The following is a 72,089-nucleotide window of genomic DNA, read 5'->3' on the forward strand; positions in this document are numbered from 1 at the left end:
CTGTACTTTAAGTAAACCTCAGGGGTGTATTTGTAATTTAACCTTAAATAATTGAAAATTTTACCCATAAATCTCATATGGGAGAATGTTAATCCATTGGCGTGTTTGATTGAGGGATAAGGGGGGGACTATCCACTATTTGGATTGTAATCCAAATAGTGCTCCTTATCCGCCGTTTGATTTTTTTTTTAGTCCGCCGGACTCCATGTCCCCCATATGGGGGACTATTCTGTCCTGGGGGGTGGGATTGTTTTGGGGAGACTAATCACTGTTTGGATTAGATGATAAAATGACCATTTTGACCTTCTACTATTTAATTATGTATTATATTTAATAAAATTCAATAAAATTTAAATGTCTCAATTTAAAAATAAAATAATTTTATTTAACTTTTTATTGATATTTTATTTATTTAATTTTTTGAAATAATTTTTTATGGATATTTTATTGATGTTTTATTTTAAAATTTTGTTTATGTTTTATTTAATTTCATTATTTAAATTTAATAGATGTTTTATTTAATTTCATTTTTTGATTATTATTTTTAAAAACAAATTTATTTAAAATTTTAATTAAAAATAATAATATATATTTTTATTGATATTTTATTTATTTATTTATTTTTTAAAATAATAAATTTATTTAATTGTGTAAAAAATAAAATAAAATAAATTTTTATTTAATCTAGCTAAAAATAATTAAAATATTAAAGATATGTTTAATATTGCTATTACTTAGTAAATAATTGAAAAATGGTAAAATAGTCATTTGTTCATTTATCCTATCCAGTCTGTCTAACCAAACGTTGAATTCACTAAAAATAGTCTTTTCCAGACATCTAATCCCACGAAAAAACAAACACAGGATACATATCCAATCCGACCAAATAGTCCGGGGGATTCACAGTCCCAAGACTCAAGTCCGATGGATTCTAATCCCCCCTTTTCCAGTCTGTCCAATCAAACACACCCTAGTACTAAAAGTTTTCTTATAAACCAATTAATCCTTTCTGTTTTGGAAAGTTATATGTTTTTTGATTTAGTACCATTTGAGTTTAAGTAAATGCTCTTTTGTGATTTATTTTCAAATTTTTTGATTCGTTTTTTGGATGAGAATAGAAAGATTCGGTGTAAAAGATTCTTTTTGGATGGATTAGTGGCTGAAGTGTTGACTGTTGAGTGTTGAAATTTACATTTCTATTAGTGTGATTTTTTGGTATTACATTGGAGTGTTATATTATAATGCTATATTTGAAAAATGTACATTAAAGAGTTTTTGTGTGTTACATTGATTGAAATGTTATGTTTGGAAAAAATACATTAAGGAGCTTTTTTAAATGTTGCGTTATTATGTTTGAGAAAAGTATACTAAGGAATTTTTTAATGTGTTACATTGGAGTGTTACGTTTAGAATAAAAGTATACTAACAAGTTTTTTTTTTAAGTGTTACGTTTAGTAATTTTAATATTATGAGAAAATTTATATTTGTCTCTCAACACATAATACACGCATATTTATATTTGGCTCTTTATGTAATTTATATTAGAAGAAGACTTTTGGGTCCATAAAATAAAATAAAATAAAATAAGATCAAACAGCTCATAAGATTACAATTTGAGATTTATTGGTACTTCACCTTAAATAATTTTAAAATTATTAAAAAAAATATATGATTAATTTGATATAATATATCTTTAATGATAATACAAATTAGAGGAGATATTTGAAGAAATAATTTATAGTCAAATTTTTTTATATAAATATATATATATATATATATATATATAATCAATAATAAGAAAAAAAAAATTGATAAGATTTTTAGATCAGCAAAGTTTGACTATAAAAAATGGACTGGTGATCCAAACAACATCCACCAACGTAAAGGGTGGACCGGAGATGATTTATTGCTGTAGCTTTTCATAAAGTGCTTTTTACCTGTCATTTCTTATTGAGGGGATGCTTGATAATTTGATTCAATACTTAGGGTTGGTTTGGAATGTTTTAAGAAAGTGTACTTTTTGATTTATTAGTTTATGATTGGGTTTGGATTGAGTTTGATGTGATGTGTTAGAGAGGTGATGTAATTTAAATAAAATGATGTGACTTAAATAGAATAGTGACTTTTTGACTTTTAGTATATACCAAACTTGGCCTTAAAAATTAAATGTATTATAAATAATAATCAATTAAATCCGTTTAATAATTACAATTAATATCACTTGAAAACTTTAAATCATATAAAATTACTTAATTCTGATTGAATTTAAAAATATTAAATATAAGTATTAACATACATTATTATAAATTTACTATCACCATCACTATCACCACCACTACCACTACCATTGCTAGTACTACCACACCACCACAACCACCGCCACCACTACTACTCCTACTATCACTGCCATCACCACCACTTCAATTACCGCCATCGCTACCACTACAATGGTGGTCATGGTAGTCATGGCGACAGTGGCGGAGGAGTAAGATGAGAAGATGATGATGTTGTTGGGAAAACGGTTTAATATAGGTATATTTTTTAGTTCAAATTTGAGTGGGTCCCAAACGTCTTTTGAAGTGGGTCCGAAGAAGTGAAGTGTTCCTTGCCGCGTGGCAAGTCACACGGTGAATACGGAACGTCAAAACCATTTTATGAGTGAATGGGAAGTTGACGTCGTTTTCGGGTCTAACATTAATTTTTTAGATAAAATTCATTTGAATTTTGTCAATAAAAATTATTGTGGGAATTTAATTTAATTCTAAATTCAAATTTTGGGTTCCTGAGTGGTTTCCTAAAATTTGTAATTATGGAAATTTAATTTAATTCTAAATTCAAATTTTAGGTTCCTAAGTGGTTTCCTAAAGTTTCTACCTCTTCCTTTATTTATTAAACTATTCTAATAGTTTAATATATATATATATTCAAATAGTTTAATATATATATATATTTCAAATGGTTTAAATAATAAAGGTCCAACAGTTACTATAACTGTTCTCCAACGGATCACTTTTCAAATTGGTTGAAAATTTGTTCTTACCAACGGTACCTTTTTCAAACTTTTTGAAAAAGAGTTCAAGCAACGGTTCAAATTTATTGTGCACCTTTTCACTACTTTTTGGAACCTGTTCGGGGCAGAGTTTTTTGCCTATATATATAGCCTTAAATCCAGCAATCCGGGGACTCTGAAATTCAGTTTGATTATTGACTTTTTGCTGTCCTAAATTCTACATTTTTTGCATTATTCTTCTTATTAGTTTTAGTATAAATTTCAGAAAGTTATAACACAGGTTTGGTTCGCCGAACAAATTGTCTGGAGTACTACTACAATTTGTGTAGATCATTGTATCCTAGGAGATAAACGCCACTCAACCGTAAGTACCGTAGCAGGGCGAATCTGTCTTAAGAACAAAGTGTCACACACTCGACTTGGTCTTTAAATTTTCTTCTAACTCGGTTCAATAAATAAATTCGGTACGTTATTTATTTATTTGCTTGATTAATTTCGGTTTATTTTATTTACACAGAAGATTGTTCCAACAATCTTAAGACAGATTCGAATTATTTTGTTTACAGAATTTTTTGTTTGTTTCATTTTCTCTTTCTTCTTTTAAAAAAAATATTTTTTGTGGATTTACAAAATAATATTCTGGTTGGAAAAACATATAGTAATTATATGCTATTTAACAGATAGCAGTAATATGCTGTCTATTTTCTTTGACAACTAGTAATACGATACTAGTGTCATTAACAATTAAGAATATATTTTTGTGGAATTTTTTCAGAAATTAATTTTGGGTTTTTAGAAATTATTTTCTAAGTTTTCATTAATTAAAATTCTGTTTTAATATTTTAATTATTGATGTGTTACAGAAATTAATTTTCTGTGTGGAATTAATTTGGTTAAATAAAATTTTATTTTATTTCCAAATTAATTGAAAAATAAATTTTTTTTCTTATTTCTTTTATTTTACAGAATTTAATTTTCTGTGTGGAATTAATTTGGTTAAATAAAATTTTATTTTATTTCCAAATTAATTGGAAAATAAAAGTTACATTTTTGTTTCTTTTAGTTTTACAGAATTTAATTCTGTGAATTTGAATTAGTTTTCTGTGTGAAATTAATTTGGTTAAATAAAATTTTATTTTATTTTATTTCCAAATTAATTGAAAATAAAAGTTACATTTTGTTTTGTTTATTTTATTTTAACAGAATTTATTTATGTAGTTTTGGTTTAATTTGGTTAAATAAAATTTTATTTTATTTTCAAATTAATTGAAAATAAAAGTTACAATTCTTGTTTCTTTTATTTTTACGGAGTTTAAAATTCTGTGGTTTTTGGTTTTAATTTTCTATGTAGTGTAAATTCAAATTTTAATTTTGTTTTATAAATTAGAATTGATGGCTACAAAAACAAATGCCCAAACAAGTACTACTGTGGTGGCTGCAATTGCACCAACCCCCTCTGCTGTGGTGACAGTACTAATAAATCATGGAGAGAAGCCAGAGAAGTTTTCAGGAACTGACTTTAAAAGATGGCAACAGAAAATGCTGTTCTATCTTATAACTCTGAACCTGGCTCGTTTCCTCCATGAAGATGCTCCTATCTTGAAAGAGAATGAAACCAACTGACAAGTGGTTCTGCAGTTGTTGCCTGGAAACATGCTAATTTCCTTTGCCGAAACTACATCTTGAACGGACTTGACAACACATTATACAACGTCTACAGTCCTATCAAGACAGCAAAGAAACTTTGGGAGTCTTTGGAGAAAAAATACAAAACGGAAGATACCGGATCAAAGAAATTTGTGGTTGACAGATTCTTGGATTTTGTAATGGTTGATTCAAAAACTGTGATCAGCCAAGTTCAAGATTTCCAACTCATTCTGCATGACATTCACGCAGAAGACATGTCTCTCAGTGAATCCTTCCAAGTTGCAGCCTTAATTGAAAAATTACCAAAAGGCTGAAAGGAATTCAAGAACTACCTCAAATACAAGTGCAAAGAAATTTCTATGGAAGAATTAATTGTGCGTTTGAGGATTGAGGAGGACAACCGCAATTCTGAAAAGCGGGCTAGTAAGCACTCTATGGAGTCTAAGGCAAATGTGGTGGAACATGCTTCAAAAACCAAGAAACAAAAGTCTTCTGGAGAAAGTTCATCACAAGGCTCTAAAGAGGGGGGGGAAAAAAAGTGCAAGTTTAATGGCAAATGTTACATCTGTGACAAAGAGGGACATCGGGCGAAAGATTGCCGTAGCAAAGGCAAAAGCAAAAGAAGAACAAGCAAGAAACCTGCTCAAGCCCATATGGCTGAAGTAGACAATATTTTCAATGGTTTAGATGATATCAATCTTTCTGCAGTTATATCCGAGGCAAATCTTGTCGGAAATCCTAAAGAATGGTGGGTGGACACTGGTGCTACTCGCCATATTTGTGCTGACAAAAAGATGTTCACATCTTATTCTACAGTGGACAATGGTGAACAACTTTTTATGGGCAACTCCTCAACTTCCAAAGTTAAAGGACAAGGAAAGATTGTACTCAAAATGACATCTGGAAAGGAATTCACTCTCAACAATGTGCTGCATGTACCGGACATTCGTAAGAATCTTGTTTCCGGATCTTTGTTGAGTAAGAATGGGTTTAGGCTAGTATTTGAGAGTGATAAATTTGTACTTACTAAGAATGTGATGTATGTAGGAAAAGATTACATGTCTGATGGCATTTTCAAGTTAAATGTAATGACCGTTGTACCCTCAGTTATTAATAATACTACATCTTCTTCTTACTTGCTTGAGTCTTCAAATTTATGGCATGGTAGATTAGGACATGTTAATTATGGATCTTTATGTAGATTAATTAATATGGAATGTTTACCTAAATTTGATATTGATTCAAATCATAAATGTGAAATTTGTGTTGAGGCAAAATTATCTAAAACTCTTTTTCATTCAATTGAAAGAAGTACGGAACCACTTGAATTAATTCATAGTGACATTTGTAATTTTAAATCAATTCAAACTAGAGGTGGGAAAAAATATTTTATCACTTTTATAGATGACTATACTAGATATAGTTATGTTTATTTAATTCGAACCAAGGATGAAGCTTTGGAAACTTTCATTCAATATAAGAATGAAGTTGAAAATCAACTTGGTAAGAAAATCAAGAAACTTAGAAGTGATAGAGGTGGTGAATATGAATCACATTTTGGTGAGTTTTGTAAAGAACATGGAATAATCCGTCAAACACCGCTCCTTACTCACCTCAGCAAAATAGAATTGCTGAAAGGAAAAATAGGATTTTAAAAGAAATGATGAATGCCATGTTAATAAGTTCTGGATTACCTCAGAACTTATGGGGGGAAGCAATACTTTCTGCTAATTATATACTAAATAAAGTATCCCGAAGGAAAATGAATCAAACACCTTATGAAACGTGGCATGGTAGAGTACCATCCTACAAATACTTAAAAGTGTGGGGGTGTTTGGCAAAAGTGGCTATTCCTAGTCCTAAAAAGACTAAGATAGGTCCTAAGACCATTGATTGCATTTTCATTGATTATGCTAAGAATAGTAGTGCATATCGGTTTTTGATTTATAAATCAGAACATACTGAAATTCATGTAAATACTATTATTGAGTCTCGGAATGTATCATTCTTTGAACTTGTATTTCCAAATAAGACTAGACAAGAGACTAGTAACAATAAGAGATCTCATGATGCTATTACTAGTCAAGATCAAGAACATGATCAAGAACAAGAGTTAGATCAAAATGGGGAAGAGGAACCTAGGCGTAGTAAACGTGCTAGAACCTCAAAATCTTTTGGTCTAGATTTTCTAATATTTTTGTTAGAAAATGAGCCTTTAACTTTTAAAGAGGCTATGTCCAGTCCTGAAGCTCCTTTATGAAAAGAAGCTATCAATAGTGAAGTTGAATCCATCGTGCAACACACTTGGGAATTGGTGGACTTGCCACCAGGTTGTAAACCTCTTGGGTACAAGTGGATTTTCAAAAGAAAATTGAAAGCGGATGGATCAATTGACAAATATAAGGTAAGACTTGTGGTCAAAGGATTTAGACAAAAAGAAGGTCTTGATTACTTTGACACATACTCACCAGTTACTAGAATAACATCCATTATAATGCTAATTGTCATTGCATCTCTATACAATCTAGAAATTCATCAAATGGATGTGAAAACCGCTTTCTTAAATGGTGAGTTAAATGAAGAAATTTATATGGAACAACCAGAATGTTTTTCTGTTCTAGGAAAAGAGAAGAAAGTGTATAAATTGGTTAAATCACTATATGGTTTAAAACAAGCACCAAGGCAATGGCATGAGAAATTTGACAAGGCAATGATGTCAAATGGATTTAAAATTAATGAGTGTGATAAATGTGTTTATATTAAAAATACAAACAAAGGTTATGTCATTGTATGTCTTTATGTAGATGATATGCTCATCATAGGTAGTAATAATGACATGATTAAAACTACCAAGAAAATGTTAAATAAACATTTTGACATGAAGGACATGGGCATTGCTGATGTAATTCTTGATATAAAAATTACCAAAACATCAGAAGGTTATGCTTTGTCACAATCTCATTACATTGAGAAAATACTTGATAAATTCAGCAAAGATGATGATCATCTTGTTAGAACACCTGTAGATGTTAATTTGTATCTTTCTAAGAATGTACAGGAAAGTATTTCTCAATTACAGTATGCCCAAATTATTGGAAGCTTAATGTACTTGATGAACTGCACTCGCCCAGATATAGCTTATGCAGTAAGTGAATTAAGTAGATATACAAGTAATCCAGGAATAATACACTGGAAAGCAATGATAAGGGTTCTGAGATATCTCCGATTTACTCGTAACATTAGGCTTAATTATACTAGATATCCAGCAGTACCTGAAGGATACTGTAATTCAAATTGGATATCGGATACTAGAGACTCGAAGTCCACCAATGGGTATGTCTTTACTCTTGGTGGGGTGGCTGTATCTTGGAAATCTTCCAAACAAACTAGTATTGCTAGGCCTACTATGGAATCAGAATTCATAGCTTTAGACAAAGTAGGGGAAAAGGCAGAATGGCTTCGCCACTTCCTTGAAGATATTCCAATATCGCCAAAACCGGTGCCTGCTATATGCATACATTATGATAGTCAATCAGCTATAGGTAGAGCACAGAGTCATATGTATAACGGTAAGTCACGACACATTCGTCGTCGACATAACACCGTAAGACAACTACTCTCTAATGGAATTATTTCCATAGAATATGTTAAGTCTAAAGACAACATAGCGGATCCACTAACCAAAGGATTAGCAAGATAGTTAGTTGAGAATTCATCAAGGGGAATGGGACTTAAGCCTATTACATAAGAGTTACCACAACGGCAACCCAACCTAGTTGACTGGAGATCCTAAGATCTAGGTTCAAAGGGACAACCGAGTTGTGAATGACTCAGAAGGATAACTGGGGAGTCTAACTCCTACCCATTTCTTTGATGAAATAGTGATGTCTGTAGCGTTTGAGGTTAAGTAAAATTTTAATGATTCTTATATCTAGGTAAACCTAGTGGAGTATGGCAGGATACTCTTTATAAAAATCACCTATGTAAGTGTGAACTGGGCTGGTTCTATGAGATTTGTGAAGGGCTACAATTCTCTAGAGCACTCATGAAAGACCAAGTTGTTCAAGGCCAAAATGAACACAATAGTGAGAACTAAACTGTGTTTGGGAATATACTGTGTGAGTTCTATTGTCTTGGTTTACACAAACGGTTGAACAGTTCAAGACATCATGTTCACTGGTTAGCTAGTAAATCCGATAGTGTCTCACAAGGGAAGGTTCAAAGCTAAAAGCTACCTATCCTTTGTAGAATATTTCCTATTTATGTACTCTCTGTAATTAGATCATGTTGTTGCATTTTCTCTCCGTCAAATTCCATTCATGTGGGGGATTGTTGGAAAAATGGTTTAATATAGGCATATTTTTTAGCCCAAATTTGAGTGGGCCCCAAACGTCTTTTGGGGTGGGTCCGAAGAGGTGAGGTGTTCCTTGCCGCATGGCAAGTCACACGGTGAAGACGGAACGTCAAAACCATTTATGAGTGAATGGGAAGTTGACGTCATTTTCGGGTCTAACATTAATTTTTTAGATAAAATTCATTTGAATTTTGTCAATAAAAATTATTGTGAGAATTTAATTTAATTCTAAATTCAAATTTTAGGTTCCTAAGTGGTTTCCTAAAGTTTCTACCTCTTCCTTTATTTATTAAACTATTCTAATAGTTTAATATATATATCAAATGGTTTAATATATATATATATATATATTTCAAATGGTTTAAATAATAAAGGTCCAACAGTTACTTTAACTGTTCTCCAACGGATCACTTTTCAAATTGGTTGAAAATTTGTTCTTACCAACGGTACCTTTTTCAAACTTTTTGAAAAAGAGTTCAAGCAACGATTTAAATTTATTGTACACCTTTTCACTACTTTTTGGAACCTGTTCGGGGCAGAGTTTTTTGCCTATATATATAGCCTTAAATCCAGCAATCCGGGGACTCCGAAATTCAGTCTGATTATTGTCTTTTTGCTGTCCTAAATTCTGAAATTCTGCATTTTTTGCATTATTCTTCATATTAGTTTTAGTATAAATTTCAGAGAGTTAGAACACAGGTTTGGTTCGCCGAACAAATTGTTTGGAGTACTACTACAATTTGTGAAGATCATTGTATCCTGGGAGATAGACGCCACCCGACCGTAAGTACCGTAGCGGGGTGAATCTTTCTTAAGGACAGAGTGTCACACACTCGACTTGGTCTTTGAATTTTCTTCTAACTTGGTTCAATAAATAAATTCGGTACGTTATTTCACTACAACAAAAAACATTTTTGGTGACACTTTTTAGCAACCAAACAAAAAATTAGTTGCCAAAGATACATGATTGGCGACAGAATATTTGTGGTCACTAAAAAATAGACTTTTGGCGACGAATTTAGAATTTTGGTCGCTATTGATTTTGGCGAAAAATTTTTTAGCGACCAAATTAATTTATAGCGACGGAACATTTAGTCGCCAATTGTATTTGTTTGGCGACAGACATTCCTTGGTCGCTAAAAATCTGAATAATATTTTTGGCAACCAAATTAATTTGGTTGCCAATGAATTATTTGTCTTTACAAATTTTTTATTGCCCAAAATTGTTGACAAGTGAATAAACAATTTGGTACAGACAAATAATTTATAGAAATAATTTGTACTCTTTAAAGACAAATAATACAATTATTAAAGACAAATAATTTCTATAAAGACAATTATTCCTATAAACAAAGTTTGCCAAAAATATAGAAATAGTTTGTTACAAATATTTGTTGATAAAAATAATTTATAGTAATAATTGTATAGAAATTTGTAGCAAATTAATAATTTCTATACAAATATTAATTGTTACAATACAAATATTAATTATTTCTATAAAGACAAATATTAATATGTTTTCTATACAAATATTAATTGTTACAATAATTTCTATACAATTATTTCTATATTTCCATACAAATATTAATTTATTAATTTGGACCAATCTATTAATTTGTCTATAAAAATATAGAAATAATATGTATAGAAATTTGTAAAAATATAGAAATAATTAATTTGACAATTATTTCTATAAAGACAAATAATTTAGAGAAATAATTTGTATTTTTTAAAGACAAATAATACAATTATTAAAGACAAATAATTTCTATAAAGACAATTATATCAATAAACAAAGTTTTTTATTTTTTACCAAATTATTAAAGACAAATAATTTAAAGACAAATTAATTTGTATTTTTTTTTTTACCAAATTTTTTATTGCCAAAAAATGTTGACTAGTGTATAAACAACCAATTGACCTAACTTCTTATCATTTTCTCATCCATGTGAAACGGCACATAGCGCAGAGTGATCGGCGGCAGCACTTCTCAGGTATGTTCTTCTTCTCTTCTTCTTCTCTTCTTCTTCTCTCCCTCTCCTTCTCCCTCTCCTTCTCCATCTCCTTCTCCCTCTTACTCTCTTGCGCCGCTGAATGCGAAAGGCACAACAGTGCTCGATTGGCGGCAGCAGATCGCGACCCTTGTTGGATCGCTGCTCTGTTCTCTTCTCTGTCTCTAACATTGTGAATGTAGTCCCTCTCCCTCTCCCTCTCCCTCTTGCTTTCTCGCGCAGCCGAATGCCAACGGCATAGCAGCGCCGGGCAGCACCAGATCGGCAGCAGATCAGCAGCAGATCGTGACCCTCTTTTTGGGTCTTTGCTCTGTTCTCTTCTCTGTCTCTAATATTCTGAATGTAGTCCCTTTTCCTCTCCTAGGCTTTCAATTGGGTTATATGATAGAGAGTAAGAGAATGTCCCCATTGAGTTATTTTTCCAAAAAGTTCACTAACTAATCACTTCATTATTATTGACAAGCTTGTACACATGCATGCATATTCACACATTGAATACATGTTTTGATTGTGTGACCATAAAATGAGGCCAAAATGAATGAGTTTGTTGAATGTTTCTCAGTTTGAGAATATAAAGCATTGAGAGGGAAGATGTTTTTCCACTGTATGATATTTTAATACTGTATATAGTGGGAGATATAGATACCCTTCTGGGAGTAAAAAATGCCTTTGGTCACTAACATGGATAAGAAGAGATGATTGGAGAAACACTTTTTTAGAGACTCATAATCTCATGTCGTTGAATGAGAAATCGGGTGTCCGTTGTGTTTTGTACAGAACAGGGGTTGCTATGACTCTTACTAGGTCTGACTCCAAACCTATTAAGATTATCTAAATTGTTCGTTTTCTATTATTTGTCAAGCATATTATTTATGTAAAAATCAAATTGATCGAACATTGATTACCACATGATGATTGAATACAATTTTATTTTATTTTCAAAATGAATTATTTTTCAAAATCACATTGTTTTTAATATAAATGTGATCTCTAATCGTATAACTATCAATATATCTTATCAACCTAATTATTTTATAACTATCAATACATCTTATCAACTTAATTATGTTCATAAATTATGAATTTGTTTGGCATGACCTATTGTAACACACTTTTTTATCATTTTATTGTTTTTGAGTCGTATCACCTCTTTACATTTCTACATATCTTTTTATAAAAAAAATAAAAAATATACTTATTTAGATTATTCTAAACCATCCTTATATATTAAAAAGTTATTACATAATGAAAAGTGCAAATCATGTTGATGGGTTTAAGTGAGTCACACTAAATAGCCCTTTGCTGACCCGAAGCGACATGGCTTGGTAGGCTCCCCATGAATGAGGGGTGAATTGGGGTACAAGTACAAGTTGCTGGTTGGCAAATGATACTATTACTCCTGTAATTTAAGTGAAACAGCACTTTAATTTTCCTTAAAATTATAAAAATTAGAATAATATTTCATTTAAACTATAGAATTAATGATATAATTTTTCTATAATTTATTTTGAATTTCATTCTAATCTTTGTAATTTTGTACATGATTTTTTTAATTCAAAATATGATAACACAGTTAGATGGGGTACATTATAATATAATTAAAAGTGTAAAAATTAAATTAAAATTATAAGAATGAAAAATAGAAAGACTAATGATGTAATCTAGCCTTGCTGATATTACTACCAAAAACACACTTTTTAATTTTATTTATATTTTTTTAATAAATTCAAACCAAAAACACACTTTATTAATTGGTCGAACCGACACAAACATTCATACCGTTTTATTTTGTTCAAGACAAAGATTTCACACCCCACTGTAGAACACCACTGTCCCAAACCTGGCAGTGTTCGTAGATAATATACAATGAAGCTATTACAATTATTGCTTTATTAACTTATTGTTTTATTAAAATAATTTTGTATTTTTATAAGAACACATACTATAAATAATATACATCTTCTTTTGTTGAAAACCATCTTCTTTTCCTTGTGTTTGACCAAAAAGCATTGAAGTGGAATAAGTGCATCCACCATCTTCTTTTCCTTGTGTTTGACCAAAAAGCATTGATGTGTTTTGGGACATGTTGATTGAACCTCACTTTTCATATTTTTACGGATGATATCTCCTTTTAAGAAGTACAATAATTTATTTAGGTGTGTAGGTGAATTGTTTATTTTGTGCATATCCATGAGTGTCCTTATACGTTATTTGACATTCATTTCATGCCCATATCTCTTCATTAATTTCATGTATAGTGCGATTTTAATTTAAAATTTGATTTACAATTATCAATTATTATAGGTTATCGGTTAATGCAGAGAGATAAAAAAGCTGCACTCGTTCGTTGGGGGCAATTACTACATCAGGTAATCTTTGACTATTTGTTAAGGCATTTTTAATTTATTTAGAGAAGTTTGACACTTTTTTATTAAATTTGTGGGTATTAGAGGATTCACTTAATTGTATTCTTAGGATTCACTTATTGTATTCTTAGTTTCGTTTTACTATTGTGAGCATTCATGATATAACAAACAATTAGATGATCCAAGGAACTATTTGATAGATAAATAAGATAAGCCCAAATATGCTAATTAGGGGGTGGTTGTTGTGTTTTGCTACAAAAATCTCAATTCCATGTCTAACTCAACAAATAAATAACTCAAATTGCTAAAATAAATGAATATGCTTTTACAAAAATAACTAAACTAATATGTAACAATTTGAAGACCATAATTTATATAGCAATTATAATTTATGTATCTATGTCATCACTTACTATATAATTCTTTTTCACTCTTTACTCTACATTGCATGCTTTACTTGAATAGTAATTCTTGTTTATCAATTATTATTGTTAGTACAACTTGTCAATAAATTACACATACCTAATTTAGTTAAAGGTATATATCTATGTCATCACTTACTATATGATTCTTTTTCACCCTTTATTCTACATTGCATTTCCTTTTTTTTTTCTTCTTTTTTTTTTTTAAATTTAGTTAAATGACATAGGACCACTTACCTATTGAATATTAGTGTACATAGTGATAAAGGAATTTCACATAACATTGGCTTTGTAGGTGACCAAATATGGACAAGAGTTGGATGTTACTTAAGAATAGAATGAGTTCCCAGTATCGAGATGGGGTAAAGGCTTTTGTTCAGTTCGCAATGTTAAATGTAGGGCCAAATGGTAAGATTCGTTGCCCTTGTATGGACTGTTTGAATTGTGAACAACACACTAGTAAAATTGTGGAGTATCATTTGGTCGTGAAAGGAATGTCCCCTTCTTATAAGACTTGGGTGCATCACGGGGAATCTGTTCCCATGAATGAATCTCATGCATTGAATGATGACGACCACAATGACTTTGGAAGTGTTGGGGACAGAATGGAAGAAGATATAGACAGAGATCAAGATGAATTCCTAAATTTGTTAGAAGATGTTTACATGGGGACTATCATGAATGATAATGAAAATGAGGGGGATGAAGAAGACGATGACGATGATGTGGCTAACAATGTTGAAGGAGAGGATGTGCGCAACTTCGATAAATTATTGAATGATGCTCAAAGAGAGTTGTACCCTGGGTGTCGTAAGTTTTCTGTTTTATCATTTGTTGTTAAGATGCTTCATGTGAAGGTGTTGAATAAGTGGAGCAATAAGTCATTCAACATGTTGTTGGGGATATTAAAGGACCTTCTACCGGTAAGTGATCAAGTGATCCCATGGACCCTTTATGAAGCCAAAAAATTCTTGCGTGACTTAGGCTTAGGATATGTGACGATTCATGCATGTAAGTATGATTGTGCACTTTTCTGGAAGAAGAATGCAAATTTGGAAAACTGTCCGATTTGTCAAGAGTCCAGATACAAGTTGAATGATGGAAAAGGTAAGAAAATTCCTTATAAGATCTTAAGATACTTCCCGTTGACACCGAGGCTGCAAAGATTATATATGTCAAGAAAAACAGCTGTAGATATGAGACGGCACAAAGAAAAGCGAGTAGATGATGGGATATTGAGACACCCGGCTGATGGTGAGGCGTGGAAGGATTTTGATAGGCAACATCCTATGTTTTCCCAAGAGGCTCGAAATGTGAGGCTAGGGTTGGCTACTGATGGTTTTAATCCTTTTGGTAACATGAGCAACTCGTACAGTATGTGGCCTGTGATTGTTGTGCCTTACAACTTGCCTCCTTGGAAATGTATGAAACAATCATTTAGTATGTTGTCATTGCTTATCCCTGGACCACAAGCACCAGGTAGAGATATCGATGTTTACATGCAACCATTAATTGATGAGCTGAAAGAGTTATGGAAAGATGGTGTGCTTACGTATGATGCGTCAACTGAATTAACTTTTCGAATGCATGCAGCTGTTATTTGGACAATTAATGACTTTCCTGCATATGGAAACTTGTCTGGATGGAGCACGAAAGGTTATTTCGCTTGTCCCACATGTAACAAGAATGCATCCTCACAACGATTGAGAGGTAAGATAGGGTACACAGGCGCTCGTCGTTACTTGCCTGATGACCACCCTTGGCGTAGGAGTCGACTTTATAACGGTAAGATTGAGTTTGTGTCAAGACCTTTGGAGTTATTAGGGGAACAAATCTTAGAACAATTGGACTCAGGGACATACAGACCATTTGGAAAGCATCCAACCAATAAGAAAAGAAAAAGGGGAAATTCGGTGTTGAATTGGACTAAAAAAAGCATATTCTTTGAGTTGCCATATTGGAAAACAATTAAACTCCGACACAATCTCGATGTTATGCACATAGAGAAGAATATATGTGATAGTTTGCTTGGAACATTATTGAGTATAGATGGAAAGAACAAAGACACAGAAAAAGCGCGCATGGATTTGGAAGATATGAAAATAAGGAAGGAGTTACACCTAAAGAGGCGTGCCGATGGATCATTTGAAAAGCCCCCAGCATTGTACACTTTGTCCTCGGATGAAAGACATGGTTTCTGTGAGTTTTTGAAGTCAATTAAGTATCCTGATGGTTATGCGGCAAACATCTCAAAGTGTGTAAGCACAAAAGGTGATAAGTTAACAGGCCTAAAAAGTCATGATTGTCATATCCTTCTACAGCGACTGCTTCCCATTGGAATGCGTGGATATCTTCACAATGATATATGTGTCACATTATTTGAGTTGGGAAATTTCTTTCAACAGCTTTGCTCGAAGACATTGAAGGTGAAGGATTTGGAAAAATTAGAGGATCGCATAGTACTCATATTATGCAAGCTGGAGAAAATTTTCCCACCGGCGTTCTTTGATGTGATGGTCCATTTAGCCATTCATTTGCCCCATGAAGCCATTCTTGGTGGGCCTGTGCAATATCGGTGGATGTACCCCATTGAAAGGTACTTACTAGCTTCTTAATATATTAGAATAGTTAAATTGTAGCACAAACTGTATATATATTTATGAAAATGCGAGTATGTGTAATAAAAGTATTCTATTGTTTGTTTCATAGGCTACTTGGAACTCTAAAAGGGTATGTTGCAAATCAAGCCCGTCCAGAAGGTTCGATCGCAGAAGCTTATATTGTCAAGGAGTGCCTCACATTTTGCTCAATGTATCTGGGTGGGGTCGAAACTGTATTTAATCGAGAGGAACGAAATGTCGATGTTCGTGTGCATGAGTCTGGGTTAGAGGTCTTCACGCAAGATGTTCGTCCTTTTGGGCTAATGACAAGGACTTCTGATGTGTCTCCAAAAGAACGTGAAATGGCTCATTGGTTTGTCTTGAATAATAGCCTTGAGTTGGACCATTATCTAGAGTACGTTTTTTTTTTTTTTTTTTTTTTTTTGGGTGCAATTATGTTTTCAATATAATATGTTACTTATCAATCATATGTTTGTAAATAGGCAACACAAAAACCTTTTAGAAAATCAAGGTGCATGTGACATCACGAAGAGACAGAAAGAGGAATTTCCCAAGTGGTTCAAAGAACATGTAAGATATAAGCCTAAACTTTATTGAGTCATACTTACATTAACACTAGGATAATGATTGAAATTGATATGTCATTATGTAGATGAACCATTTACGAGCTCAAGGATTACCAGAAGCAACTGATGAATTGTGGTCATTAGCAAATGGTCCTAGTAGCATAGTTAATTTGTATTCAGCTTGCATTTCCAATGGTGTTCGATTTCATAGTAAGGATCGTGACAATCGTCGTAAAAGCCAAAATAGTGGGTTGGTTGTGGAAGGGGAGCATGAGGGACAAACAATTGACTTTTATGGGTACTTGAACAGAGTGTGGGAGATGCATTATATACTTGGACATCGAGTTGTTTTATTCCAATGCGAATGGTTCAACACCGGTAGCAACAGAACATTACACACTGATGCACATTTCACAAGTATTGATGTCAAAGGTCGATGGTATAAAGATGATCCATTTGTCTTACCAAGTCATGTGAAGCAAGTTTTCTACGTTGATGATACAAAGTTAGGTGGACATTGGAAAGTCGTAGAAAGGCTACAACATCGAGGAATGTGGGATGTACCAGAACAGGATGACGTTGAACCTGATAATGTATTCCAACAAAATGAAACAACTGATGTTGTCCCAATTAGCGTTGCAGACCCTGTCACAATCTTACTTCATAGGAATGACATTGATCCTCAGATTATCCCAAGTGAGGTGGTTTTAGAATCAGTTAGTCGAGCACATGACGATGGTGTTGATGATGAAGAGACATGCGATAACGAAGATCATTACTAAGAGCATTGTCACTATCCGAGAAGATGAGCTATATAGCCATTATGATTGTAATATAGATTTTGACATGGAACTTTAAATTTTTATGTTTTGTATGACACTGTTGTTTAGGTGCCGTTCTTGTCTGAGTTTGAGCACAATGATTATCCAAGAATATGTTTCAATGTATCTATGTTTGTGTGTGTCCCTTTCTCTTTCTCTTTCTCCATTTTTCTTTGTTTCTTATGCCATGTTATTGTTTAGTTATCACTTATGTGCTGATATTGGTTCTATTATACATCCATTGATGTTAATGTAAATGCTTATTTTACATATGCTTCACACATGTAATTGTTGAGTTGTTGTGGTAGATGGCAGGCCCTGGTAAAGTTAGAAGCGCAGCATCATCTAAAGTTGGTTTACCTACTCAGCAAGCTCCAGCTAGAGTTGCTGCCCCTATTGAACATGCACCAGCAAACTTAACTCCATCTGCTCAAAGTGTACCATCTACAAATGCTCGACGTATCCAGGCTGCACCATCTACAAATGCAACTACTACTCAGGTTGTACCATCTACAAATGCAACTACTACACAGGCTGCACCATCTACAAATGAAGGTACTACCCAGGCTGCACCATCTACACTTACTTTGCGTACCCGTTCTACACAGGGAAGGGGTCAGACTCGAGGGAAGAGCATAGCGCATCTCATAGCTAAAAATGGTGGCAAAAAACTTCCTGTTTGGGTCCCTGCAGATGCCAAGGTACCAGTAGGGCCTTATGCCACTCCATTTGCAAATGAAGTTGGGTTGCAAATAAGGATGGCTGCACCTATAATTGGCATGAGTAAGTGGGATAAGATTGACAAGATTCATAAAGCCCCAATCATTCAGGTAGTTCGGGTACTTGTATTTGTTGTTTTTAAAATAGTTAGATTATCACCTTCACTTACATTTTAATATTAATAAAACTATTCATATTTTTGCAGGATAAATTTGAGATTGTTGATTATGATGAGGATAAAGAGGTTCGGAAAGCAATCGAAAAGAAGCGTAAAACCCTTTACAAAAGTTGGCGTAACAAGATGAAGACGCATTACTCAAAGTTGGTAGAAGCTGGTGTTGACCCTTACACTAAGCCATACAAAGGGGTTGACCATGAGGCTTGGGTATACATGATTAATCATGTATGGCTTAATAGCGATCATCCGGTAAAATTTCATAACTTAAAGAAGCGTGTTTCAATTTCAATTTAATTTTACTAATCATTTACTTTTGTAGGAATTGGCTGAAAAAAGGGAGGAATAGTCGATCGAAATTACCATATAATCATACAATGGGCTCTAAGTCATTTCAAGCTGCAATGTATAAAGAGGTGATACATTTAATATATTTGAAAGTGTGATTGAGTTAAAATTAATTATGTATACTTACTTTTAAATTGATGGAATTAGGGTACTGCGAAGGTTGACATTGTAGACTTCTACAAAGATTCCCATTGGAGCAAGAGAAAGGCAGATTGGATAGCTCCAATATGTGGTGAATTACATGTAAGTATGCCAATTAATATAATTACATATTTATGTAATTGGTTATATTTGTTAAAGTTGTTTAAAAATTGATAGGAAGCTTTGAAAAAACGACGTGAAGAGTCTTTGAAGCCTGGGGCAATACCTTTAACTCAGGAGCAGCTGTCAATTGAAGTTCTTGGAACGAGTAAATCAGGATACATAAAGGGCTTCGGAGTTGGTCGAAACCCATCCTCATCCAAATCTTCTGTTAGTACACAAGCACATGTTGAGGTGGTTTCGAGCCTACAAGAACAAATAGAGTCATTGAAGAATTTGGCTGAGGTCCAGCAAGAACAAATTGCAGCCCAGAACTTGGTAACACAAGAGCAAGCTAGAAAGATTGAAATGCAAAACAAAAGGTTTGAAGAGATTGAAAAGTTTATGAGGATGCACAAGGATAAGGCAGACATGCAGGTTGATGAAGATGATTGTTCATCAGAGGAATTTTATTGACAGCTTGCTCTGTAAGTATACTTTTCAGAATTTAATTTTCAGATCACTAAAAACACTTCACTTAATATATTTGTTAAAACAAGCTGCTGCTATGATGCTCTTTAGTTGGCTAGTTTGCTTTATTTGTTGATGTATTGTTCTTCTTGTTGCTGGTTGATTAAGTTAGAGTAATATAAATTGAAAATAAGTTGGAGGAATAGGCTAAGATGGTTGGTTGAGATGCAAGAAAAAGTTGAATGATGACCATAAATAAAAAATGTTAGCTTGATTGGTAACAACTACACCTAAATGGTTAAATGAGTTCTTCAACAATTCTCTTTCTTTCTTGTAATATAGTGAATAATTTTCCTTTTGTTCTTATTGTAGCAAAAACTCTCTCTTGCAATGAATCTATAAGATCATCTGTTTAGCATTTGAATTTTCATCACTCTTTAGTTCATTTTTTAAGTGACTCTAAGCTTCACAGCATAGTAAAAGGTAATTAGAGTAGAGCATGCATCCACATTGAAATGGACACTAATGAAAATCTTCATCGGGCTAAGCTGCCTTTTCTACTTTGTCATGTCAATGTAGGACAACATTTTTGAAACTGCCTTGAACAGGATTTCTAGCAGATTTAGGTGAACAAAATATTATTGGGCTATGTACTCAGTTGGCTACTATCTATCTATTGGCCGTGATGGCTATTGTAGGTTTAATGCTAGTGGGTTTGTATGGTGGGATGTGTGGGTTTAGAGAGGAACTAGAGAAAAGAAAATAAGAGTTTAGGAAGGAGACTAGTAGAGTTTAGGAAGGAACTAGAGTTTAGGAATGAGAGTTTCAAAGAAAGGATGATTTATTATCCCTATGTTTTTGAGATTGCTGCTATATTTTGTTTTAATCTAGGGACTAAAGATGTGGTTTAATTTCATTATCCCAATGTTAAACTCTTATTATGTTTCCTAAGAACATTATAATGCTATACTAGAAATGTCACATATCTCATAATTTGACCTTCATGTAAGTAAAAGCAGCCTCAAGTTTAAGATTTAGGTCCTTCTGATTTCAATTTAGTCATGAAAGTAAAGTTAGCACTTTGGATTACATCTCATTGCAGTGATAGCTCCTACTCAATTGATATTTGCTCTTGTTTTGGAACCTTGAAATTGGATTTCATCAGTATTCCATAATGACATAATTTGAGTTAGGTTTTGGTTGGACAACATGTGACTGGTTTACAAATTTATAGAGATATTGCTTGTAATTAGTTCATATATGCCAAGTTTAACTGGTGAATTATGTGTTACTTTTTGATTTTGGTATATTGAAATTTTGTAATTCACCGTAGGAAAATTTTCTCTCAATTTGTTCATCTATAATGTGAAACCAATGTTTTTAGACCAAGACCTTTATTATTAACATTTTAACATTATAATTTTTTTTTTCATATGTTTGACAGATTGGCAATGGATCGAATATAGTTCGGGGAGCATCAAAGGATTACATTTTGAATTTTTGGATATATTTTGTCATAGGTTTTTGTTATGAATTTGCAAGCTTGGAAGGTTTTTTGGATTGGCAATGGATGAATTATAGTTCGGGGCGCATCAAAGGCTTACATTTTGAATTTTTGGATATATTTTGTCATAGGTTTTTGTTATGAATTTGCAAGCTTAGAAGGGCTTTAGGCATTACATGTTTGAAGTTTGGGATTGTAAGAGATTTGTACTTGAATTGGATGTTTTGGATTTGATATGTTGTTTATATTTAATATGGTACTACTTTTGAATTTAGTTTATATTTTGGATGCTTTGCGCAAATGTGTTGATTTGAATTATATTTTGCTTATGTTTATAGGTTTATGAATGATGTATTGAACAGGGAAATTGTTAAAAAAAATTATTTATAGGTTTATGAATTATGTATTAAACAGGGAAATTGTTAAAAAAAATTATAAATAATGAATTTTTGGTGACAGGTTTTTTTAGTTGTAAGTTTACTTTTGGTGACATTTTATTTATGTTGCTGAAAGTATGTGTCCATAATTTTTTTAGCGACCCAAAACTTGATTGGTCGCCAAAAGTTTTAACATTCAACAACCAATTCTTTTAGTCACTGAAAGATATTTTTAGCGACGCATTTATATGTCGCTGAAACTTAATATGTCATCAGCTAAAGGCTATTTTTTAGTGACTAAATGTTACTTTATGGCGACGAAATTTTAGTCTTTTGGCGACGAAAGTATTTGGTCGCCAATTTATTTATAAAGGCAACCAAAATTGATTTGGTCGCCAAAGCATTTAGTGACAGGGCTTCAGCAACCAATTTTGTTCATGTCGCGGATACTTTCAGCAACCAAAATTACACTTTTGGTGACCAAAAATTAGGTCGCTAAAAGTGTTTTTTTGTAGTGTTTATTTGTTTGTTTGATTAATTTCAATTTATTTTATTTACACAGAAGATTGTTCCAACATATGTGGTGTTGGGAGGGAGACGAAGAGAGAGAGAGAGAGAGAGGATGAGAGAGAAAAGTTTGGTTTGTTTCAACTTTCCATCGGTTATAATATATATATATATATATTAGGGGTGATGGGTGTGCTTAAAATATAAATTTTAATTTTGAATTCATAACGTACTTTCTATATTGTTTAGTGATGAAAATGTTTTTTAGTAAGTTAAGTGAATAATCTTATGTTCAAATCTTGTGTGCCTCTTTTAATTTTTAATTTTTCTTTTTGGACAGAGAAATTGACACTTGATGCAAGAAGAAAAGACCACTTAATAAAAGGAGAGAAAGAAGTTCATAGAAACAAGTGAGGTGTTCACTTTTATTAACAGTATATCTATATATATATATATATATAATAGTTTGGTCATTTTACATAAATTTGTCCTTATGTATAAAGTATTTTAGAGTGTAGACCTTTGAAAAAAAAAAAAAATCAAAATTGGATTTATGGACTAATTGCCCAAATTTTTATTCTTTCTAAATAATGCTAATTTTACCATAATATTTCACTTCTTTAAATTCTTGGTAGTGTACAATCTAAAATATTTAATTTCCTTCAAATTTAGTATAAAAAATTAGTTTAGTTTACTATTATCTAATTTTCATTGGGTTTGGTTTCTCGAGTTTAAATCTCTACTTGACAGAATTTAAGGGTCCATGGGACCCACCACAGACCAGTTTTGATAATCCAAATAATTTGTTTTATAAGCCATTAATATATAATATATATTATTTATAAAAAAAATTAACCCGAGCCAATAATCGTAATTTTTATTTTATTATGTAAGAATATGAGTCAAGTAAGTACCTTGAGTTAAAATTATATCGTAACTCTATTATGCTTGAAATTAATTTTTTAAGTAATGGAACCTGGATGAGCTTACTATTTATTTATTTTGCAATATTAACAAGCTATTTTTATAAATTATTATTAAAAAAAATTAGTTAGGTACGAGTATGAGCCAAATGAGTCACTTGATCAAAATGCTCCATCCAAAATTGAAAATTACTTATTAATCTTATATTACCCAATTATAAGTATAAGACAAACTAAATATTATTAGATAAATTAATTCAAGCAAATATGATTTTTTTTTTTATTATTATTTACTACAACAAGCAAATTAATATGCTTCTCAAAAAGAAAAAAAAAAGAAAAAAGAAAAGAGGAGAGAAAGAAGGAAAGAAAAAAGAAAAAAAAAGAAGCAAATATGCATATAGATAATAATTTATTAAGTAGACGCAAAGTTATTATTCAAGCGAGAATAATTTGCCACTTTTATGTTTCATGTTAAGATAAGATAATTTGAATTATCATAGTATTATAAATTTATTATGACAGATTTAAAATTTGGTTGGATCTTACATTTTTATTATGAAAGAACCATGAAAAACAAAAAGACCAGAAGAAAATAAATGAAGCAAAGGAAGGTTTTTTTTTTTTTTTAGGTTAATCAAATGTTAAAAAAAAAGAAACAGAAAAAGAAGAAGATAATTGCTATAAAAAAAATGCAATCTATTTTTTGTTTAGTTAATTTCATTTTGTTTCACCTAAATTCATTATTCAAACAAAACATAAATGTCATATAAAAGAATGTCATGGTTTATATGTAATTATACATTTCAAAGATATGGGTAATTCTATTTACACACCCACGATTTTTTTAATACACACCACTACTTAATACACATACATAATAATTTTTAGATTGTGAAAATATCTTGGTTCACACCAAAACTTTTACTTTTTAGGATAATGTTTGGGAGCTCGAAACATTGTCCCCCCGAATCCCCCTAATGTCCAAAACGACGTCGTTTTGGGCATTAGGTTTTTTTTTTTTTCTTCTTTTTTTTCTTCCATTTTCGACCATTTTTCGAGCTCAAACGCAGGGGATGAGGGAGAGGGAGAGAGAGAGAGGGAGAGCGGAGAGGAGAGAGGGAAAGAGAGGGAGAGAAGAGAGAAGAGGGAGACACACACACAAATGGCCCCTGCATTCCGGCCGAGCGGCCGATCGTCGAGTTCGTCCAATCGTCGAGCTCCGCTGATCGTCGAGCTCCACCGATCGTCGCATTCCGGCCGAGCGTCCGCGTCTGCCTTCTTCCTCCGCCCCTGCCTTCTCTTCTTCTTTTTTCTTCTTTCTTTTTTCTTCTTTCTTCTTCTCTTCCTTCTTTCTGCGTCTGATTCTGATTTTCTGATTGAAAAAAAAAAAAAAAATCAAATGACGAAACGACGTCGTTTCGTAATTAGGGGGATTCGGGGGGGCTCAATTTGAGCTCTCTAGCACTACTCTACTTTTTAACCCTATGCTAATAAATTGGTACACACCACAATCAAAATGTTCAATTTTTTATCTACGAACATTTAATATTTGATCACCCTTAATAAATGAACAAAATAATTTTTGTTCAAATATAAATAATTGAACATTTTATAAATGTTCATTTATGATTCTTTGAATACACGACGAACGAAAAGTTATCTTCTATATGTACGAGATAAATAAAAAAGTAAACTGACCTTTTCATTGTTATATTGTTTCAAATCATCTAATCTGATGGCGTCTCAAGAAACCCTCTCTTAAGAAACTCTCTCTCTAAACAACAGTAACAATGGCCGATCTATCGAGGAGGAGAATCATCTGGTACGTAGCACCAAAAAGGTCAAGAGCTCTACAATTGTTGAGGGAGATCAATTGATGGAGGAGATCGTGGCACCATCTGAGGCTATTCAAGCAACCCAAGAAGTGGAAATGCTTTCCACACCATCTGAGGTACCCCAGAAGAAATCTTTCTAGCAAACTCTCACAGCAACTAAACATAATGAAAGGGCCTTCGACAATGATTTGGATCGGCTATCCACTGATGATGAATTCCTCACCGATGAAGAGGATAACGAGGCCCTATCAGAAGATGAACAAGCGCAAGACCTAGCTCCCATAATTCCCAGAATCAAGCTACCCCCACGGCTGGTGAAATTGATGCGCAAACCTTGGAAGGATTGCCTCATAGTCCGATTTTTGGGGAAAACGGTGGGGTTCAAGTTTCTTGTCAACAAATTAAAGAAAATTTGGGGCTTACAAGGGGATTTTGAAGCCACAGATCTGGGGCTTGATTTTTTTCTTGTGAAATTTGAAATGTTAGCTAACTGCAACAGAGTTTATACTGAAGGGCCATGGATAATCATGGATCACTACTTAACTATTCGTAGGTGGGAACACGATTTTAAGCCTTCGGAAGCTAAAGAAGTTGCTACAGCCCTTTGGGTTAGATTCCCACAACTACCCATTGAATATTGCAATGAAAAAGTCCTTTATCACATCGCCAAGGTGATTGGAAAGCCGCTTTTAAAGCGGATCTAAATACAGCCATGTCTACTCAAGGTCGGTATGCCAGGGTATGTGTTGAAGTTGATCTTACAAAGCCTCTTGTATCTAGATTTGCTATTGGTAAATATTCGTATATAATAGAATATGAACATCTTCATTACTTTTGTTTTACATGTGGTAAGATTGGCCACCGTAAAGAATACTGCAGCCTTAAACCTATTCCACTACCGTCTCCGGTACACCAAGGAGGGGTCAACACCAGCAGCACAACAATGCCCCCTGAACAACTCTGAACGGCTAATACATCAGGCCAAAAAGTTGTCCACCACCCTGGTGATGAAGCAGAGTTTGGCCCATGGATGATTGTTAATCGAAGAACTCGCAAGCCCACTCCTACTAACCGTAACTCGAGGCCCATAATGCACAAAAAGCCTAATAATAGATTCAGCCCTCACTACTAAGCCCAGTAAAGAAGGAACCTCTGTGTTAACTAAAGGTAAGGAGATCCAAGTACCTTAGCTGTAGCACTTGTGCCTTTTAAAGCTTTTGGTAAATGTATTTGGACCCTTTATTCTATTGTGGGAACCTTTGGTGTTGTTGTACTTTAGTTTTGGAGGAGTACAAATTGATTTAAACTTGTTGGGTTTCGTTGTTCGCACTTATTCTTGTCAAAAGTTCCTTGGAGACTTAGAAATTCCGTTCTAGGGTTGACACCAGCCTTCTTGGGGTCGACCCTTACCTGTTGATGAAGTTCTGGAGGTGTTGCTGGAAAATAGGGTAGACACCAGACTGCGAGAGGGTCGACCCTCTTCTATCTGTGTGTTGGTTATTGGAACATAGGGTAGACACCAGTCTGGGGTAGGGTCGACACCAGTAGTGCAGTCAAGCTTAGTTTTTTCAGATTTCTCTTCTTTGGTGTTGACACCACTGTTGCAGGGGTCGACCCCTGCAGTTTTTTTTTTCTTTTTTTTTTTTTCCAGATTTTAGTCTGACTATTGGCCCTACTTTTTAGGGGTTTTGACTTGTATTTTGGGTTGACTTTGGGGCTTATTTCTAATTTTTCCTAGTGCTATAAATAGGCTCACACTTGACCCTTTTCTTTATTTTCTTCTTCTCTTTTCTCCCTCTAAACTGTATCACTCTCTCTCCCTCTCCAAAATAACTTTTTGCTCAAAGATATCTAGATCTACTCACCTAGAGTGATCTTTTCACCATGGTCCTTTGAGATGGATTGTAGATCTCGTCAAGAGCTTCCCTTTGGTCCAAGTAGTTCGTGATTTCGTCGCCGGTGATTTTTGGGTGGTTTTCTCTCCTAAGCTTGAGGTAGGGATTTCCTTGCTCTTTTTCAATACCCCGTTCATAGATAGACATGTGGTAAATTTATATTGCATGAAAACCATGTTCATGTTGGATTTCTTTGAAAATCATGTAAGGGAACCTAGGGTTGGTTGTTTGAGAATGAGTTTGTTATCATTGATTATATTTTGGGCAAATTGGGGAGTAATCTAGCATGATTATTGTTGAAAGAAGAGAAAACCCTAAATTATATTTTGATTCGGTAAATTAAAAGGGAGGATGGTTGAACAATGTTTGTAAATTACTAGTGTTAATATGGGTTGTGTAAAAGTGTTAATGGCTAAGGGATTAACTATGGCATTGAGGTTATTTTGAAATGAATGTATTGGAATGAGATGAGTTATGGCTTTATTATCCGTGGAATTGGTTTTGTGAAAATGAAAAGAATGGAATTGGTTTTGTGAAATGGGAAAAGTGTTTTGGAATAAGTGGTGGAATATGTTGGCTTGGAAAATTATGAAAGTTGATCATGAAAATGGAAAATGAAATGATAACTCTATGTGAGTCTCAGAAAATAAATATGAGAATTGGACTATTATATCATGAGTGTTGAATACACATATTTGGGGGTTTTATCTTTAACTATCGTACTAGTGTCGTTGTGGGTTTAAGATCTCATGAGAGTTGAGTCTTTTAATAGGTGTATTGAATACATGCATCTAGAGGTTTTGTCTTTGGTCATCAGTGGAGGATGACATTGTTGTGTTGAATTGTTGTGTATGCATTACACTTGCGTTGGTTGAGCATTATGGTATAATTCATGTGTATGTATTACACTTATTGGTTGTGCTTTGTCGTGTTGAAATGATTGGTGTTATATACCGCGCTTCGAATGAGGGGTACAATTATCTTCCAACTAACGCCTGGAGAATTGGTTGCGTTGAGAATCAGAGGTACCATTCCCTTCCAGCTAGCCCTGGAGAAATAGAGGCAAAGGTACCATTCCCTTCCAGCTTGTGTCTGGTAAACTGGCATGTTGTTGTGGAGAGTTATGTCATTAGCCTATCGTGCTATGACAGGTAGAGTCGGGGTTGTGTATCATTAATGTTTCATTTCGATTATGTATCATGTATTATAATGAATTGTGATTTTGCAAGGGTTATGATGGTTATAGTTTTGAAAGGCTGAGTTGCCTCATTTGTTGATCACATATTTGTGGATGATTTGTTGTTTCCGTTTTACTGAAGGCATGCATATATAGATATAAATGTGTTGGGAACAGTTATGAATTCTATTTTGAGATTTTGGAAAGTGTGAAGGAAATTGGGTATTTGTAAACATGTTTTGAGAAAGGCAAATCTGTTGTAAGTTTGGAAAATGGGAGAAAATAAATAGGCTTAGTGAAATTGTTTTCTAAAATTGTAGTTGTCATGAAAATTTGGGAATAAGGGGTAATGAAAAGAAAAAAAAGGTGAATCACTTACAGTGTTGAATGAAATGACTGATTTTGAAAAAAGTTCATACCTATGTATATTTTTGTATAAACTACCATATTACTATTCTAGTATGAGATTGAGCATTCATGATCATAGCTATCTGTAAGTTGTTATTGTTGAGGATCATGTTGAAATCCCTACTGGCCTATATGTTCATCCCACGTTGTTGAATCTTTTTCAGGTAATAATCAGGACGTGCTACAAGACCTTGGATCTTCTTATTTGTTGGCCACGGGGCCTCTTTTGTGTTGGCCGAATGCCATTGATGTAAAGGGGTTACACCCTTCTTCTTGATTTTTTTTGTGATGTAAGCCTACGGGCAGTTTATCTAGTATGCTCATGTTGTATTTAATTTGCATTCGGATAAGAGAATTGTTATTTATTCCTACCCGTTGAACTAAAGAGTTTCTTCTGCATGTTATCTCTGAAATTGAATTAAATTAATGGATTTGGTAATGAATTCGAGTAATAAAAAGTGGGGCGTGACATTAGCCCTTAAACCCCCACCAAGCCTCTTCCAGTGTTAATCTCTTACACTCCAACTTTGAGGTTGTAACTTATCCCAATCAGTCTACTCCTTCTGCTTTACACCATACTATTGCTAGCTCTGACTTACTCCTACAAGATAGCCATGTGAAGAGTTCGACTACTACAGAACCTAGTCCTATGCTACAACCTGCCACTGGGTCAGATAGCTCAATGCATGAGTTGGCCACCACTACCACAACCACCTCCTGTCCTCCCACTCCTTTAACACCATACCCCCATTCTTCCCTAGAAGATCATAATCCCACCCCCTCTCCAGTAAACACTAAACATAAAAAGAAACCACTAGACCCTAAACATGAGTCACAACATCACCAACGAAGAAATGGAGGTACTGGAAGTTCAGTTGCCCGAATTGACACACAGTACAGTGGGCTCATACCTCGAACCCGTGAATGAAGCAATTCACCAAGTAAGCATCGTTTGGTAGATAGACGAAATCAAGCTAAATTTAAAGCCCAGATGGATGAGCGCAGCTGGTCGACCTCTTCAAGTGACGCAAATGGCAGCCCTGAGGTCAACGGCTCTAAGCTAGACACTCGTGCGTGATATGGGTGGTCTAAGTCCCTAAGAACCATTACCTCACCTCTCCAACTGTCCATCTATGAATATCATGCTATGGAACTGCTAGGGAGCCGGCAACAAAACCTTCAGAAGGAACTTCAGGGAGATCACTAGAACTCATAGACCAGAGGTGGTAGCCCTTTTCGAAACCAAAGTCTTGTTCAATTCTATGGGGCTGTTTTTCAACAACGTGGACTACACTGCTTCTACAATTGTAGATCATGTGGGTCGTATAGGAGGAATTTGGCTTCTCTGGAATCCTACTCATGTCTCCGTTAGTGCTCATGTAGCAAACCACCAAGTGATTCAAGCCACAGTCAAAAGGCAAGACTATGAAGATTGGGTGTTAGGTGTAGTTTATGCGAGCCCCAACATTAGACTCCGGCATAACCTATGGCAGGACTTGGAAGACACAGCCAGCTCTATGACCAAGCCTTGGCTCATTGCTGGTGATTTTAATGATATTAGTAGCCACCATGAAAGGCGGAGCTTCACCCAAACTACTCAACAGAATCGTAGTTGCAGATTCTTAAACCAAATAAACCGTTGTGGTCTTATGGATCTTGGTTGCTCAGGGCCTAAATTCACCTAGACTAACAACAGAAAAGGCCTCTCCAACACTATGGAACGCTTGGATCGCACCCTGTGCAATGCTGAATGGAACACTCTCTTTCCAGAAGGCACAATCCGTAACCTGCCTCGGACCTACTCTGATCATTCTCCTCTCATTGTCTACACAGAAGGTATTTCTAAACTTTCTCCTTGTACTCGTCCTTTTCGTTTTGAGGCAGCTTGGCTTTCGCACCCCCAATACAAAGAAGTGGTTTCTTCCTTGTGGAATCATAATCATTCTTTAAGTAATAATCTTTTGCATGTTGCTGATGACTCCTTTCATTGGAATAAGAAATTTTTTGGTAATATTTTTTAAAGGAAAAGGCATCTCCTTTCTCGCATTAAAGGAATTCAAAAAGCTCTTGATAACCATTTCTCCCACAACCTATTTTTACTTGAAAAAGACTTAATTAGTCAGTATAATAAAACCCTCTTGCAAGAGGAGGTCCTTTGGTTTCAAAAATCTAGGGTTAATTGGATTACTCAAGATGAAACCAAATATTTTCATGTGTCTACCATTTCTAAAAAGAAGAGGCTAAAAATTGAATCCCTACGGTCTGACACTAGGACTTGGATAATGGAAGCCCAAGTTGTCAAAGCTCACATTCAAGCCTATTTTATAGATATGTTCCAAGCTACACCTGTTACCAATCTTAGTCACTGGAACAATATTACACCTCACACCATTTCACTTGAAGAGAACCACAGGCTCTCTAAGGTCTTAACTAGTCATGAGATTTGGGAAGCCACTAAGCATATTAATGCTTTCAAAGCTCCTGGCAGAGATGGCTTCCAAGCCTTATTTTATCACAAATTTTGGGATATTATTGGTTAGGATGCTTGTGTCTTTGTTAAAAATTATTACACTAAAAATACTATACCATCTGACATCAATAAAACCCTCATTGCCCTTATTCCTAAGATTGATAACCCTGAAACTATTAAACAGTTTCGCCCCATTAGCCTGTGTAATGTGTCTTACAAAATCATCACTAAAATCCTTGTTAATCGAATCAGACCCTTCTTCATAATCTTATCAGTCCTAGCCAAAGCAATTTTCTTCTTGGTCGCACTACTCATTATAAGATCATTATAACCCAAGAGATAATCCATACCCTACACCATAGAAAAGGTAAACTGGTGGCCTTATCCTTAAATTAGACCTTGAAAAAGCCTATGATAAGATTTCTTGGGATTTCCTCCATGATACCGTTTATGAATTTAATTTGAATCATCACTAGATTGATCTTGTTATGTCCTGTGTTTCTTTCATTAGATTTTCTTTGTTATAGAATGGGGAAACCATGGATGAATTTACACCTGGCCGAGGCTTGAGACAGGGTGACCCTTTATCCCCCAACCTTTTCGTTCTCTGTATGGAACGCTTGTCCAATATGATTCATTGCAAAGTGGAGAAAAAGCAGTGGAAGGGTCTTAAAGTAGCTAGAGAGGGCCCAACTATATCTCATCTTTTCTTCGCGGATGACCTCCTCCTTTTTGCTCAAGCTGACCAACCCAATTGTGAGACCATTATGAATACCATCAATGAATTCAGCCTCATATCTGGCCAGCAACTCAGCTTACATAAATCTAAAATGTTCATTTCTCCAAATGTGGACAGTAGGAAGGCTAAAGATCTGAGTCAGTTTTGTGGAATCGGCCTTACAAAAAATTTGGGCAAATATCTAGGAGTGCCCCTTCTCCATAGTAGAGTTCAAAAGGGTATGTATAATGATATTTTGGAGAAAGTTCAAAAAAAAACTCTCCGCCTGGAAAGCCAATACCCTTTCCCTAGCTGGTTGAACTACCCTTATCCAATCAGTAACCTCAGCCATACCTTCTTATATCATGCAAACTAATAAATTCCCTCAGAGTGTATGCAATCAACTTGACAAACTCAACAGAAATTTCCTTTGGGGAGACCAAGTAACTAAGAAGAGAATCCATCTTGTTAACTGGAGACAAGTTTACAAGAGTAAACAAGAGGGAGGCCTTGGAATCAAAAGAGCTGAGGACCAAAATCTAGCCCTTCTAACTAAGCTTGGTTGGAAATTAATAAGTGACAAGGAGTCTATCTGGTCTACTGTCCTCCGAGGCAAGTATCTCCAAAAAGTTTCTTTGATGGATTGACCTAGTAACAGATTGGCTTCTCATACTTGGAGAAGCATTGTCAAAACTAGGGACATTCTTATAAAAGGTGTGAAGTGGTCGGTTGGTAATGGCAAGAATATATCCTTCTGGAATGATTGGTGGTGTGGTGAGGCCACTATTGCTTCCCAATGCCCAGTTGATCATACATCTACCCATTTGAAAGTTGCTGATGTTATTAATGAAGATAGGTCCTGGAACATTGATACAGTTCCTAAGCTCATCCCACAATCCATCTTGCTTGACATATCCCAAATCCATCTGCCCCAATTTGTTGAAGTTCCAGATAACCCCTAATGGAAATGAGCTCCTACTAGTAATTTTACTGTAAGTGCAGCCTATGACCTTTTAACACACATGGAACATGACAATGAGCATGTTAACTGGCAGTGGATCTGGAAACAAAAACTCCCACAAAAACTAAAGGGCTTTTGCTGGCTGCTATTTCATGAGAGACTGTTGTCCAACCATCATAGAAAATCTAGAGGCCTGACAATGGATGAAAGTTGTCCCAGGTGCAATTCAACTCAAGAAGACCTATGCCATATTTTCAAGGATTGCCCTAAAGCTAAGGAGGTCTGGCTAGCCATTAGAGACCATAGATGGCTTTAGACCAGTGAACATCAACCATGGAATCTGTGGCTCCAAGCTAACCTGAAATGCAAGGACAGAATAATTTACCAAATCCCTTGGGGTATGGTATTTTTATACGTTATGTGGAAAATCTGGAAAGATAGAAACAATTTCATTTTCAAACATGAAGATTGCACTATGTATGAAGCTACCTAATACATTCAGCAACAGGCCATTGAAACTTACGAAGCTTTCCACTCTGATCACCTTATAGGCTAGTTTTTACACCATAAATCTAACTGGAGTTTGCCTTTTGCAGGTACAATTAAACTCAACTCTGATGGATGCTCCAAGGGCAACCCTGGACCAGCTGGTTATAGAGGTCTATTCAGGGATGAGAGAGGAGCTTGGGTTCATGGCTATCATAGAAGACTGGAGGAAGCCATCAGTCTAGAAGCAGAACTTTGGGGTGTGTATAGGGGCCTCACTATCATCCTTGAGAAAGGAATGAGAGACATTGTTATTGAGACTGATTCAGTACAAATGGTCAAACTCCTCCATGAAGACTCTAGCCCAACTTTCCAGCATAGGGCCCTCCTTGAGGATTCTAAGTTCCTACTACAGAGGTGCAAATGCACCATCCAACACATCCTCAAAGATGGAAACAAAGCTGCTGATGGTTTGGCTAATTTAGGGGTGACTCACCTAGAACCTTTTGTTTTTTTGAATGACCCACCTAGTGAGATTTCTAATCTGTTTGTTGCAGATATACTAGGAACATCATTAGTGTAATCAAGGCTTCATGCCTTTACTCTTTGTTCTCTAATTTCCTTTGAATCGAAAAAAAAAAAATATTGTTTCAAATCAACAATATCATCCATGGTGTGCAAATCTTGAAACCAAAATCGATTGATTTCAATATTCTTAAAATCCTAAATCTTCAAAAGCAATAATGTTTTGAGTTGAGAAAATAATGACGAAAATTGTAATGGTGAAGATGATGAGTGTAATGTTAGATTATAATGGTGAAGATGATAAGTGTACTGTGTTAGATTATAATAGTAAAGATGAACAATGTTGGATAAGTGTTGGAATCGAGATTTGTTCCAAATATAGTATATAGATGATGGTATGCAAAGAGAGATTTGTATTTTCATATGTGAATTACTTAAATGAGTACATATACACCCATATTGGTTTAATAGTCATTTTACTTGAAACTATTATTGTCATATAAATTTAATAGTCAAATGGTATGTATTGAGAAAATTCATGGTGTGTAAATAGAACCTTCCCAAAAATATATAAGGGAATTTGGTTAAAACCTCTCATAATAAAACTTTAATGCAAAGTACAAAATTTTTTTCTTAAAGAGTCCAACACATACCACTATTATCAAATATTAAACTTTAAAATAATATAACTTTTGATGTAAATGTCAATTTTTAATAAATTAGTATTTTTAGATTTCTCTCATTAAGATCTATCAAATAAGATCTATATTAACTATGAAATTCTTAAAATAAAAATAAATAAATAAATAAATAAAATTTACCGTCGAAATTGATGTAAACAGTAACAGTAACATGTTACTCTGTCTGACAGTAACATGTTATTCTGTTTGATAGTAATATGTTACTCTAACAATATTGTCTAAGAAAAAAAAAAAGATATTTTACTTTGTTCTTACTTAATTATGTGTTTTCTCCTTATGGGGTTTACGAAGCAAAATATATTCGGTTATCATTTTCACCAAATAACGGTCCAACTGAAAAGTTTTTGACTAAATTTCTTAAATGCATATAGCTTAAAATAGTTGAACTTAGGCCAAAAGAAATCGACTCAAATGTGCCAAACTAAAGGCAAGTTTGGAAAGTTAAATTACTATAATAGTCAAAAATTTTACAAAAACACTAAAAGAAGTCAAAAATAATATCAAAAAAGTCAAATATGTCCTCTCTACTTTTTATATATATATTTTTTTATAAAAAGTCAAAAAATATTCCAAACTTACTACTTTTTTTACTTCGTATTTTAATCAAAAAATTAAAAAATTACTAAAACATATATTTCCAAACCAATCTTAAAGTTAATTTTGACTTTTGGTTTATATATATACATATATATTTTTATTGACTTAATTTTAATCTTACTCCACACGCTCTCTGAAGCCCAACCATTCCATGATATTTTGTAAATTACAAAAATTTCCTTTAACTTTAAAAATAACCATTTGATGATTTTTTTAATTTTTTAATTTTTTTAAAATTTTGAAACTACATTTGATGATGTTATTGACAAAGAGTAAGTTAGTTACTAAGGTATAGATTGGAGAATATAGGCAGGGGCTCTAGCAAATTGTTGAGTTGGGTTGAAAGTCGTAAAGGTGGCTGGAGAAAGGCATGAGAAAAAAGGGTGGTTGACTAAGGAGACTAAAAAAGGCAATTGAAAGCAGTGAGAAATTGGTAAAATAATTTATAGGTAGTGGAGGAAAATGGGTCAGTACTACTTAATTTTTTTTCATTTGATACTTAATTTTTTTTCATTTGATTCTCTAATTTGAGTTTCAACATGTGGTAAATTAAAAGTTGTACGTTGCTATGGGACAAGAAATTGATTTGAAACAATAAATTTACTTTTAATTCTAAGTGAAATTTTTTTTATTGTTTTAATATTTATGTGCACCTCGATTAATTTCGGAACACATGTAAAGTGCCCCACATCATGTGAATCGGGTAAATCTCAGGCAAAATCTATAGGCGTGACCCAAGGAGTTGATTGTACCCCCAAGGAGTTGATAGCACCTACTGGGAGTTGAATCTGACAACTGGAGAGAGTATATCATAGACCCCAAGTTACATCCACTAAGCCAACCCCTTTGATTTAAAACTTCTTTTGAGTATAGTTCAAAAACAACTTAATTTACATTATTTTAACTATTTTACTTTTAACTTTTAAAATTGTTACTATTTAAATTCAAAAATAAAATTTTAATTATTTGTTTAAGACCGTGCATAACACGGGTTTTACGCTAGTATCAATATAAATAAATAAAATTATTTTGATTGAGAATGTTATTAATTTTAAATAAAAATTATAATATCAAAAAAAAAAAATACAATGTAAAAAGAAAAATACTTCAGGCCTCAAGAGCTTTAGGCGCAAATGACGCAAAATTATATTTTGTATGTTGAAGTGTTTGTTATCATCATGTAACACGGCGGTGGTTAATTTGTTTTTTTTATTTTATTTCACTGCTCATACTTTTTCCATGTAGTCTTTTTCCATATGTTCACATTTTGTGGTATCAATAATTCTTAATTGACGCTTCAAACATGTTGTCATGAAAATTTTCCATATGTTCGCATTTTGTGGTGTCAATAATTCCTAATTGACGCTTCAAACACGTTGTCAGGAAAACTTTTCATATGTTCACATTTTGTGGTGTCAATAATTCCTAATTAACGCTTCAAACACGTTGTCAGGAAAACTTTCCATATGTTCACATTTTGTGGTGTCGAAAATTCCTAATTGACGCTTCAAACACGTTGTCATGAAAACTTTCCATATGTTCACATTTTGTGGTGTCAATAATTCTTAATTGACGCTTCAAACACGTTGTCAGGAAAACTTTCCCAAGTGATAGCTTTTTCTCCAATTTCTTTTCCTCATTCTGTCTTCTACCTATCTATATTTATACTTACTATATATAAAACAAAAAATTAGATAAAAGTTACCGATCGACTAACACACAACATATGATATAGTAAATAATTTATTTTTCTTTTATTTCTTTGAATTGTACACACATTACATGTGCTAACTAATAATACTTATGCCACATATTAAAACAAAAAATAAATGAGACTTAAACCTTGGATCTTAGATTTGCTCAAGAAAAATTTTACCACTTGATTGACATACAATATATAGTAAATATTTTATTTTATTTTTACTTATTTAAATTTAATACGCATCGTATATGTCAATCACTAATTTAATAATAAAATGTTATTGATAATCAATAGGATGACACTAATAACCCTCACCATTTTTTTAAGGACCCCTGCCTATTGATAATTTTTTTTTTTAATGACAATTATAGATTCAATTAAAATTATTATAATAGACATAAATTAAAATAAAACACACACCCTCACAAAAATAATACTAAAAAATAAACACTCAACCCTAGTAAATCAAATTGAACACCCACCCCTATCCAATGAAATTGAAAACCCAAGCACATGATCTATCATTCTTAGAACCACTGGGCTGAACGAAACTGATGGAAAAGGTTAAGAAATTAAATAATCCAACAATAAACTTCAGTTTTACCAATGGATATTCAGTGATAACAGTCATTTTGTCGACATGATAATCACTCTCTTTTTTCATTTATTTTTATTTTTATTTTTTTGAGTCCATTCTCTAGCGAAAAAACAATAATTGGAATTCAAAAAAAATATGTATATATACATATATATTTGATCAACTTTACTTGAAAGTATCATGCTATTATTCCTTTTGTATTCTTACAAATGATGTCACCGGTGACCCATGCAATGGGAAACTGTGTGAAGTGAGCTGTGGTCATTATGTCCTTGGTTATCTTTTTCCAAACGCTTGTTTCCACTACAACAAATAAGAGTTTTAAAAATTAAATACTTTAGTTTTTAAAAGTAAAAATTTTGTTACAAAATACATTTAGGGATCAATTTCTATCGTCATGAGGATAGTCGCTAAAAAGTCATCTCGAAAAGTCTAAAATAAGACTTTTAGCGACAAAATTTTGAAAAATGTCACTAATAAATAGACTTTTAGGGACAAAATATATAGCAATCCCGGGTTTACCCTTGTTGTACAGTGATCCGGACGTGTGTCCGTGAATGTTGGTAGTTGTTTATTTTCTAGTTTGCATCCTCTTTACTTTGTATATTGAGTTATGGGATGTGTTGGGCAGGTTTGTTACAGGTTGGTTGTGCTTGGGAGCCTAGTGTTGCTGCCCAGATTTTTGGTCCTTCGCTCGAGCGAGGAGTTTGTCGCTCGAGCGAGAGTTGTGTTGCACCTGGTTCTGGACCTGAGAGTCGTAGTTCCTGGCTCGAGCGAGCTTTTCGTGGCTCGAGCGGTCTGGGTTTTTCTTCGCTCGATCGAGAACTTCTTGGCTCGAGCGAGAGTTTTCTGTGTCTGGTCGCTCGAGCGACCAATCCTTCGCTCGAGCGAGCGTGTTTTATATCAGCGCACAGCAGCGTCTAAAACATCACTTTTTCATTTCTTTTCTTTGAGCAAACCCTTAATCCGACACTCTCTCTCTCTCTAAACTTGCACTCTCTCTAAGGTTTGATCTCCCTAGGGTGTGAATCTAGCCTAGGGCCTTTGTTAAAAAGGTAGAGGGTGTTGAGAGCTTCGATTTAATCTGAAAAAGTTTGGATTTGGAACAAGTTGATCTTGGAGTCTTCATCTCCTTTTTGGCTTAAACTTCAAGGTAGGGATATCCTACTCCTCTCTATGGGTTTTGTCTTTAAATTTTGGTATTTTGAGATGTTGAGTTTGGTTTGGTAATTTTGTGAAAGTTTGGGGCTTTTGTGTAATTTTACAAAAGTTGGGGTTTTATTCATAATAAACCTGAATGCATGTTTGGCATAGAGAAATTGAATGAATGTTAAATCATTGATGAAAATGGGACCTAAGGGTTGAAATGGTAATTATGGATAATGGCCTAATTACATTGTTTAATTAATTGGGATAATTAATGGTGAGAAATGAGGAAATGAAATGTTGATTGAATATCCATTTGTGCATTTATTTTCTGTTTAGAAATAACTGCTTTGGGCTATCGGTGGAGGATAGTCGTGATTGTTGTAGACAATGCATGATGATTAGGTAAACTGAAACTAATCAATGAAATGTGTCATGGAACTTGACGGTTGATAGAATACATTATTTGTATGTATTGGGTGATTGTATATAGAACCATTGTGTTTGTATACGTTATGTGTAGAGGAGGAGATAGGGGATGTACTCCGCGGTTTAGGGGAAGATAGGGGATGTACCTCTAAACCGGATAGGTATTGGGAGGAGATAGGGGATGAACTCCGTAGACAGAGCTAATATGCTTGTCTAGAGAAGTGAAGATAGAGCTCATATGCTTATCTTGGTGAAGTGTGGATACAGCTTGTATGCTTATCTGTGGATATTGTTGTTATACATATCTGTTGAGAATGTGGATATAGTTTTTATGCTTATCTGAATGTGAGATATAGTATTTATACGTATCTGTGGAAATGATGATAGAGCTAGTATGCTTATCTGTTGAAAAAGGGAAAATGAAATGTAATTGGGACTTGTAAGTCGTTGACATAAATATGTAATTTATGTGATTGTATCAGTGTTGACCAACTATCAATTGCTAATGTTTTAGTCATTGTCCATGGTTGGTTTAGTGTATTTCTACTGGGCTGTGGCTCACCCTATATGGGAATATCATTTTCAGGTGCAGGAAGCATGCCACCTCCAAGGACATAGCTGGGAGGCTAGTGGCGGGCATAGTTTTGTCGTTTTACTTTTGATGTATTACATGTAATTTCAAGCCAAGGGCTTAATGTGTAAACGAGTTAGAACTCTTTGTTGTAACCAAGTGTTAACTTGGAAAGCTGTAAGCCCGTAGGGCATTTTGTTATGAGATTAACATGTAATACTTATGTAATGGAATTCTAATGAATGAAAGGAATGCGGTTAGTTTAAATGTAAATGCATGTCTTATCTGATGGGTTTATTGTTATCATTTTGAGGGCGTTACAAAATAATTTAATCTCAGAATGATTTATTTTTTTAGACAAAAAATTTGGTCTCAAAAAGATAATAATTATAGATTTCATCCATTATTCAAACTATAAAAATTTAAAATCTCTAAAATTATATTAAATCATCTATTAATATATCAATTGATATATATAATTTTATTATTAACCAAAACGTGCTTCACTCATCAATGAGCACTTCACCAATAAGGCCGGCATTGAGCGAGATATGACATGTAAAACACATTTTATGGAAAATCGGAGCAGGAAAGATCCTCTTCATACTTTATGAAAAGCTCTAGGGTGGAAAGATCCTCTTTAGTCTTCTTTTTATATTGGAGAATGTTATTTGAATATGTGATGTTTGCTACGGATCTAATTTTAATTATTTGGATGGTTTATCTATTAAGTTATATTTAGTTAAAATTTTAACAGTAATATTATAAATTTAAAATTAAATATTCAAAAATTATTTAAAATTATTATCTTGTGATTCATATTCATTCTACACATAAATCTCACACTACACAAATTTAATCTTTACCACATAATCACCCACTCAAAAAATTCTGGGTGAATGTCTCGCACCATAACAAATTTTAAATTTGAAATTGATTTGATAATTACAATCATATAATTTCTTTATATTTAACTTAAAAAACAGTTGTCATTCATTTTAAAAAAATAAATACATATGAAAAAATTATTTAAATATGATTATTAGATTTTTTTTTTTCATAGAGCATTTCACACTCCATAATGTGAATAATGGAGAAAACTAGTATAGTAGTATTATATTAGGGTGGCGCTTACCGTCCCTGCTTATCATTATTATTATTATTTTTTAATTTTTTTTTATTATTTTTTTTAATGGAATTCCATTTGTTTGAATCCGCATTAATAAAATTTAAACATTAATAAAGTTTCAGGGACCCAACGTAATACCAAAACTATCCACCTCTAAAACATTACACACGACTTAGCTGCACACACCATAATAATTTGGACAATCACTAAAATATAATCTAACAAATTAGTTGATTTATAAATAAAGGGAGTTTTGCCCTAAAATGTGAATGTTTTGATTTAGTAAAAAGGAAATGGAAATGATACTAGGTTTTGTGGAATTGGAATGATGATGATGATGATGAAAATTTTACTTTGAATTTAATGATTTAATAAAGTTGTTGAATTGTATATGTTTTTTTTTTAACTTTGTTACGTGATTATAGGATTGGACACAACTCTTTTACATTAGGTGATATTTAAATATTTTGGGTTTAAATTATAAATTTGGATAAGAATTTGAAAAAGAGAAGGAAAAATGTAAAAATAATATAAATAAAATTTAAACTATTTTTTTTCCCCATAATATTGTATCTGATTCAATAACTAATTCTATACAGCTAGAAGTTTTCATTTTTATTTAAATCAGTTGAATAGGAAGCAATGTTAAATTTTAAGTTATTAATATGTGGATTAGTTGGACAAGAAACTTCATGGAATCACCATATGAAACTTCTTGCCATTCGTCGTGGCAATAACTTGACCAATTATTAAATGTGATAGACTCAACTCAAAATTATAAATTCATCTAATTAAATTCATTTCAATTTTATTTAAATTCACTTAAAATAATAATTTAATCTAACAAATTACATCTTATAAATCTAATAAAAAATTAATTTAATCTTTTAAATCTTACTACCGTTTTATATTTTGTTTTTCTTTATTTATAAATTATGTCCTCTCTATTAAAAAATAAATAAAAAATGTAAACCTTTCAATTTTTTGGATTGATTTATACGCAACTTCCATTACATCATAGTAATGTAATCATTCGCTAGCCCCAAAAATTCACTTTCGTGTGATTCCAAAATTGGAGTATTAAACTTCTTTTAAACTATTATTTTCGAAGAAATCTCAAAATAAATTTTATTTCACGTGGTTCCAAAATTGTAATACAAAACTTCTTTCAAACTATCACTTTATACATCTTAATATTTAAATGAAGGATGATTATAAATTTTATACATCTTAATATTTTAATTTAAAATTTATTTTTTGATTTGTATGCAATATTAATAATTAAATTTTTTTATGCAATATTAATAATTCATTTTTTTTTTTGTAAATAAATTATTAAGTGAATTAATGATTTTTAGTGATATGAGAAATATTTTTTGATGAACAATTTTGATAATTTTGTTGTTGCATGCAGTTAGATTTTTTTTTTTTTTTTTTTTTTTTTTTTTTTTTTTTTTGGTGTAGTTAGATTAAAAAAATTAAACAAAGAGTAGTAATAATGAGAACTTTAAGTATTTTTAACATTAAAAGCTGAAACTCTTACAGATGAGTATATCATTGCAAAAATATTTATTTTCTTGATATATTTTCATGATTTTTCTTGATTTGAATCTGACAAAGCTATGTGAGTTGATCAAGATTAGGACTGCTTTGTGGATGAAACCATTCTTAAAGGTGTTCAACTTTTCAGTTCAAGATTTTATTTTCAATCTGAAGCAGATCAGGATGTGCTTGGGGAGTAGAGTTTTGATTTGAAGTTGGGGTGGTCACAATAGAGTTTTGATCTGAATGTGTGTTCAACTTGTTTCTCCATTTTCTGTGTTTGTTGGTTTCTCACAAACATTTAAGGGGTGCTAGCATATGACCGGGTAGCCCTTGCGGTGCCAACCTTGTTGGGATGACATGGGTCTGCTGTGACGCTTTTTGCATTTGTCCTCTTTATTGATATATCTTCTCTAGTTGCTTGAATATTCATCAATAAAATTCTTTTTTGGCTAATCAAAAAAAAAAAAAAAAAATGAGAAGGTAGTGAATGAAACAAATATTGAACAGGCCATGGTAGTGAAATTATTAAAACATCTTCCTCATTAATCAAACCATCGTAAAGTTTAGACCTACAATTGCAAACTCATTGTGTTTGCACCCACTGCTAGTAATAATATAAAATTTACTTGCATTGTTCTAGTAAATCGATAAAATCAATTGTTTTACAAGAACATGATATATGCGTATATATATATCTTTGTATGATCAAAACTAAACAATGTATAAATAAAAAAAAATAAAAAAAAAATAAAAACAGAAAGAGGAGGGTTTGAGGTAGAGATGAGAAAGAAGATAAAACAATACATACCCGAAAAACAAGTAGAGCTCTGAAGAAGACAAGAACATGGTGGAGAGTAGATCAACATCTAAAAAAATTAGAATAGTTTATCTACTGATGTTAAGGATCATGTAAATTCCATGAGGTAACCGATCCGAAACATCCATGGTGTTTGATTGATAGTAGATTGTGATGTTTCAAGGTGTTTGGTTATTTTAAGGTGTTTAATTTTTGAAGTTGTTTGAATTTGAAAAGATGTCTATGATTGTCTGTGATTTTATTAATGTTTAATAAATTTAGGAGAGTAATTTCAGAATACATAAAAAGTAAAAAACATGACAATTTGTCACACTTTTATAATAACTTAAATAAATTTAAAAAATTAATTATTTAAAAATTAGAGAAAGAATACTTTTTATTTTAACTTTTTAATTATTAACTTTAAACTTATAATAAATTGTAAATTGCAGCTATGCTCAACATTTATAAAGCCAAGTCTTCCTTGACGAGTGAAAAGTTATGGAGTCCAGCTGTGTAAACATCAATGAAGACTGACTAGTCAAAGTCGGTTTACTTGTTTGTAGGCTTTGCATTGCACCTACATTTGCCTATAAAGCATTTGGCCTCTCCCCTGTTAACAGTCAGCAAGCATTACAACCTTTGTTTTTGAATCTAGGAGCAAACATGGCCTCTAACAATCAACTCTTTCACCTATTTTTGTTTCTTTGTTTTTTCCAGATTACTTGTTTGCATGCCCAACTCTGCACTCAACAACAGACCTCTGCATTGCTCCAATTTAAGCAACAATTTTCCTTCTATAAATATGCTTCCTACTTTCAGTGTGATCTTTCCGGAATCCATTCTTACCCGAAGATGGAGTCGTGGAAGGAGGGTTCTGATTGTTGCTCATGGGAGGGGGTCGAGTGTGACAACAACACAAGTCAAGTAATTGGCGTCGACCTCAGTTGCAGCTGGCTCAATGGCACCATCCACCCCAATACCACCATCTTCTACTACTTTCCTCACCTGCAAAGGCTCAACCTTGCTTTCAATGACTTTGGTATGTCTCCAATCTCATCTGAATTTAGTCGATTCACCAGACTGACACACCTCAACCTCTCTGGCTCTGGTTTTTCTGGCAAAGTCCCTATAGAAGTCTCATTTCTGAGCAAATTGGTCTCGCTTGATCTCTCTTCCAATGATGGTTTGAGGTTGGAAGAACCTGGATTTGAATTACTTGTTCAAAACTTAACCAAGGTAAGAGATCTTAATCTTGATAGTGTAAACATATCTTCAGTGGTTTCGAATTCCTTGCTCAATCTGACTTCTTTAACACTTCTCGATCTTGGTTCGTGTGGATTGCTTGGAAAATTTCCTGACGGAATATTCCATTTACCACATCTGAATGAGTTGTGGATAGGGGATAATCCTGCTCTCACTGGTTATTTTCCCGAGTTTATAAACTCGAGCAGTCCTCTCCAGTACTTGGCGCTTTCAGTCACTAATTTCTCTGGAGAACTACCCGACTCAATTGGGAATTTGAAGTCCTTGACAGCGTTGTATGCCGGTGGTTGTAAATTTTATGGATCCATCCCTACGTCGCTCGGAAACCTTACGGAAATGATTGAATTAGAAATCGGAAAAAACAATTTCACTGGCATGCTCCCATCTTCACTTTCAAACCTGGGAAATCTCGTCTACTTGGCAGCTCGGGGTAATAATTTTGAAGGTAAAATCGCAGATTTTTTACCTAATGTAAAAAGTCTTCTTTATTTATATATTGGTTCAATTTCTTCTTTATTAATTTACTCAGTTAACAGGACCTCTTCCATCACAAATAATTGGACTTCCAAATCTAAAGTGGTTGGATTTAGCTGATAACTTAATCAACGGTACAATTCCATCTTGGGTCTTCAGCTTACCAGCATTGAAATGCTTCAACATCAGTAATAACAAATTGACTGGCCATGTAAAACAGTTCAAATCCACTCATTTAACTATTATTGATTTGAGAAATAACAACTTACATGGTAGGTTTCCAAGTTCAACCTTCACACTCGTGAACCTTACTGCTCTCCTTCTTTCATCAAATAACTTCAGTGGAAACCTAGACATGCTCTGTCATGCAATTTCCCTTCAATTTCTTGTCCTGTCTAGCAATAGCTTTAATGGTTCTATTCCACAATGTGTAGGAAACTTCAGCACATATTTCTTTGTGCTCGATCTGCGGAAGAATAATTTTTCTGGCACAATTCCTAATACATTTGTAAAGGGAAATTCCTTCAAAACTATCAACCTTAATGGAAATAGATTTGAGGGTACAGTACCAAAATCTTTAGTCAATTGCAAAATGCTACGAGTGCTAGATCTTGGATGTAACAAGTTCTCTGACAAATTTCCATATTGGTTGGAAAAACTACATTGGTTGCAAGTTCTAATTTTGAGGTCTAACAAATTCCATGGACCTATGCCAACTTCCAAAGCCAAATTTCCCTTCCTTAGCTTGCGAGTTATGGATTTGTCAGACAATTATTTTACTGGTCCACTGCCAAAAGCATATTTCAAGAATTTCAATGCAATGATGAATGTCAAAGAAGCCAATTTTCAATTGCGATACATAGAGATACATGGGTCTACTGCTATATATTATTATCATGATTTTTTGACTATGGTAATCAAAGGATCAACCACTGAAATGGAAAAAGTCTTAACCATTTTCATTGCCATTGATTTATCAAAAAACAATTTTGAAGGTGAGATTCCAGAAATCATTGGAAGGCTAAATTCAATCCAAGGGCTCAATTTATCTCATAATAGCCTTACAGGTCATATACCAGTATCTCTTGCTAATTTGACAATGCTTGAGTGGTTAGACCTCTCTTCCAACAAACTCATTGGCAAGATCCCTGAACAACTAAGGTATTTGATATCCCTTGAAGTCTTGAACCTTTCGCAGAATCAACTAATAGGACCGATACCACAAGGCAACCAATTTGATACATTTTTAAATGATTCCTACATTGGCAACTTGGCATTGTGTGGACCTCCATTGTCAGGTACATGCAGCAACCAATTTGATACATTTTTAAATGATTCCTACATTGGCAACTTGGCATTGTGTGGACCTCCATTGTCAGGTACATGCAGCGACCCTAGGACACCACAACAAGAAGACGATACGTATTCTTTAAGTGGATTCAATTGGTATGTCATATTGCCAGGTTATGGATGTGGGCTGGTATGGGGACTTGTTATGGGATATCTTATGTTCTCTAGTGGAAAACCTCAATGGCTTGTGAGGATCATTGAAGGTGAACGAAACCAAAGCAGAAAGAGATTTAAAAAGCATGTTCAGAGGAACAGAGGAAGGTGAAATTAGCCAATGCAAGTGGTGTCCTTTGGTATGTATTACAATGAATTTATGCATTCTTTTGCTTGATCATGAAAAACTATGGCTTGGTTATGGTTGTTATCTTGTCTTTTTCAGTTTCTTAGCACTTAATTTGTATCATACATAATAAAGCTGGTTTATTTCCTTTGATGTTTATACAAAGCACTTGATTGGAAATCATCATGCGAAAAATTTTAAAAAATAAAATCATGGACGTAATAAATGAGTAGTGAAAATAAAGGTTTGTTAGTGACTCTAATAGCTGCAATTGAAAAAGGTACGAGAATTGGGCACTTTTTAGTAGTCTATTTTTTAAAAATTTATTTTATACCCTAAACTATAGTCACATTTTCTACTATTTTTAAATTATTAATTGTATCTATTTAACCTTTATTGTTCATGATTCCAGTTCATATGGTCCGATTGGAGTTAATTTGTCCAAATCATTAATGCTAAAAATCTAATCTAATGGTTAAAAAATAATTTTCTCTACTTCAAATAATGAATAAGAAAATGAGTGCTTGGTTAGGTAAATTTACACCGACCTCTCCTAATTACAGTGGATTAACACTTGGCTTATTTTCATCAATAATTCGTCAGTTATATGAATGAAAAAAATAATATGTTTATCTTGTTTGGTTTAATTCACTTTTCAGAAAATTGAGTTTTTTTTTTTTCCTTTTTAGTCAATATTTTTAATATTTTACGCAATCTTTTTATTTCTTGGATATATCTAATTTAGATATACTTAAAAAGTATAATATTTGTGAGGAAAAAAAATTAAAAAATTCACCAAATAGAAAAAATGCAAATATATATATATATATTAAAATTCAATATATTTTCATATTTTGTTATAATTAATGAATTTTTTTTATAAAAAAAAATCGTATTTTGTTATATAGTAAACTAGAGTCACTTTTTTTTTTTTATTTTTTATTTTTTTACTTCATTCCTAAATTATTATTTTTTTTTTAGTATTGTTGTATACTTAACACATTAAAGATGTATATTGTTTTGAGAAAACGGGATAAATACCTTGGTCAATCTGGGTAGGTGTTGTGGTTGTGGTAAAATTGTTGGCCTGTGTATCCTTGGTGAAAGTCCAGAAACATGCGTGGTTTGGTGCCAAGCCTTCTAGTTAGTACCGGTAAAAATGGCAATTGGTAGTGTTTGTATAGCCTACTTGCAGACATGTACCTAGAGATTCTCAGTGCTTGTATCCACTACCCTATTTTCTATGAAAAAGGAAATGTTTTCATGAATTGTGATATAAACTTGGCATTGCACGGTTTTGGAAAGATATATAAAATGTTTTGGTACGAAAATTGCATATGCATTTACCTTATAACTTTGTTAACATTCATATATTATGTTCGAATATCTCTACTGGACTTTGACTCACCTTATGTGGAAAACCATTTTCAGGTACGGTTGATCTACTTCCACCAAGGCCATAGCTTGGGAGGGGTTGGAGCTACGAGCTTCTTTTGTTATTGTTGTAGTTATTTTGTACAAGCCCAGAGCTTTAATTATATTGAGTTTAAATTCACTTTTGTTGTAACCAAGCTGTGAGAACCCGCATTTAATTATTCGCAAAAGAAAATAAATAAATAAATAAATTAATTAATTTTATGCAGAGTTTATCTGAAATATATATTAGTGTAAAAGTTAGTTTTAAATTTACCTAATTCGATCACTGACAAAGACATTATTAAGAATAATAATTTTGTGGATGTTCAATATTTGTTGTTTATAAATTATTTTAATAAGGGTTCAACATAATAATGGCTTGTGAGTATCATTGAAGGTGAACGAAACCAAAGCAGAAAGAGATTTAAAAAGCATGTTCAGAGGAACAGAGGAAGGTGAAATTAGTCAATGCAAGTAGTGTCCTTTGGTATGTATTACAATGAATTTCTGCATTCTTTTGCTTGATCATGAAAAACTATGGCTTGGTTATGGTTGTTATCTTGTCTTTTTCAGTTTCTTATCACTTTATTTGTATCATACATAATAAAGCTAGTTTATTTCCTTTGATGTTTATACAAAGCACTTGATTGGAAATCATCATGTGAAAAATTTTAAAAAATAAAATCATGGACGTAATAAATGAGTAGTGAAAATAAAGCTTTGTTATTGACCCTAATAGCTGCAATTGAAAAAGGTACAAGAATTGGGCACTTTTTAGTAGTCTTTTTTTAAAAAAAATTTATTTTTATACCCTAAACTATAGTCACATTTTCTACTATTTTTAAATTATGAATTGTATCTATTTAATCTTTAGTGTTCATGATTTCAGTTCATATGGTCCGATTGGAGATAATTTGTCCAAATCATTAATGCTAAAAATCTAATCTAATGGTTAAAAAATAATTTTCTCTACTTCAAATAATGAATAAGAAAATGAGTGCTTGGTTAGGTAAATTTACACCGACCTCTCCTAATTACAGTGGATTAACACTTAGCTTATTTTCATCAGTAATTCGTTATATGAATGAAAAAAATAATATGTTTACCTTGTTTGGTTTAATTCACTTTTCAGAAAATTGAGTTTTTTTTTTTTTCTTTTTAGTCAATATTTTTAATATTTTACGCAAATTTTTTATTTCTTAGATACATCTAATTTAGATATACTTAAAAAGTATAATATTTGTGAGGAAAAAAATTAAAAAATTCACCAAATAGAAAAAATGCAAATATATATATATATATATATATATATACACTAGCGTATGCCCGTGCCTAAAGGCACGGTGTAAATAATATTAAGATTAAAATGTTGTTATAAAAATATATTGAAATATTTTTCTTCTTAAAGAACCTGTAACAATTTTGATTGTATTACATGCTCTACAAAATTCAAATAAAATAACAACTCCCTTAATCTTGATGCAAATATAACAACTCCCTTCTTCATAAATATGATTTATTTAAAAATTAACAAACCTTTCAGTCAATCCCAAACTGCAAATCAGCTGAATTTGTGAAGTTAGTTTCTCAAATAAGAATGTGCAAACCCAAAATTTACTGAAAAGAGAGAATATAAAGCACAAACTGAGATGAATTAGAACGTCTTAAATTGGAAGAAACCCTACGAATAAAACCTGATCGGTTCCAGCAGGGAGAGGCTGAGCAACAAATGTTGGGATCTCATCCATGAAGCTGTCAGGTTTCCCAGAATGCAAGATCTTGGTGAAGCCACCCATCTCAGAATTGGGACCATCCTTGAATTGCTTGAACCAGTAGTACATAATCCTAGCCTGCCATGTATTGTACACTTTATAGATTAATTAATTAATTAATTATAAAATTAAAATTAATTAATTAAGATTAGAGTTTAGTAAAGACTAAAGATTAGAGATTAGAGATTATAAAATTAGATTAGAGTTTAGTAAAGACTAAAGATTAATTAATGTTTCAATCAAAAGATTAGAGTAATATCACGCCCCCAAAATAAGAACATTAAACCCAACAATAAAGACATGCATTGATAAGTAAAAGTACTCACATCCTTCTATTAATCAGAAATAATCCTTACAAAGTATTACATGTTAACAACAAAAGCAAATGCCCTACGGGCTTACAGCTTTCCAAGTTAACACTTGGTTACAACAAAAGAGTTCTAACTCATTTACAATTTAAGCCCTTGGCTTGAAATTACATGTAATACATCAAAAGTAAAGACAACACAAAAAGTCCGCCTTTGGCCTCCCAAGCTATGTCCTTGGAGGTGGCATGCTATCTGCACCTGAAAATGATATTCCCATATAGGGTGAGCCACAGCCCAGTAGAAATACACTAAACCAACCATGAACAATGACTAAAAGATTAGCAATTGATAGATGGCCAACACAGATACATCCATATAAATTACATTATATGATAAACGACTTATGAGTCCAAGTTACTTTTCATTTTCCCTTTTCAACAGATAAGCATGTTAGCTCTATCGTCATTTCAACAGATATGTATAACAACAATATCCCACATTCACAGACAAGCATATAAGCTACATCCACATGTCACAAAGATAAGCATGTTAACCCTATCTTCCACTTCTCTAGACAAGCATACGAGCTATATCTACACTTCTCAAAGATAAGCATATGAGCTCTATCTTCATTTCTTTAGACAAGCATATGAGCTCTGTCTACGGAGTTCATCCCCCATCTCCTCCCAACACTATCTGGTTTAGAGGTACATCCCCCATCTTCCCCTAAACCGCGGAGTACATCCCCTATCTCCTCCTCTACACACAACACATATAAACACAATGGTTCTATATGCAATCAACCAATACATAAATTTAATGTATTCAATTCACCGTCATACACTATGACTCATTCAATCGATTAGTTTTAGTTTGCCTAATCATCATGCATTGACTACAACAATCACGACTATCCTCCACCGATAGCCCAAAGCAGTTATCTCTAAACAGAAAATAAATGCACAATGGACATTTAATCAACATTACAATTCGGTGAGTGACGAGTAATTCAACTACACCCTTTAACTCCGTATATTCCCATATCATCATTTCCATTTCATTTCCTCTTCTCTAACGATTAATCATCCCAATTAACCAAATGATGTAAATAGGTCAAATTCCATAATTTACATTTCAACCCTTAGGGTCCCATTTTCATCAATGATTCAACAATTATTCCATTTCTCTATGCCAAACATGCATCTAGGTTTATTATAAATAAAACCCCAACTTTTTGTAAAATTACACAAAAGCCCCAAACTCTCGTAAAATTACCCAACCAAACCCAACATCTCAAAATACTAAAATTTAGAGACAAAGACCATAGAAAGGAGTAGGTTATCCCTACCTCAAATTCGGAGCCCCAAAGAAGATGAAGACCAAAATCAAAATGCTCCAAATCTCGAAATTTTCAGATCAAAAGGAAGCCCTCGACGATCAACACAACTTTCGTGAAGACAAAAGGTGAGCAAACGATCTTTACTAGATCAAATCTAAGAGAGAAGGGCCGGTTTAGAGTGAGAAGCTCTGAAAATGGCTTTTTGGAAAGTAAGAGAGGGAAAAGATCTTGAAAAAGTGATCCAAAAGTCGGATCTCGGACTTATATAAAAGTCACCCCGCTCGAGCGTCCAAACTCCCGCTCGAGCGTCACTCACAGACCCCAGCTCGAGCGTCCAAACTCCCGCTCGAGCGCCGGATACATACTCCCAGCACTTTTACAGAACCAGGCCTTCGCTCGAGCGCCAACTTCCCTTGCTTGAGCGTCACACACAACACTCCCGCTCGAGCGTCCAATCTCACGCTCGAGCGTCCAACACTGCACAGGAAATACTGGACGGTTGTTTTCCCCGCTCGAGCGCCAAAATCCCCGCTCGAGCGGACAGGCCAAAATCTGGGCAACAAGTTTTGGTTTCTAGACTCAACCAACTTGCAACACACCTGCCCAACACATCCTATAACTCAAATACAAATTAAGAACGGATGTAAACAAGATAAAAATCAACTACCAACATCCACGGACATAAGTCCGGACCACGGTACAACAAGGGTAAACCCGGGATCGCTATAACCTCCCCCCCTTAAAGAATTTCGTCCCCGAAATTAAGCACAAGTTTTCAAAAACAAGTTTTTCTTCATTTTAAACAATGTTACCCTTTAACATTCAACACTTCGACCCATTACCGGTCATCCCCTCCATTTAACAAGAGGCATCTCACAATATGTAAACAACATACGTACTTTCAACATGCATTAACATTACGCATTATCTTTCCAATTTCAACAATACATTCACACATATAGTGTCACATTCAACTTCCATATGAGGCAAGTTCCAAAACATACTTCCAATAAACCAAACATTTTCAATGTTTCACAACTTAAGACATATATAAAAGCTCTTAAGTTTAACAACAGATCACAATGTAAATACAAGATTACATATCAACAAACAAGTCCGGATGTTTCTCGCGGACTTCCAACTCGCGTTCCCAAGTGGCCTCCTCCACTCCGTGATGTTTCCACAAGACTTTCACCAAAGAAATGGTCTTGCCACGCAGGACCTGATCCCGCCTATCCAAGACCCGAACCGGTCTCTCCTCATACGAGGCATCCTCATCTACTTCTAAATCGGTCCAATCCAACACATGTGATGGATCTGGCTCATACCTCCGAAGCATACTCACATGAAACACGTCATGCACTCCAGACAACTGCGGCGGTAAGGCTAACCGATAAGCAACCTCGCCAATCCTCTCAAGGATCTCAAAAGGACCAATAAACCGAGGGGATAACTTCCCACTCTTCCCAAACCGCATCAAGCCTCGCCTAGGCGATATCTTCAGAAAGACATGATCACCTACCTCAAACGCCAAAGGCCTCCTCCTACGATCAGCATAAGATTTCTGCCGACTCTGCGCTATAACAAGCCTCCTACGGATAAGCGCAACTTTCTCCGTCGTCTCCCTAACCAACTCCGGACCCAACAAAGGTGCATCACCCACCTCGGCCCAACAAACTGGAGACCTACACGGTCGGCCATGCAAGGCCTCAAACGGTGCCATACCGATGCTAGACTGAAAACTGTTGTTGTAGGCAAACTCTACCAATGGCAAATGCCTCTCCCACGTCCCACTGAAATCCAGGACACAACCCCGAAGCATATCCTCGAGGATCTGAATAGTACGCTCGGACTGCCCGTCAGTCTGCGGATGATAGGCCGTACTAAAGGTCAACTTAGTGCCCAAGGCACTCTGCAAACTCTGCCACAATCTGGCAGTAAAACGAGGATCTCTATCTGAGACGATCGTCACTGGGACCCCGTGCAACCTCACTATGTCCCGAACATACAAGTCGGCAAGATGATCTACTGAATCTCTCACGCGCATAGGAATGAAGTGCGCCGACTTAGTCAACCGGTCTACAACCACCCAAATAGCATCACTACCCCGCTGAGTCCTCGGAAGACCTACAACGAAGTCCATAGTGACATGCTCCCACTTCCACTCGGAAATAGGCAAGGGTTGCAACAAACCCGCTGGCCTCTGATGCTCGGCCTTCACTTGCTGGCAAGTAAGGCACTTCGATACGAAAACAGCCACATCTCTCTTCATACCCCGCCACCAAAACTGGCGACCCAAATCCTGATACATCTTAGTACCTCCCGGATGTACCGCAAGGCGCGAATGATGAAACTCTCGGAGTACTTCCTCTCGACAGGACTCCGGTATGAACAAACGGTCTCGGTATCTCACACTCTGGTCGGGATATACCGTCAAACCTTTCTCAACTTTCCCACTGGAGATTTTCTCTCGGAGGGATTCTACCTCAAGGTCACCTCTCTATGCCTTTAACACTCTAGTCACAAGTGTAGGCTGTGCAACAACAGAAAACAAGGCCGCAGCCTCAACAGATTCGCCCAGTAGCAAATCAAACTCACCAAGTGCTCCCAACATCTCCCATTCCCGGATGGCTATACTGGCTACATCACTAATGGATTTCCTACTAAGGGCATCGGCCATAACATTGGCCTTTCCCGGATGATAATGCAACTCAAAATCATAATCCTCGATGAACTCCATCCACCTCCTCTGCCTCAAATTCAAGTCTCTCTGTGTAAACAGATACTTCAAACTCTTGTGGTCCGAGAACACCTCGAACCTCTCACCATAAAGGTAGTGCCTCCAGATTTTTAAGGCAAAGATCACAGCCGCTAACTCTAGGTCGTGTGTAGGGTAATTCTTCTCATGTATTTTCAACTGACGTGAGCCATAAGCTACCACTTTCCCCTCTTGCATCAACACACAACCCAAACCCTCTCGTGAGGCATCACAATAAACCGCATAACCTAACCCCCTCTCTGGAATAATCAACACCGGAGCGGTGGTCAATCTAACTTTCAGCTCTTGAAACGACTTTTCACAAGTCTCACTCCACACAAACTTGACTCCCTTCCGAGTCAGTCTAGTCAATGGTGACGCTAACCTGGAGAAATCCTTCACAAACCGACGGTAATACCCTGCCAATCCCAGAAAACTGCGGATCTCAAACACACTCTTAGGCTGTGCCTAATCTTGCACTGCCTCAACCTTGGATGCATCAACAGACACCCCATCCCCGGATACCACGTGGCCTAGGAATTTCACCTCTCCTAGCCAGAACTCACACTTCCCAAACATGGCATACAGCCTATGGGCTCTAAGTAACTCGAGCACCACTCTCAAGTGTTCTTCGTGCTCCTCCTCCGAAGGCGAATAGATAAGAATGTCGTCTACGAAGACAACCACAAATCGGTCTAAGAATTCCCGGAAAATCCGGTTCATCAAGTCCATAAAGACTGCCGGTGCATTGGTAAGCCCAAATGGCATCACCAGAAACTCATAATGGCCATACCGCGTACGGAATGCGGTCTTCGGAATATCCTCTTCCCTGACCCTCAACTGGTGGTAACCCGATCTCAAGTCTATCTTAGAGAAACAACGGGAACCCTTTAACTGGTCAAACAAATCATCTATACGGGGCATAGGGTACTTATTCTTAACCGTAGCCCGATTCAACTTCCGGTAGTCGATACACAATCTCAAGGCCCCATCTTTCTTTTTAGCAAAGAGGGCCGGTGCTCCCCACGGTGAAACACTAGGGCGAACAAAGCCCTTATCTAACAACTCCTGGAGCTGAACTTTCAACTCAACCAACTCTGCTGGAGCAAAACGATAAGGTGCCATAGAAATCGGCGCCGTGCCGGGCACTAAATCAATGGAGAACTCGATCTCCCGATGAGGTGGCAAACTAACAAGATCCTCGGGAAAGACGTCTGAGTACTCACAAACTACCCTCGGCAACACAACCTGGGTCTCATCACACTCACTACTCTCAAAGCTAGCAAGTAAACCACTAAGCTCTCCCCGCCCTCGCGGATCATACCCCGGTGGCAAAACACTGCCAACCCGGTCTCCCAAGAAATGGAAACACTCCCCGCTCGGAGTACACACAGTTACCCTCTGACGGTAACAATCTATAACAGCTCGGTATGACGATAGCCAGTCCATACCCAAAATAACATCAAAACCCCTCATGGGCATGACAACAAAAGCAAAAGGAAGCCTACGGTCGGCGACCTCTATATCACAACCTCTACATCCGTGTTCCAAAACCAACTCACCCCCAACAGGTGACATAACACAAATAGGAGATGCTAATGGTGCTAACTCCAATTCCAACACAGATGCAAATGCAGCAGATACAAAAGAATGAGATGCACCCATGTCTATCAACACACTAGCAACCGAGTTGCAAAACAGAAAAGTACCTCTCACCACTGATGGAGCCGGTACTAAATCCTGCGCGGTAACAGCGTATACGCGCCCTGTAGGCCCCTGGTCTACCTGCTCACCCCTCGGAGCAAACGACTGCTGAACAGACTGGGATGACGAAGCTCCCGGATTGGCCCTCGAGGTTTGCACAGACTGAGCGGGCTGAAAACTCTGCGTCTGCCTAGAACCAGACGCCCCTGAAGTGGCACTCAACTGCGGGCAAAACCTCTTCAGGTGCCCGGGCTGACCACACTGATAACAAGACAAGGGCTGCCCCCTGCCCAAACTCTGACTCTGCGGTCTAGCTGACGTAGAAGCAGCTCTCTGACCCCCACCCTTCTGCGGGCAAACCAAACCTTGTGACCCAGCTGGCCACACTTGTAACAGGTGAAATCCCCCTGACTACCTCTCCCGGAGCCTGCACTCGGCACTGGAAAGGTCGATCTAGCCACACCACCCTGCGACTGCTGAGGGTTAGAACCCCTCTGCCTCCTGCCATCACCCTGGCCATCTTGGCTCCTCTTGGAGCCTTTCTGCCCCTCATCCTCCTCCTGCATCAAAAGCTCCATATGAGCTGCAGCATCTACAAGGTGTCTATACTCCCTGATGAAAGACCCACCAACTCTCAACTTGAGGCCCCGCCTCAACTTTCTCTCGAACTCATAACAACGGCGTTCCTCAGACGCCACCAGTTCAGGTGCAAACCTGGACAGACTGGTAAAAGTAGCCTCAAACTCGGCCACTGACAAACCCTGCTGATTAAGCCGGCTGAACTGGTCCCTCAGCTTCTCCCTAGCTGCCGCAGACAAAAACCTCTCCTGAAAAGCATTCACAAATGCCTCTCAAGTACCACCAACACGAGCCTTCTCGTATTTCCACCATTGACCCGCATCTCCCTTCAGCTGGAAGGATGCCAAGGTCACCTTCAGTGCTCCGTCCTCGATGCCAAGCATCTCGAACGTCTTACTCATCTGCTCAAGCCACTCATCTGCCTTCAGTGGCTCCTTAGGATCCCCAACAAACTCATCCGGATTCGACCGGAAGAACTCCCTCTTCAAGAAGGAAGGCCCTGCCTCAGCTGCCTGATTCCCTGCTCTGAGAATACCCAAAGCTCCTGCTATCTCCCGGGCCAAGGCACTCATCGCCTGCTGACCCACTGGCTCGGCCACATTGGCCTGACCAACCCCTTCCTGTACTGCCGGAACGTCATCCGGTACAGGTACCTCCTGCCTCGCAGGTCTACCACGCCTAGCGCCTTTTCCTCGTCCTGACATCCTAATAAAGGTAACCAAGACCATTAGCACATTCACAAATGTGCCGAGGCTATAACACTCGCGTCCTAATGCATGGACAACTGTAATTCACTCCACGTAAGCACATAAACACATAAGCACTTACGAATTTCATTTCCGGATAATGATAGTCCCAAGGCGTTACTAGAGTTCCGGTTAGAAACAGCATTGATCAAGTGCCTTTCCAACAGGACTCACAGAAACCCAAGGATCCAATCAACATCCTAGAAACTAAATCCCATACCCAAATAAACACATAAGCATGTTATCAATTAAACACATAGCATGTGATACTACATCTAAGTTTCTACCAAGCGAGACAAACCCATTGTGATACTAATCACTTCCCATGTACCCAAAGTATTCGAACCCGGTACGCTCTGATACCAAGTTATCACGCCCCCAAAATAAGAACATTAAACCCAACAATAAAGACATGCATTGATAAGTAAAAGTACTCACATCCTTCTATTAATCAGAAATAATCCTTACAAAGTATTACATGTTAACAACAAAAGCAAATGCCCTACGGGCTTACAGCTTTCCAAGTTAACACTTGGTTACAACAAAAGAGTTCTAACTCATTTACAATTTAAGCCCTTGGCTTGAAATTACATGTAATACATCAAAAGTAAAGACAACACAAAAAGTCCGCCTCTGGCCTCCCAAGCTATGTCCTTGGAGGTGGCATGCTATCTGCACCTGAAAATGATATTCCCATATAGGGTGAGCCACAGCCCAGTAGAAATACACTAAACCAACCATGAACAATGACTAAAAGATTAGCAATTGATAGATGGCCAACACAGATACATCCATATAAATTACATTATATGATAAACGACTTATGAGTCCAAGTTACTTTTCATTTTCCCTTTTCAACAGATAAGCATGTTAGCTCTATCGTCATTTCAACAGATATGTATAACAACAATATCCCACATTCACAGACAAGCATATAAGCTACATCCACATGTCACAAAGATAAGCATGTTAACCCTATCTTCCACTTCTCTAGACAAGCATACGAGCTATATCTACACTTCTCAAAGATAAGCATATGAGCTCTATCTTCATTTCTTTAGACAAGCATATGAGCTCTGTCTACGGAGTTCATCCCCCATCTCCTCCCAACACTATCCGGTTTAGAGGTACATCCCCCATCTTCCCCTAAACCGCGGAGTACATCCCCTATCTCCTCCTCTACACACAACACATATAAACACAATGGTTCTATATGCAATCAACCAATACATAAATTTAATGTATTCAATTCACCGTCATACACTATGACTCATTCAATCGATTAGTTTTAGTTTGCCTAATCATCATGCATTGACTACAACAATCACGACTATCCTCCACCGATAGCCCAAAGCAGTTATCTCTAAACAGAAAATAAATGCACAATGGACATTTAATCAACATTACAATTCGGTGAGTGACGAGTAATTCAACTACACCCTTTAACTCCGTATATTCCCATATCATCATTTCCATTTCATTTCCTCTTCTCTAACGATTAATCATCCCAATTAACCAAATGATGTAAATAGGTCAAATTCCATAATTTACATTTCAACCCTTAGGGTCCCATTTTCATCAATGATTCAACAATTATTCCATTTCTCTATGCCAAACATGCATCTAGGTTTATTATAAATAAAACCCCAACTTTTTGTAAAATTACACAAAAGCCCCAAACTCTCGTAAAATTACCCAACCAAACCCAACATCTCAAAATACTAAAATTTAGAGACAAAGACCATAGAAAGGAGTAGGTTATCCCTACCTCAAATTCGGAGCCCCAAAGAAGATGAAGACCAAAATCAAAATGCTCCAAATCTCGAAATTTTCAGATCAAAAGGAAGCCCTCGACGATCAACACAACTTTCGTGAAGACAAAAGGTGAGCAAACGATCTTTACTAGATCAAATCTAAGAGAGAAGGGCCGGTTTAGAGTGAGAAGCTCTGAAAATGGCTTTTTGGAAAGTAAGAGAGGGAAAAGATCTTGAAAAAGTGATCCAAAAGTCGGATCTCGGACTTATATAAAAGTCACCCCGCTCGAGCGTCCAAACTCCCGCTCGAGCGTCACTCACAGACCCCAGCTCGAGCGTCCAAACTCCCGCTCGAGCGCCGGATACATACTCCCAGCACTTTTACAGAACCAGGCCTTCGCTCGAGCGCCAACTTCCCTTGCTTGAGCGTCACACACAACACTCCCGCTCGAGCGTCCAATCTCACGCTCGAGCGTCCAACACTGCACAGGAAATACTGGACGGTTGTTTTCCCCCCTCGAGCGCCAAAATCCCCGCTCGAGCGGACAGGCCAAAATCTGGGCAACAAGTTTTGGTTTCTAGACTCAACCAACTTGCAACACACCTGCCCAACACATCCTATAACTCAAATACAAATTAAGAACGGATGTAAACAAGATAAAAATCAACTACCAACATCCACGGACATAAGTCCGGACCACGGTACAACAAGGGTAAACCCGGGATCGCTATAAGTAAAGACTATCCAAAGATTACCCAAAGACTAAAGATTAATTAATGTTTCAATCAAAAGATTAAAGTAAAGATTATCCAAACCAGGCTTAATTAATGTTTCAATCAAAAGATTAGAGTAGAGATCATTATCAGTAAAGACTAAAGATTAGATCCAAAAATTAAAGATTAGAGTAAAGATTATCCAAAGATTACCCAAAGATAGAAATATAAATACTAAAGAAAAAGCCCAGGTTTCCTCACCTGAACCGTATGTATAAATATGTATGTAAACCGTTTGTTCCCATATGAACCGTATTAAAGAACCTGAATCGTATTAAAGATTGAACACCATTGTTCCCTTTTGCAGTCCCCTTGTTCCTCTTTTGCAACGGCTCCGTCATTGTTGATGAAGATTGGGAAAGAGAGGGAGGAAGAGAGAAGATGAAGAGAGTAATACGGGGTTTGGGGTTCAATCGTCAGGAAGGGTTGGGCGGAATCGGCTCCGATGGAGGTAGAGAGAGAGGGGGTGCCGTCGTCAATATTCAAGGGTGTTTGGGGCAGCCACTGTTGGCGGAGAGATGGAGGGAGGAAGAGAGAAGAAGATGAGAGGGAATGGGCTCCGACAGGGAAGGTTGGGCTCTGATGGAGAGGGAGAGAGAGAGAGGGGGGCTGTGTGTTTTCAAAATTTGAAATCAAAAAAGAGATAAATAGGAGAGACAAATGGGAGTGAGAGTGAGAGAGAGGGTCTGTTGAAAATGAGTGAGACAAATGGGGTGAGATATTTTGAGCTTTTAGATTAAATCAATCTAATGGTCTAAATTTTGACACAGGTATAAGAGTCACATCCGGATTCAAAAAGCCTCTTGAGACTGCATTCCTTCACCGAGTATGTTCAATTCCTTCATTCCTTCACCGGGTATGTTCAATTTCAATGGCCCTATAGTGCAACTTGCTAGTACCTAATCATAAGAATGTTATAAGACTGCTCATGGGATCAATAAAACATGATATTCATAAATCATGGGCATTTCATACGTAGAATACATGTGTTACAGGTAAAATGTTACTCAACTTGAATCAAGCTACAAACCAAATTTATGTCATGGAGTATTACTCATGATGAGTTTAGAAACAAACAAAATATCCACTGGTGGTGAAATCAGCGCAAAAATATAATGGAAAGGGGTCTCCCCCAACGTCTAAGGCAATTAGGACCAAACAAATGCAACAAAAAGTGTAGTTGATGGTATTAGGGGAGTAGACACTCATACCGCAGTCCATGGTTTGTACTGCTGCAAGAACCAAGGCATGACAGGGAGGAGGATTTTTTGTGAAACAATCTGTTCCATACAAACAGGCCAAATCTTTTCAACTGTGTGGTTCAACCACCGCACAGTTTCAGAATCAGAGAGCACCTATAAAAGGCAAAAGGAAATTAAACATTTATACCTATCTATATTAGCAACAAAGAAAATTTCTGAAGGAATCTAAATATATATATTTTTTTGATAAATAGATCTAAATATATGCATATATACATAATTACATACATACAATATAACCAAGCCAAAAAAAAAAAAAAAAAAAAGATGCAAAGAAGAAATAATGCCCCAAATTGACAACAAAGGGAATGTATGAACAAAAAGAAAAAGGCAAATATGATATTAAAGTTTTAAATTATGAAATTTTCACTATTTCGTACCCAAGAAAAGACACCCCCCACGGCCGCCGTGAATTTAGCCCAACATAAGTACGTACGTACTAAGTTCAATAGTTTTTTTGGCCCTAAAACAGCATAAAATAGGATAGTAAAACTCTATTTCCTTTTCTTAACCTCAATTTTCCTCATTCTCATCAACAAAACACAGAGCAAACCAAAGTGTTGCACAAAATAGGCTACATATATAAGGTTGGTAATTTCTGTAAGACAAAATCTAAGTCATTTGTAATGTATTTCGGGCTGGTTGTACGGTTAGTAGGGCAGTTGCAGATGTTTGAAGAAGTGTTTGTAGTCTAAGTCATATGTAGTGTCACTTGTGTTTTTTTTTCTTTTTGCAATTATTGTGCTGATGAATATGATTTAAACTGATAATATTTAAATTAACAAACTTAACGAATTGTCCATAAAATTAATTTCACAAACCAATTGAAGGAAAAATCATCAAAATCAAAGAGATCAAAACTTACTCATCTTTGATTAGAATTTCTTTTTTCTTCGAATCGTAGTTTTCTCCGCAATCGCTTAACATACCGCTTATGAACCTCCAAAAACAAAATCACAAGTGTGAATTAAGCGAGACATTACTCATCCATGAAATATAATGACTAATTAATTACACACAATAAACACATACACTGATACATATATATGAATAGGTACATTACTTTACTTACCAGAAAAATAATTTTTTTCTGTTCCAATGCTTTTCTAGGAAATTATATATGTATCATATATATTTAGAGCCAATGAAAATAGTTTTTTTCAAGCATACAAACTTATGTATATAATAACACAACCAAAAATATGTATATACACAATGAATTGAAGTACCAACCACAAAGAACTGCTCAGATGGGTATCTACGGATCCAAATATCTCTGCATCTATTCAATGCACTCTTCATTCTCTTCGTCGAAAATAGTTTTGCTATGATTTTTGAGAACCTTGAATCACAGTATTGCCTATAAAAGACCTGAAAATGGACTGTTATATTGGATTACATTGTGTTTGGGTGCTCAGAAAATAGAGGAAAAGCAAACCAAATCCCAAAAGTTAACTTAGCCCAAATTGTGAACTTTTCTGGGCAACCGAACAGAGTTCAAATTAGAACATATCAAATAATAGCTTACCGGATTGAAGGTGTGACAAAACCAGACCCATTGAATATCAATGGGAGGAAGAATCATTGGGGGATGATGAGTTGATGTTGATCCAACCGTAAGATCAGAAATCAATGGCATCCAAAGCTCATCATACCTGAATAAAACCAATCAATCACAAAATCATCAAACTCAATTCGGCATTAACTACGCTCTGATCAGATTACTTACAATAAGACTTTCATTGACCTACACACACCAAAAAAAAATAAGTTTTATGACCTTCGTACAGATTTGAGAGTAGTGGGTCTGGTGTGGAACCAATGAGACTCGTCCACGATTCTGAGAAACCAGCCAACTCGATGACCCAGTTCTCAATCGGAACCCTATCTTGCGAGCAGCGAACACTGAGAGAGAAGGGGGGAGAGGGGGAGAGGGAGAGAGAGTTCTCAATCTGAAACCCTACCTTGGGCGCAACGAGCACTGAGAGAGAAGGGGGGAGAGGGGGGAGGCAGAAATCGAGGCCGAGTTGGAGAGGGAGGGTATATAATAGAGAGGGAGAGAGAGAGAGAGAAAGAGATAAAGAGGGAATGGGGAAGGAGACATGGGTAGGTGGGAGAGGGAGATAGGGTTTGGGCGGGAATAAATTATCATCCGAACCATTGATGTTTATCAAAATTGATCTGAGCCTTTGAATCTAAATGTATCTCACATACATTTTATATATTTTCAAAAACCTTCCTCCCTTATTATATAGATATATATTAAAATTCAATATATTTTCATATTTTGTTATAATTAATGAATTTAAAAAAAAAATCGTATTTTGTTATACAGTACACTAGAGTCACATTTTTTTAATTTTTTTAATTTTTTAAAATTATTATTATTATTATTTTTGAGTATTGTTGTATACTTAACACATTAAAGCTGTATATTGTTTTGAGAAAATGGGATAAATACCTTGATCAATCTGGGTAGGGGTTGTGGTTGTGGTAAAATTGTTGGCCTGTGTATCCTTGGTGAAAGTCCATAAACATGCATGGTTTGGTGCCGAGCCTTCTAGTTAGTACTGGTAAAAATGACAATTGGTATTGCTTGTATAGCCTACTTGCAGAGATGTACCTAGAGATTCTTAGTGCTTGTATCCACTGCCCCGTTTTCTGTGAAAAAGGAAATGTTTTCATGAATTGTGATATAAACTTGGCATTGCGTGGTTTTGGAAAGATATATAAAATGTTTTGGTACGAGAATTGCATATGCATTCACCTTATAACTTTGTTAAGATTCATACATTATGTTCGAATATCTCTACTAGACTTTGACTCACCTTATGTGGAAAACCATTTTCAGGTACAGTTGATCTACTTCCACCAAAGGCCATAGCTTGGGAGGGGTTGGAGCTAAGAGCTTCTTTTGTTATTGTTGTAGTTATTTTGTACAAGCCTAGAGCTTTAATTATATTGAGTTTAAACTCACTTTTGTTGTAACCAAGCTGTGAGAACCCTCATTTAATTATTCTTAAAAGAAAATAAATAAATTAATTAATTTTATCTAGAGTCTATCTGAAATATATATTAGTGTAAAAGTTAGTTTTAAATTTACCCAATTCGATCACTAACAAAGACATTATCAAGAATAATAATTTTGTGGATATTCATTATTTTAATAAGGGTTCAACATGATAATTATCCTTACTAAATACCTTAGTTAAAAACTTTAGTGTATCAATTTTAAGAAACCCACACAAATACACAGATAAACAAAATAAATTAAAAAAAAAAAAAAAATCAAATTTCGACAGATTTGGTGGCTGTCACCCAACACTTGATTTGCATGCATGTTAAGTAGAGTATAGGTTTTCATTACAAACCTTGGAATTGGAAGATATGATTAGACCTGAGAGAATGATGAGAAAGAAAGGGGGAGAGAGAGAGAGAGAGAGAGGGGAGAGGGGAGAGGGGAGGGAAGGCCTCATCATGAGTTCTTGTATAAATATATATGCATGCTTGATCCTTTCTGGGATCGGAGAGAGAGAGTTTCCGTGAGCAAGCTATGCTAGTAGGAGAGGAAGAAGAGGAGGAGATCAAGGAAGTTAAAATTTTCCTACCATTTCACTACCCAATTTCAATCCTACAACTAAGTAAGAAAATTCTCTCAACCCACTTATTTTCTTTTTAAGTTCAAATTTCAGATTGTGTTTCTACTAATAATTATAGATAGAATTTTATTTACAGTTGTATATAAATTTTGTGATGTGCATATCAAATATTTGAAGATATTAATATTCTTAAAGTTATGGTATTATTGTGGAAATAGGCTTGCATGTGTAGTTTATACCTTTAAATAGAAGATTGAAGATTTTTTTTTTGGCCCTTAAATCTGTCAAACCGTTGTACGAACTTTTAGTTAATTTTATACTCAAACTTTTGAGATGATTTCTTCTACAAAGTTGTTGAGAATGATTTCTAATTTATCCAAGAATTGTTTCAACAGTTATTGATTTTATACGAATTTATACAAATTTTTAACCAAATCTGGAACTATAGACAGATTTTACTATATGTTGGAAAAATCATTAAAAATTCTATGTTAAACCAAATCTGGTAATTTCTAAATAAAAATTGAAATTTAAGAAGTCTAGTTTCATAATAAATTTTTAGATTATAGAATTGATTTATAAATCTAAGTATAGAAATAATTTAAGAAAATGTGATAAATCTGTGTCATAAACTTTCTTGGAATTTTTCAGAATTATTTATAATTTATTTTTGGAACATGCTTTCTGAAAAATTACCATAACATGTTTATTGAGTGTTCTATAGATTTATATGAATTTTAGAGTTGTACAAGTAATTTATTTATAATTTTAATTACGAGATATACATTCTGAAAATTTCTGGTAGATTGGGGAGGAACCAAAATTATCTCTTCAATTGTTTATTTGGACTAAAATTTAATATTGTGCTAGTCTAATCTTGTAAATTAAAAATCTATGCATGTGTGTGATTATGGTTTATTTATTTATTTTTTTATCTACGTTATCATTTCATACCATGGTTTAAATTAACTGTTTTTTTAAATTTTGTACATTTGGCATGTGTAATATTTTATGTTGGGAATTTTAATGAGTTGAGTTGATATAACATTATTGGTGATTGAAATTTAAATTATTTGTGATTAATATAAAAACTAATTGAAATGATTAACGGTATATAAAGTTAACGATCGAGGGTTAATATCGGTAGTTCAGGATGAGCCTTGGTTTTTAATAATTTTTATATAATTGTGTCGCGAAACCCTAAGATGGAACAAGACTTAACTAAACCCTTATCGGTATTTGGTTTTGGAATAAGGGTGGATGTGCGGGTGGCACGCATGGAGGTTATATACCCCTAGTAGACCGTTCTCTTGGGGCAAACTACGGATGCCATGACTTGGGTATATAACTCTAGGCATGTAACGCCCTCAAAATAATAACAATAAACCCATCAGATAAGGCATGCATTTACATATAAACTAACCACATTCTTTCATTCATTAGAGTTCCATTACATAAGTATTACATGTTAACCTCATAACAAAATGCCCTACGGGCTTACAGCTTTCCAAGTTAACACTTGGTTACAACAAAGAGTTCTAACTCGTTTACACATTAAGCCCTTGGCTTGAAATTACATGTAATACATCAAAAGTAAAACGACAAAACTATGCCCGCCACTAGCCTCCCAGCTATGTCCTTGGAGGTGGCATGCTTCCTGTACCTGAAAATGATATTCCCATATAGGGTGAGCCACAGCCCAGTAGAAATACACTAAACCAACCATGGACAATGGCTAAAACATTAGCAATTGATAGTTGGTCAACACTGATACAATCACATAAATTACATATTTATGTCAACGACTTACAAGTCCCAATTACTTCTCATTTTCCCTTTTCAATAGATAAGCATACTAGCTCTATTATCATTTCCACAGATAAGCATACAAGCTGTATCCACATTCTACAACAGATATGTATATCAACAATATCCACAGATAAGCATACAAGCTGTATCCACACTTCACTTCACAAAGATAAGCATATGAGCTCTATCTTCACTTCTCTAGACAAGCATATGAGCTCTGTCTACGGAGTTCATCCCCTATCTCCTCCCAATACCTATCCGGTTTAGAGGTACATCCCCTATCTTCCCCTAAACCGCGGAGTACATCCCCTATCTCCTCCTCTACACATAACGTATATAAACACATTGGTTCTATATACAATCACACAATACATACAATTAATGTATTCTATCAACTGTCAAGTTCCATGACACATTCCATTGATTCGTTTCCGTTTACTTAATCATCATGCATTGTCTACAACAATCTCGACTATCCTCCACCGATAGCCCAAAGCAGTTATTTCTAAAACAGAAAATAAATGCACAAATGGATATTCAATCAACATTTCATTTCCTCATTTCTCACCAATTAATTATCCCAATTAATTAAACAATGTAATTAGGCCATTTTCCATAATTACCATTTCAACCCTTAGGTCCCATTTTCATCAATGATTCAACAATCATTCTATTTTTCTATGCCAAACATGCATCTAGGTTTATTATGAATAAAACCCCAACTTTTGTAAAATTACACAAAAGCCCCAAACTTTCACAAAATTACCAAACCAAGCCCAACATCTCAAAATACCAAAATTTAAAGACAAAACCCATAGAGAGGAGTAGGATATCCCTACCTCGAAGTTTTAGCCCAAAAGGAGATGAAGACTCCAAGATCAACTTGCTCCAAATCCAAACTTTTTCAGATTAAATCGAAGCTCTCAACGCCCTCTATCTTTTTAACAAAGGCCCTAGGCTAGATTCACACCCTAGGGAGATCAAATCTTAGAGAGAGTGCAAGTTTAGAGAGAGAGGGTGTCGGATTTAGGGTTTAATCAAAGAAAAGGACTGAAAAAGTGATGTTTTAGACGCTGCTGTCCGCTGATATAAAACACGCTCGCTCGAGCGAAGGATTGGTCGCTCGAGCGACCAGACACAGAAAACTCTCGCTCGAGCCAAGAAGTTCTCGATCGAGCGAAGAAAAACCCAGACCGCTCGAGCCACGAAAAGCTCGCTCGAGCCAGAAACTACAACTCTCAGGTCCAGAACCGGGGCAACACTACTCTCGCTCGAGCGACAGACTCCTCGCTCGAGCGAAGGACCAAAAATCTGGGCAGCAACACTAGGCTCCCAAACACAACCAACCTGTAACAAACCTGCCCAACACATCCCATACTCAATATACAAAGTAAAAAGGATGCAAACAAGATAATAAACAACATCCAACATCCACGAACACATGTCCGGATCACTGTACAACAAGGGTAAACCCGGGATCGCTATAAGGCATGGGCAACCTTGGTAGTTCTTAAATATTTGACCAGGGGGAGTTTTCAAATTAACCATGGTCATGGCTTAGTGGTTGGTGAGAAAATCTTTTTGGTGAGATTTTGAATGTCACCTAAACTATTAAAATTGGTGAAATTATTATAATGGTTGTTACATTTATCATGCTATTAATTTTTATTATTATTTTAATTGTCATGATCTGATTATTTTCTCTTAAAAAGAATGGTAGGTTGGTTATGTTTTCTTACTGTATTGCAAAACTCATGGCATATATTTTGTTGCCCTGGTGTTTTATGCCAGATTTTGACGAGCAAGGAATGGAAGCTGAGGTTGGAGCTGCTACTAATATAGAACCTTGGCTAACATGAAGTCAAGACCTTATCAAAATAAAATTTTATTATCTCTTGTATTAGTAATTAAGAATATTGTAATGTTGTATGAGGACTCAATTTTCTTTTGTTGTTAAACTTTGACTATGTAAGAATTTAAATTTTCCTAATTAGATGTTAAAATTTTTATTTAGCAAGTTATTTTGTTATTTAAATTTTATGATGTTCCAAAAAAATTTGGGGCGTCACAAGTTGGTATCAAAGCTTAGATTCGAACCTTTGGGACATGGGTAGCAATTATATTTCTTTTTCCGTTTAAGAAAACCTTACGTTAACTTGTAATTTTCTTTGACTTAACTAAGTTAGAACCTTTTTCATTGTAGGATGCCAGGGTCAGTAGATATTAACTCTAATGAGAAAGATTCAGTGGAAAACTATGACATAGAATCTGACCCAAGTGAAGAGGTGGAGTCGCCTGTAGAAGACTATGAGCCTGAGTTTGAACCCGAAGAAATTGCATCGATAGAAGACTATGAGCCTGAACCCGAATCCGAAGAGATTGCACCAATGTACAACCCACTGGAGATAATTGTGATTGAGTCTGACACCGAAGAGGAATCTATAGAGGGCAATACTGACTAAAGCACTGGAGATATAAGGGCTATATTTGAGAATTCGGATGTTCGAAATGGGCTGCAAATTGGCTCATTTGTACATGTTAGAATTTATCCCCTAGGATGTTATGCTTGTAAATTTGAGAGTTGGGTAGGTTCCTATATTAGACCTGTCCAAATTTTGAGGCAAGAGACTCCCTGGTTATATCAGCTAGGCCCTTTCCTGGATGGTTTCACCGATAGGATGGACAACCTTTTTGACATTTGGAGCCTTCAGTATATCGTGCCCGATCCAAACAGAATTGTGAAGAGAGATGGGTCAGTAATGTATTGTTGCATGAAGAACTATTGCATCATGTAATGTAAGTTTGGAGATTTACATTCGTTTTTTTCTTAAAAGAGTCATGATTGTTTTATTATCATTTGGGCTAGAAATTTGGGGCGTTACAAATATTGTGCTAGTATAATCTTGTAAATTAATAATCCATACATGTGTGTGATTATAGTTTCATTTTTTTTTTTTTTTTGTATCTACATTATCATTTCATACCATGGTTTAAATTAACTGTTTATTTAAATTTTGTATATTGATTTATTAATGTGTGGCATGTGTAATATTTTATGTTGGAAATTTTAATGAGTTGATAAAACATTATTGGTGATTGAAATTTGAATTATTTGTGATTAATAGAAAAACTAATTGAAATGATTAACGGTATATATAAAGTTAACAATCGAGAGTTAATATTAGTAGTTCAGGGTGAGCCATAGTTTTCAATAATTTTTATATAATTGTGTCGCGAAACCCTAAGATGGCACGAGACTTATTTGAACCGTTATCGGTATTTGGTTTTGGGATAAGGGTGGATGTGCTGATGGCACACAGGGAGGTTATATGCTCCTGGCAAACCATTCCCTTGAGGTAGACTACGAATGCCACGACTTGGGTATATAACTCTAGGTGTGGGCATCCTTGGTAGTTCTTGAATATTTGACCAAGGGAGGTTTTCAAATTAAAAGTGGCCATGGCTTAGTGGTTGGTAAGAAAATCTCTTTGGTGAGATTTTGAGTGTCACCTAAACTATTAAAATTGCCGAAATTATTATAATGTTTGTTACATTTAGCATGCTATTAATTTTTGTTATTATTTTAATTGTTATGATCTGATTATTTTCTCTTAAAAATAATGGTATGTTGATTATGTTTTCTTACTGTGTTACAAAACTCAGGACATATATTTTGTTGCCCTGGCGTTTTATGCCAGATTTTGACAAGCAAGGAATGGAAGCTAAGGTTGGAGCTGCTACTAATGTAAAACCTTGGCTAGCATGAAGTCAAGACCTTATCAAAATAAAATTTTACTATCTCTTGTATTAGTAATTAAGAATATTGTAATGTTGTATGCAGACTCGAAATTTTCTTTTGTTGTTAAACTTTGACTATGTGATAATTTAAATTTCCTTAATTAGATGTTAAAAATTTTATTTAGCAAGTTATTTTGTTATTTAAATTTTATGATGTTCCAAAAAAAATTGGGGCATCACACAAGCATTATCTTAGAAGGTTGTAACTACTAAGGTATTTATATATCTGTTTAATTTTTATTTCATATTATTAACTTGTGGCACATGCTATAGATTTAGAGTTAGGACTTATGAATGTATAACGGCATGTGTTACCTTCTGTACAATGAAATCATATGAATAAAAGATAATTATTTCAATATTTGTTGTAATTTAATTAATATCGTGAGATGAATTATGGGCAAGTTTGATTGATAGGATTAGAGTATGGGATTGAGATTATTAATCCTTGTGCCTAATAATCCTGTGTTTGTTTTGAAATTTTGTTTTAGGATTATTAATCCTATGGATAATTAATCTAACAAGTTGTAGGATTATTAGTAATGGGGAAGGGGTGGGATTATATATCCTAAGTTGGGAAATAAAATAAAAAGACTCTTTTACTCTTGACTAAAAATTAAAATACTTATTATTTTTATTTTATATTTTAGAAGGCTAAAAATAATTTTAAAAATTTAAAAATATTTTTGATATTTATTTTATCAAATTAGTTTATATTTAAAAAAAATTTAAAAACAAACCAAACATGGCTTTGTATTTTGTATTTTTATTTATTTATAGTTTTTTTCAAAACCATATTTATGAAGAAATTTTGATAAAGTAAAAATTGTGAAGAAACATTGATGGAGAATAAGATTAGAAAAAAAGATAAATATAGTTATAATTCTATATTCATATGTTTTTTTATCCAATGCAAATCAAACAATAGACAAGGAAATAATTTATCTTACTAATCCAATTGGATAGTGAACACTATACTAATTTAATAGAATTATTAATACTTTTACTATTAGTCTTATGAATCAAACATGATTTATGATTATTATTTTTGGAGCATTACTTTTTGCCGCATCATGTGCGGGCTTTACAATAATACGATGTACCTTCATAAGAAAGACAGTCCATACTTTTACATATACTAAATATATCATCTATTAATGATTTAGAGAATATAACCTGATCGCAAACTATTAATTAACCCTTGACAATCAGTTTGAATGATCACTGCTTTGATATTCCTAAATTATTAGTTGTGTCCATTTATTGTTTCTTATTTCAGTTTATGTGGTCTAATTGAAGACAATATCTACAAATCAATAATAGTGAAAATTTAATCTAATGGGTAAAACTAATAATTTAAGAATTTGAAAATTTTAAATTGTACAATAAACCCCTATTTCTTATTCACACTCTATTAGACAGCTTACCCTTTGCGACTAAACACCTATTCCTCTCTATCCCCTCATCTCAAATAATGAATAAAACAAAAATATGTTTTTGGTTGTATAGTTTAAAGTAAATTACAAAGGCCACCCTTAAAATTTGAAGAAAACAAGCCCTCTTTTATGTTTTTACTTTCTATTATTAATATGGGAAGTAGTTATGTCTAATTTACTGTTGAATTACAAGTGTGATAATCGGTTCGTAAAATACATTATAGGCCTCATTTTAATAATCTGAATCATACGATTTGTAAAGTTTTTTTTGAGTAGATCATTAAGGATAAAATTTAGATTAATGCCATATTTATATATATATATATATATATTTTTGTATTGGTCTTTAAAAAAATGAATGGACAATTTTAAAAATATATTTATTATTCATTTTTTTAAACAAATATAATGAAATCATATAATTGTCAATATTAAATGAATCTAATTTTTTTAAATTATCAAAATAGGATATGTGGTGGCTCTATAAATCCCAACAACACCCCTCTAGTAAAACTGTGGACGGGAGAGAATCCTTCTCAATTAAAACTAAGAGACACCGAAATTGTTTTCATTTTTCTTCTCCATTAAAATTGAGAAACACCGAAATTGTTTTCATTTTTTTTTCACTATTTTCATACATTAATTGAAGCTATCTAATAAGCATATATATATGGTTTTCAAAATATATTTGGGTGGCATGCATGTCAAATCCAGTATGCTTAGGAAATTCAGTAACCGTAGCAATCTTTGATTTGTGTCATGTAGTTGCGGTGCATTTCAATTTGATCTAAGTGGCGTAGCATTTGGAGCCATGGAAAATTTTGGACAAAGCAAGCTGATGCATTACACAATGCTGGGAAGTTGTCGATACAATATCAAAGGTTACAAT

The 72,089-nt window shown here is 34.6% G+C and overlaps 4 protein-coding genes across 8 annotated transcripts; all 4 read left to right on the top strand.

The window, feature by feature from the left end:
* Positions 1-10,977: 10,977 nt before the first annotated feature.
* On the top strand, positions 10,978-18,377 carry LOC114270681 (uncharacterized). 2 transcript variants are annotated; one of them, XM_082925079.1, is made up of 6 exons: positions 10,978-11,005; positions 13,328-13,392; positions 14,107-16,407; positions 16,521-16,826; positions 16,915-17,002; positions 17,085-17,945. In XM_082925079.1, the coding sequence occupies exons 3-6, from the start codon at positions 14,117-14,119 to the stop codon at positions 17,778-17,780; spliced, it is 3,381 nt and encodes a 1,126-aa protein (XP_082781205.1). In that variant the 5' UTR covers positions 10,978-11,005; positions 13,328-13,392; positions 14,107-14,116; the 3' UTR covers positions 17,781-17,945. The 2 variants fall into 2 exon arrangements, with proteins under 2 accessions (XP_082781205.1, XP_082781206.1); XM_082925080.1 differs by lacking the exons at positions 16,915-17,002; positions 17,085-17,945 and adding an exon at positions 18,128-18,377.
* A 637-nt stretch (positions 18,378-19,014) lies between these two features.
* LOC145824693 (uncharacterized) lies at positions 19,015-21,556 on the top strand. The gene is made up of 4 exons (XM_082925081.1): positions 19,015-19,130; positions 19,210-19,305; positions 19,381-19,790; positions 21,218-21,556. Exons 1-3 carry the CDS (start codon positions 19,092-19,094, stop codon positions 19,777-19,779), a joined length of 534 nt encoding a protein of 177 aa, XP_082781207.1. The 5' UTR covers positions 19,015-19,091; the 3' UTR covers positions 19,780-19,790; positions 21,218-21,556.
* Positions 21,557-29,229: 7,673 nt separating this feature from the next.
* Positions 29,230-30,087, top strand: LOC145823812 (uncharacterized). Its single transcript, XM_082923334.1, has 2 exons — positions 29,230-29,343; positions 29,563-30,087. The coding sequence occupies exons 1-2, from the start codon at positions 29,230-29,232 to the stop codon at positions 30,085-30,087; spliced, it is 639 nt and encodes a 212-aa protein (XP_082779460.1).
* A 13,256-nt stretch (positions 30,088-43,343) lies between these two features.
* LOC145789162 (uncharacterized) lies at positions 43,344-47,788 on the top strand. Of its 4 annotated transcripts, none has more exons than XM_082925083.1 (4): positions 43,386-44,487; positions 44,579-44,788; positions 44,951-46,159; positions 47,578-47,788. In XM_082925083.1, the coding sequence occupies exons 1-3, from the start codon at positions 43,443-43,445 to the stop codon at positions 46,129-46,131; spliced, it is 2,436 nt and encodes an 811-aa protein (XP_082781209.1). In that variant the 5' UTR covers positions 43,386-43,442; the 3' UTR covers positions 46,132-46,159; positions 47,578-47,788. The 4 variants fall into 4 exon arrangements, with proteins under 4 accessions (XP_082781208.1, XP_082781209.1, XP_082781210.1 ...); XM_082925084.1 differs by having other exon boundaries at positions 44,579-44,650; XM_082925085.1 differs by having other exon boundaries at positions 44,579-44,650; positions 45,512-46,159.
* The last annotated feature ends 24,301 nt before the right edge of the window (positions 47,789-72,089 follow it).

Source organism: Camellia sinensis, chromosome 4, assembly GCF_055761805.1.
Source record: "Camellia sinensis isolate YWXY chromosome 4, ASM5576180v1, whole genome shotgun sequence".
Lineage (NCBI taxonomy): Eukaryota > Viridiplantae > Streptophyta > Magnoliopsida > Ericales > Theaceae > Camellia > Camellia sinensis.

Coding starts and splice junctions, on each gene's coding strand:
- LOC145823812 (XM_082923334.1), top strand. CDS start 29,230: ATGAGTCACAACATCACCAACGAAGAAATGGAGGTACTGGAAGTTCAG. Junction 29,344..29,562: donor TGAATGAAGCAATTCACCAA/GTAAGCATCGTT, acceptor TGGAACTGCTAG/GGAGCCGGCAACAAAACCTT.
- LOC145789162 (XM_082925082.1), top strand. CDS start 43,443: ATGGCCTCTAACAATCAACTCTTTCACCTATTTTTGTTTCTTTGTTTT. Junction 44,488..44,578: donor TCGGGGTAATAATTTTGAAG/GTAAAATCGCAG, acceptor CTCAGTTAACAG/GACCTCTTCCATCACAAATA.
- LOC114270681 (XM_082925079.1), top strand. CDS start 14,117: ATGGACAAGAGTTGGATGTTACTTAAGAATAGAATGAGTTCCCAGTAT. Junction 16,827..16,914: donor GAGTTGGACCATTATCTAGA/GTACGTTTTTTT, acceptor GTTTGTAAATAG/GCAACACAAAAACCTTTTAG. Junction 17,003..17,084: donor CCAAGTGGTTCAAAGAACAT/GTAAGATATAAG, acceptor GTCATTATGTAG/ATGAACCATTTACGAGCTCA.
- LOC145824693 (XM_082925081.1), top strand. CDS start 19,092: ATGGGCTCTAAGTCATTTCAAGCTGCAATGTATAAAGAG. Junction 19,131..19,209: donor AAGCTGCAATGTATAAAGAG/GTGATACATTTA, acceptor TGATGGAATTAG/GGTACTGCGAAGGTTGACAT. Junction 19,306..19,380: donor CAATATGTGGTGAATTACAT/GTAAGTATGCCA, acceptor AAAAATTGATAG/GAAGCTTTGAAAAAACGACG.